Source organism: Callithrix jacchus, chromosome 4 (genome assembly GCF_049354715.1).
Source record: "Callithrix jacchus isolate 240 chromosome 4, calJac240_pri, whole genome shotgun sequence".
Lineage (NCBI taxonomy): Eukaryota > Metazoa > Chordata > Mammalia > Primates > Cebidae > Callithrix > Callithrix jacchus.
The window spans coordinates 137,201,600-137,273,688 of NC_133505.1; the positions used below are offsets into that span (position 1 = coordinate 137,201,600).

A 72,089-nucleotide genomic window follows, 5' to 3' on the forward strand; every position below is an offset into this window, starting at 1 on the left:
TATAGGAGATAACTATCCAGTCACAGGACAAGGCAAAGGGAAGAGTGAACAGGAAATAAAAAATAAAGCTGTTGAGAAAAGCTCCAAGGTACTAAGGCAGTAGTGACTGTAATTTGGTTCCAGATGTCAAGATGTCAAGTACAGGTAGCTTAGATGTTTCAATACCTCTTTGCTCTTGTGAATGCCAAATGATTGAACAAAAGCCCCATGACAAATTTCTGGAATGTATCTGGCCTAAAAACCTTCAAGCAAAGCTCAACATAACTTGAAAACACTGGACTCACTGGGCAGGGGTTCCTGGTCCTTTGCTGGCTCTCTGCCGTATTCTTTAGATCGCACACATTTTCTGGGAATTTGGTCAATGGTTTTTATTAGCTCTGTCTCCCAGATATAAATTCCTTGATATTTGATTCCAAACACCATCAACTATACAAGAATACATTTCCTACCCTTCATATCTTTGTTCACATAACTGCCTGACACATTGTTTTTTAATCCAGAAATAATTAGTGTGGAGTCTGTGGGCATATGAGTATCTCAAGAGTTCTCTCAAGTTGATTAACTCATTCATCATAAGGTAAGTTTATCTGCATAGATCTTCGAGATGCAATGCGCTTGTCCTCTCTGGAGACTCTTTTTGCACTCTTGAATATGTTGATGTTTTCTTTATTATAATAGCCCTTGTTCTAATAAAGAGAAGCTACTCACTCATTGGCTCAGGAGACCCTTTATTCACAATAGCCAGTATTGAACAGAGGATGCTTATTTGGCAGTACCTCAAATTTTAAAAAATTATAATAAAATCAAGTCACATTTGAACTTCCAGATTGCAAAAGACGGACATGACTAAATCATTGTACTTCATTCTTGATTTTAAGATGTACCAATAAAGAAAAGGTCCTGGGCATGTCTAGAGAGAAGGTCTTAACCTGTCTTAATAATTTTGGACTATAATTTTGAGTCAAGCTTCCTGTATATGATAAGGCCTGCTGAGCCCTGTATCCTTCAGGAAAGACTGCCCAGCTAGAAGGAAAACCCAGATGCCATAATCCCACCCATATGTGGGGCTATGTCCCCATCGCTTTCTTGTACCCAGCCCATCAGAAGGTGGGTCTTTCCTCAATGGCTCATCTTCTCCAAGACTGTGGGGCTTATCTTTTGTTTCTTTACTCCTAAGATCTATTTAAACGAGGGTAGCCTAATTATTATATCAACTGCTCTGTCTTGGATGTGGAGAGAAAACTTTATAATTCTTGAACATTCTTACAGCCAGTTCTTTCTAATAGGTACAGATTTGCCCATGAGTCACTTTAAAGCAATACATGCTGGAACAAAACAAATTCATCATGGTTTTCACTTTTAAAATAACAGTATCTTTTGGGAAATTTTAAAATAGTTCTGGTAGAGGCATTTATAAACAGGCATTCACCAAATGAATAAGAGTAAAGGAAAATTTCAATCAGAAGAAACAATATATGCAGAGGTAAAAAGGAATTAAAATCTTGCCATTAATAAGAAACCACAAGAAGTTTGAAACAGATATGAAAGTATCATAAAATATCCGCCTCAGAGTTGTGAGTAAGAAGTAAAGAAAGATAAGGCAAAGGCCAAATTATAAAACATTTTTTCTACATTAAGGAGTTTGAATTTTACTCTGAAGTTTGTAAGAGCTACAGAAAGATTTAACTCATTGGATAAAGCAGTCAAACTGGATTTAGGAAGATTAATCTGGCAACTGCAAGAAGGGTGAACAGAAGAGCATCAGATTAGATACAGAGAGACAACTTTGACTTTAGGGAAGTTAATCTCTCTGAGCCTCAGTTTTCACATCTGCAAAGTGGAAGGTAATAAAAACCTAAATAGTTCATGCCATAATGAAATGTACATAAAGTACCATATGTGTGAGATTTAGGAAGTACTCAATAAAGGGCTTTTGTGATAAGCAACCTAGACAAGGTCTGGGAGGAGAGTTGAAATGGGACTGGAGGGTAGTGGGAAATGAAATTGACTCATTCAAGAAACATTTCCTGAGCATCTACTTCGCATCAGGCACAGTATTAAACAATAAAATATACTTACAGTCTGGTATATAAATACTTCATGTGTTAGACCTGCCTGGTATACTAGGCAAAAGCTACCAACTGCAAAGGAACATGTACGTTGAAAATAACATATAATGTTTCAGGAGATTTTCCATGATATAGTTAAAGAAAAACTCCTCAAAAATTATTCTTTCATTAATAAATTTCTTAATGTCATATTCTCTGTCAGTGATTTCTTTACAATATTTATCCACACTATCTTACTCTTTTGTGGATGAAAATCAAAGATAAGCACACTCACAACAGAAGAACTTTGACATGCACAACATGAACTATTTCTTACACTGATTTTGCAGCCAAACAATAAAAGTAAAATGTGCTTTTTAAAGAAAAAAATGCTATGTTATGTAGAAAGTTTAATACTGGTGAGGATCCAAGATGGCCAAATAGGAACAGCTCTGGAGTGCAGTTCCCAGAAAGAACAATGCAGAGGGTGAGTGATCACCAAATTTCCAAATGAGTTTTCAATGCCCACAGACCAGGAGATTCCCGGGCCGAAAAGAGCCATCAGTTTTCAGCATGGCTGTTTCAGCTGGTGCCATGGGTTGGTGCACAGAAACTCACACAAATCTGGGCAGCATTTCAACTGGCTCGTGGAAGGCCTGGGAGACAGAGAAGCCCATTCAACTGAAAGGGAGGAGGCTGAGACAGGAAGCCAGGCAATCTGGCTTGGCAGGTACCACCCCCACAAACAAGCAATCTGAAACGCTCTGGATTGAGAGTTTCACAGTAAGCACAGCTGGACCCAGGATGGTCCAGCTCAGTGAGGGGAAGGGCATCTGCCAATACTAAGGTAGTCCACCAATACCAAGGCAGTTCACAAAGCAGCTGAGCAGAGCCTGCAGCAGCTCAGCAACACATCTGCTGGCAGACTGTGACTGGACTACGCTTGCAGGGCAGGGCATCTCTGAAAAAAGGCAGCAGCACATCAGGAACTTATAAATAAAGTTGACCTTCCTAGGTCAGAGCACCTGGGAAAAGAGGCAGTTATAAGTTTTGCTGCAGCAGACTTAAAGGTAGCTGCCCAGCAGCTCTACATGGAACAATGGTACTCACAGCACAGTACTTGAGCTTCTATAAGGGACAGACTGCCTCCTCAAGCAGCTCCCCGACCCCTGTATAGCCAAAGAGACACTTAATAAAGGAGAGCTCAGGCCAACATCAGGTGGGTACCCTTCTGGGATGAAGATAACAAAAGAAGAAACCAGCAGCAACACTTACTGTTCTGCAGCCCCCATGGGTGATCCCGAGGAAAGCAGGGTTTGGAGTGAACCTCCAGCAGTCCTGCAGCAGAAGGGACTATTAGAAAGAAAACTAAGAAACAGAAAGAAATAGCTTCAACATTAACAAAAAGGACATCCACTCAGAGACCCCATCTGAAAGTCACCAACTACAAAGACCACAGGTAGATAAAGCCACTAAAATGGGAAGAACCACATGCAAAAATGATGAAAACATCAAAAAACAGAATGCCTCTCCTCCTCCAAGGGATGGCAACTCCTCACCAGTTAGGGATCAAAGCTGGATGGAGAATGAATCTGATGAACTGACAGAAACAGGCTTCAGAAGGTGGGTAATAAACTTCTCAGAGCTAAAAGAACATGTGCTAACCCAACGCAAAGAAACTAAGAACCCTGAAGAAAGGTTAGATGAAATGCTAACTAGAATAAACAGCTTAGAGAAGAATATAAACAACCTGATGGAGGTGGAAAACACAGCACAAGAACTTCACACAAGATTCAATAGCTGAATAGACCAAGCAGAATAAAGGATATCAGAGATTGAAGATCAACTCAATAAATAAAATGAGAAGGCAAGATTAGAGAAAAAAGAGTAAAAAGAAATGAACAAAGCCTCCAAGAAATATGGGATTATGTGAAAAGACCTTATCTACATTTGATACATGTACCTGAATGTGACGGAGAATGAATCCAAGCAGGAAAATACTCTTCAGGATATTATCCAGGAGAACTTCCATAACCTAGCAAGGCAGGCCAATACTCAAGTCCAGGAAATACAGAGAACACCACAATGATTCCTCAAGAAGAGCAACCCCAAGGCACATAATCATCAGATTCACCAGGGTTAAAATGAAGGAAAAAAATGCTAAGGGCAGCCAGAGAGAAAGGTCAGGTTATCCACAAAGGGAAGCCCATCAGACTCACAGCAGATCTCTAGGCAGAAACCTGACAAGTCAGAAGAGAGTGGGGGCCAATATTCAACATCCTTAAAGAAAAGAACTTTCAACCTAGCATTTCATATCCAGGCAAACTAAGCTTCAGAAGCGAAGGAGAAATAAAATCCTTTATGGACAAGCAATTGCTGAGAGATTTCATCACCACCAGGCCTGCCTTAAAAGAGCTCCTGAAAGAAGCACTAAACAAGGAAAGGAACAACCAGTACCAGCACTCCAAAAATGTACCAGATGGTAAAGACCATTGACACAATGAAGAAACTTCATCAACTAATGGGCAAAACAACCAGTTAGCATCAAAATGGCAGGATCAAATTCACACATAAGAATATTAACCTTAAACATAAATGGGCTAAATGCTCCAGTCAAAAGACAGAGACTATCAAACTGGATAAAAGTTCAAGACCCAGCAGTGTGCTGTATTCGGGAAACCCATTTCATGTGCAACAATACACATAGGCTAAAAATAAAGGGATGAAGGAAGATTTATCAAGCAAATGGAGAGAAAAAAAAAAGCATGGGTTGCAATCCTAGTACCTGATAAAATGAACTTTAAACCAACAAAGATCAAAAGAGACAAAGAAGGGCATTATGTAATTGTAAAAGGATCAATGCATCAAGAAGAACTAATTATCCTGAATATATACACACCTAATACAGAAGCACCTAGGTATATAAAGCAAGTTCTTTGGACCTACAAAGAGACTTAGACTCCCACACATTAATAGTGGGAGACTTTAACACTCTTCTGTCACTATTAGACAGATGAATGAGACAGAAAATTAACAGGATATCCAGGACTTGAACTCAGAACTGGACCAAGAGGACCTAATAGACATCTACAGAAACCTCCACCCCAAATCCCTGGAATATACATTCTTCTCAGCACCACATTGCACCTACTCTAAAATTGATCACTTATTGGAAGTAAATCACTCCTCAGCAAATGCAAAAGAATGAAAATCATAACAAACACTCTCCCAGACCACAGGGCAATCAAATTAGAACTCAGAATTAAGAAACTAACTCAGAACTGCACAGCCTCATGGAAACTGAACAACTGGCTCCTCAATGTCGACTGGATAAACAATGAAATGAAGGCAGAAATAAGATGTCCTTTGAATCCAACAAGAATGAAGATACAACATACTAGAATCTCTGGCACACATTTAAAGCAGTGTCTAGAGGGAAATTAATAGCAATAAATGATGATATGAGAAGCAAGGAAAGATCTAAAATTGACACCCTATCATCTAAATTGAGAGAGCTAGAGGAGTAAGATCAAAAAAAACTCAAAAGCTAGCAGAAGACAAGAAACAACCAAGATCAGAGCAGAACTGAAGGAGACAGAGCATTTCATATCCTAGCATAATTGTAAAAGGATCACTTCACAAAAAACACTTCAAAAATTAAGAAATCCAGGAGCTGGTTTTTTGAAAAGATCAACAAAATAGACCACTAGCCAGATTAATAAAAAAGAAAAGGGAGAAGAATCATATAGATGCAATAAAAAATGATAAAGGGGATATCACCACCTATTCCACAGAAATACAGACTACCATTAGAGATTACTACAAACAACTCTATGCACATAACCAGTAAACCAAGAAGAAATGGATAAATTCCTAGACACTAGCATCTTCCCAAGACTAAACCAGGAAGAAGTTGAAACCTTGAAAAGACCAATAACAAGGGCTAAAGTTGAGTCAGCAATTAAGAGCCTACCAACTAAAAAAGTCCAGGTCCAGATGGAGTCACAGCTGAATTCTTCCAGATGTACAAAGAGGAGCTGGTACCATTCCTTCTGAAACCATACCAAATGATACAAAAAGAGGGAATCCTTCCCAAATCATTTTATGAGACCAACATCATCCTGATACCAAAACCCGGCAGAGACTCAACAAGAAAAGAAAACTTCAGGCCAATATCCATGATGAACATAGATGCAAAAATCTTCAATAAAATACTGGTGAACCAATTGCAACAGCACACCAAAAAGCTTATCTATCAGGATCAAGTAGTCTTCATCCTGGGGATGCAAGGCTGATTCAACATACACAAGTCTATACATGTAATCCACCACATAAACAGAACCAAAGACAAAAACCACATGATTATCTCAATAGATGCAGAGAAGCCCTTCAACAAAATTCAGCAGCACTTTATGCTAAAAACTCTTAATAAACTAGGTATTTTTTTTGGAATGGCTGGTACTGGTTGTTTCTTTCTATGTGTAGTGCCTCTTTCAGGAGCTCTTGTAAAGCAGGCCTGAGAGAGGACTCAAGATGGCACTGTGAGAACAACCCAGGATTGGAGCTCGCGTTGAATCCGCAAATGGTGAGTCTGAGCTGCATTTACAGACTGATCTTTGTTGCCCACAGAATGGGGAAACTCCCAAGTATAAAAAGACACGGGACGCCAGGCAGTAGGTCTGCCTGGCGAAGCCGGCAGCCGGGGCGGCGGCGGCCGGCCCTACCCAGCAATCCCCACAGGGCGCGCGTGTCCGGGTGCCCTGTTGAACCGGCAACCTGAAACTTGAGAGGGCTGTACTTGAGACTGAACGAGACTTGGACAGTAGCCCAGCCCAGGGGATTGCAGGGACAGATCGATTGGGATACCCAGTGGGACGAACAAAACCGCGATTTCAAACTATCCCAAGCAGACGGTCCGAGACGCTCTGTGGGGGAGGGGCGTCCACCACTACCGAGGCAACCCGCCCCAACTGAGATACACGCCCACTGCTGACGCAGCCAGCCGTTGCCGAGGCAACCCGTCCCTACTGAGATACACGCCCACTGCTGACACAGCCTGCTGTTGCTGAGGCAACACGCTACAACGAAGAGACTCCGCCGCAGGGCGTGGCGGAGACCACAGCAGAGCCTGCAGGAACAGGGCGAATCACACAACAGCAGGGCGGAGCCTCGGCAGCCAAACAGTGGCTAGTCTGCCTTCAGGTTGGGCAGGACACCTCATCGAACATCCAAAAATAAAGCCCAAACCCCTCAACACAGAGCATTTGAGAAAAAAAAAAAAGGGTTTTTTAATGAGCTCTGTTGCAGCAGAATCAAACATAGCAGTCTAACAGCCCTGAATGAACAACAGAGCACACAGCTCAGCAATTAAGCCTGTATAAAGTACAAACTGTCTCCTCAAGCAGCTCCCTGACCCCTCTATATCCAAAAGACTGACATTAGGCAGGCATCATCCTGGGACAAAGATAGCAAAAAAACAAACTGGTAGCATCCCTCGCTGTGCCACAGCTGCTAGAGGTGCACCCCAGACAAGCAGGGTCTGGAGCGGACCTCAGCAGTTGTACAGCGAAGGGGCTAGACTGGTAGAAGGAAAACCAAGCAACAGAAATACTTCATCATCAACATTCTGGGTGTCCACTCAGAGACCCAATCGAAAAGTCAGCAACTACGCAAATGACCAGCGGACAAATCCACAAAGATGGGAAGAAAACAGCACAAAAAGGAGGAAAACACCCAAAACCAGAACACCTCGCCTCCTAGAAAGGACCAAAACTCCTCACCAGCAAGGGAACAAAGCTGGACGGAGAATGACTGTGACGAAATGACGGAATTAGACTTCAGAAGATGGATAATGAGAAACTTTTGTGAGCTAAAAGATCATGTATTAAATCAATGCAAAGAAACTAAGAACCTTGAAAAAAGATTTGAAAAAAGATTCGAGGAAATGATAACAAGAATGGATAACTTAGAGAGGAATATGAATGAATTAAAGGAGCTGAAAAACACAATACGAGAACTTCGCGAAGCAAACACAAGTTTCAATAGCCAAATGGACCAAGCAGAAGAAAGAATATCTGAAGTCGAAGACCAACTCAATGAAATAAAATGAGAAACCAAGATCAGAGAAAAAAGCGCAAAAAGGAATGAACAAAGTCTCCAAGAAATGTGGGACTATGTGAAAAGACCTAACCTACGTTTGATAGGTGTACCAGAAGGGGACGAAGAGAATGAATCCAAGCTGGAAAATACTCTTCAGGACATCATCCAGGAAAATTTCCCCCACCTAGCAAGACAGGCCAACACTCAATTGCAGGAAATGCAGAGAATACCACAAAGATATTCCGCAAGAAGAGCAACCCCAAGGCACATAATCGTCAGATTCAACAGGGTTGAAATAAAGGAGAGAATACTAAGGGCAGCCAGAGAAAAAGGTCGGGTCACCCACAAAGGGAAGCCCATCAGACTCACAGCAGATCTCTCGGCAGAAACACTACAAGCCAGAAGAGAGTGGGGGCCAATATTCAACATTCTTAAAGAAAAGAACTTTCAACCCAGAATTTCATATCCAGCCAAACTGAGCTTCAGAAGTGAAGGAAAAATAAAATCCTTTGGGAACAAGCAAGTACTCAGAGATTTTGTCACCACCAGGCCTGCTTTACAAGAGCTCCTAAAAGAGGCACTACACATAGAAAGGAACAACCAGTACCAGCCATTCCAAAATCACACTAAAAGTTAAAGAGCATCAACATAATGAAGATTCTACAACAACTAACAGGCAAAACAGCCACTTAGCATCAAAATGGCAGTATCAAATTCACACATAACGATATTAACCCTAAATGTAAATGGACTAAATGCACCAATCAAAAGACACAGACTGGCAAATTGGATAAAAATTCAAAACCCATCAGTGTGCTGTATCCAGGAAACCCATCTCACATGCAAGGATACACAAAGGCTCAAAATAAAGGGATGGAGGAAGATTTACCAAGCTAATGGAAAGCAAAAAAAAGCAGGAGTTGCAATTCTCATCTCTGATAAAATAGACTTTAAAGCAACAAAGATCAAAAGAGACAAAGAAGGCCATTACATAATGGTAAAAGGATCGATACAACAAGAAGAGCTAACGATCCTAAACATATATGGACCCAACACAGGAGCACCCAGATACATAAGGCAAGTTCTTAATGACTTACAAAAGGACTTAGACTCCCACACAATAATATTGGGAGACTTTAACACTCCACTGTCAATACTAGACAGATCAACCGGACAGAAAACCAACAAGGATATCCAGGGCTTGAACTCAGACCTGGAGCAAGCAAACCTGATAGACATTTACAGAACTCTCCACCCCAAATCCACAGAATACACATTCTTCTCAGCACCACATCACACCTACTCTAAAATTGACCACATAATTGGAAGTAAAGCACTGCTCAACAAATGCAAAACAACTGAAATCATAACAAACAGCCTCAGACCATAGTGCAATCAAGCTAGAACTCAGAATTCAGAAACCGACCCAGAACCGCACAGCTTCATGGAAACTGAACAACTGGCTCTTGAATGTTGACTGGGTAAACAACAAAATGAAGGCAGAAATAAAGAAGTTCTTCGAAACCAATGAGAACGAAGACACAATGTGCCAGAACCTCTGGGACACATTTAAAGCAGTCTCTAGAGGAAAGTATATAGCAATAAGTGCCCATATGAGGAGAATGGAGAGATCCAAAATTGACACCCTAATGTCAAAATTGAAAGAGCTAGAGGAGCAAGATCAAAAAAACTCAAAACCCAGCAGAAGACAAGAAATAACTAAGATCAGAGCTGAGCTGAAGGAGACTGAGACACGAAAAACCCTTCAAAAAATCAATAAATCCAAGAGCTGGTTTTTTGAAAAGATCAACAAAATAGACAGACCACTAGCCAGATTGATTAAAAAGAAAAGAGAGAACAACCAAATAGATGCAATAAAAAATGATAAAGGGGAAATCACCACAGATTCCACAGAAATTCAAACCATCATCAGAGAATATTACAAACAACTATATGCGCATAAACTAGTAAACCTGGAAGAAATGGATAAATTCCTGGACTCCTGTGTCCTCCCAAGCCTAAACCAAGAGGAAGCTGAAACTATGAATAGACCAATAACAAGGTCTGAAGTTGAGGCAGCAATTAAGAGCCTACCACACAAAAAAAGGCCAGGTCCAGACGGGTTCACAGCCGAATTCTACCAGGCACACAAGGAGGAGCTGGTGCCATTCCTTCTAAAACTATTTCAAACAATCCAAAAAGAGGGAATCCTTCCCAAATCATTTTATGAGACCAACATCATCCTGATACCAAAACCCGGCAGGGACCCAAGGAGAAAAGAAAACTTCAGGCCAATATCCATGATGAACATAGATGCAAAAATCTTCAATAAAATATTGGCAAGCCGATTGCAACAGCAAATCAAAAAACTTATTCATCATGATCAAGTAGGATTCATCCCAGGGATGCAAGGCTGGTTCAACATACGCAAGTCTATAAACGTAATTCACCACATAAACAGAACCAAAAACAAAAACCACATGATTATCTCAATTGACGCAGAGAAGGCATTTGACAAAATTCAACAGCCCTTTATGCTAAAAACCCTCAATAAACTCGGTATCGATGGAACGTATCGCAAAGTAATAAAAGCTATTTAAGACAAATCAACAGCCAATATCATACTGAATGGGCAAAAACTGGAAGCATTCCCTTTAAAATCTGGCACTAGACAAGGATGCCCTCTCTCACCACTCCTATTCAATATAGTACTGGAAGTTCTAGCCAGAGCAATCAGGCAAGAAAAAGAAATAAAGGGTATTCAAATAGGAAAGAAGGAAGCCAAATTGTCTCTATTTGCAGACGACATGATAGTATACCTAGAAGACCCCATTGCCTCAGCCCAAAAACTCCTGAAACTGATAAGCAACTTCAGCAAAGTCTCAGGATATAAAATCAATGTGCAAAAATCACAAGCATTTGTCTACACCAATAACAGACTTAAAGAAAGCCAAATCAAGAGCGAACTGCCATTCGCAATTACTACAAAAAGAATAAAATACCTTGGAATACAACTCACAAGGAACGTAAGGGACCTCTTCAAGGAGAACTACCAACCACTGCTCAACGAAATCAGAGAGGACACAAACACATGGAGAAACATTCCATGTTCATGGTTAGGAAGAATTAATATCGTGAAAATGGCTATACTGCCCAAAGTAATTTACAGAATCAACGCTATCCCCATCAAGCTACAATTGACTTTCTTCACAGAACTGGAAAAAACCACCATGAACTTCATATGGAACCAAAAGAGAGCCCGCATAGCCAAGTCAATTCTAAGCAAAAAGAACACAGCGGGGGGCATCACACTACTGGATTTCAAACTATACTACAAGGCTACAGTAATCAAAACAGCATGGTACTGGTACCAAAACAGAGATATAGACCAATGGAACAAAACAGAGGCACCAGAGGCAACACAACATACATACAACTATACAATCTTTGATAAACCCGACAAAAACAAGCAATGGGGAAAGGATTCCATGTTTAATAAATGGTGTTGGGAAAACTGGCTAGCCATGTTCAGAAAGCAGAAACTGGACCCTTTCCTGACACCTTACACTAAAATTAACTCCAGATGGATTAAAGACTTAAACATAAGACCTGGCACCATAAAAACCCTAGAAGGAAATCTAGGCAAAACCATCCAGGATATAGGAGTAGGCAAGGACTTCATGAACAAAACACCAAAAGCATTGGCAACAAAAGCCAAAATAGACAAATGGGACCTAATGAAACTCCACAGCTTCTGCACGGCAAAAGAAACAGTCACTAGAGTGGATCGGCAGCCAACAGAATGGGAAAAAATTTTTGCAGTCTACCCATCTGACAAAGGGCTGATATCCAGAATTTACAAAGAACTCAAACAGATTTACAGGAAAAAAACAAACAAGCCCATTCAAAAGTGGGCAAAGGATATGAACAGATACTTTACGAAAGAAGACATATATGAGGCCAACAATCATATGAAAAAATGCTCATCGTCACTGGTCATCAGAGAGATGCAAATCAAAACCACATTGAGATACCATCTCACGCCAGTTAGAATGGCGATTATTAAAAAATCTGGAGACAACAGAAGCTGGAGAGGATGTGGAGAAAAAGGAACACTTTTACACTGTTGGTGGGAGTGTAAATTAGTTCAACCATTGTGGAAGACAATGTGGCGATTCCTCAAGGCCTTAGAAATAGAAATTCCATTTGACCCAGCAATCCCATTACTGGGTATATATCCAAAAGACTATAAATCGTTCTACTGTAAGGACACATGTACACGAATGTTCATTGCAGCACTGTTTACAATAGCAAAGACCTGGAATCAACCCAAATGCCCATTGATAATAGACTGGATTGGAAAAATGTGGCACATATACACCATGGAATATTATGCAGCCATCAGAAATGATGAGTTTGTGTCATTTGTAGGGACATGGATGAATCTGGAAAACATCATCCTCAGCAAACTGACACAAGAACAGAAAATGAAACACCGCATATTCTCACTCATAGGTGGGTGATGAAAAATGAGAACACATGGACACAGAAAGGGGAGTACTAAACACTGGGGTCTATTGGGGGGAAAAGGGGAGGGCCAGTGGGAGGGGGAGGTGGGGAGGGATAGCCTGGGGAGAAATGCCAAATGTGGGTGAAGGGGAGAAGAAAAGCAAAGCACACTGCCATGTGTGTACCTACGCAACTGTCTTGCATGCTCTGCTCATGTACCCCAAAACCTATAATCCAATAAAAAAAAAAAAGAAGAAAAAAAAAAAAAAAAAAGCAGGCCTGATGGTGACAAAATCTCTGAGTACTTGCTTGTTCGCAAAGGATTTTATTTTTCCTTCACTTATGAAGCTCAGTTTGGCTGAATATGAAATTCTGGGTTGAAAGTTCTTTTCTTTAAGGATGTTGAATATTGGCCCCCACTCTCTTCTGGCTTGTAGGGTTTCTACTGAGAGATCTGCTGTGAGTCTGATGGGCTTCCCTTTGTGGGTCACCCGACCTTTCTCTCTGGCTGCCCTTAGCATTTTCTCCTTCACTTCAGCCCTGGTGAATATGACAATTATGTGCCTTGGGGTTGCTCTTCTTGAGGAATCATTGTGGTGTTCTCTGTATCTCCTGGACTTGAATATTGTCCTGCCTTGCTAGGTTGGGGAAATTTTCCTGGATAATATCCTAAAGAGTATCTTCCAGCTTGGATTCATTCTCTTCGTCACATTCAGGTACACCTATCAAACGTAGATTAGGTCTCTTCACATAGCCCCACATTTCTTGGAGACTGTTCATTCCTTTTTGTGCTTTTTTCTCTAATCTTGCCTTCTCATTTTATTTATTGAGTTGATCTTCGACCTCTGATATCCTTTCTTCTGCTTGGTCAACTCAGCTGTTGAGACTTGTGCATGCTTTGTGAAGTTCTCGTGTTGTGTTTTTCAGCTCCATCAATTCACTCATATTCCTCTCTAAGTTGTCTGTTCTTGTTATGATTTCCTCAAATCTTTTTTCAAGGTTCTTAGTTTCTTTGCATTGAGTTAGAACATGTTCTTTTAGCTCATGGAAGTTTCTCATTACCCACCTTCTGAAGTCTGATTCTGTCATTTCATCACACTCATTCTCCATCCAGCTTTGCTCCCTTGCTGGTGAGGGGTTGTGGTCCCTTGTAGGAGGCGAGGTGTTCCGGTTTCGGGTGTTTTCCGCCTTTTTGCCCTGGTTTCTTCCCATCTTTGTGGATTTATCCACCTATTGTCTAGGTAGTTTCTGATTTTCCAATAGGGTTTCTGAGTGCATCAACAAAATAAAGAATCTGCATCAACTAATGGGCAAAACAGCCAGCTAGCATCAAAATGGCATTATCAAATTCACACACAACAATATTAACCCTAAATGTAAATGGGCTAAATGCACCGATCAAAAGACACAGACTGGCATATTGGATAAAAAGCCAAAACCCATCTCACATGCAAGGATACAAAAGGCTCAAAATAAAGGGATGGAGGAAGATTTACCAAGCAAATGGAGAGCAAAAAAAAAAAAAAAAAAAAAGCAGGAGTTGCAATTCTCGTCTCTGATAAAATAGACTTTAAAGAAACAAAGATCAAAAGAGACAAAGAAGGGCACTACATAATGGTAAAAGGATCGATACAAGAAGAGCTAATGATCCTAAATAAATATGGACCCAATACAGGAGCACCCAGATATATAAGACAGGTTCTTAATGACTTACAAAGAGACTTAGACTCCCACACAGTAATAGTGGGAGACTTTAACACTCCACTGTCCATATTAGACAGATCAACCAGACAGAAAATTAACAAGGATATACAGGACTTGAACTCAGACCTGGAACAAGCAAACCTGATAGACATTTACAGAATTCTCCACCCCAAATCCACAGAATATACATTCTTCTCAGCACCACATCACACATACTCTAAAATTGACCACATAATTGGAAGTAAATCACTCCTCAGCAAATGCGAAACAACTGAAATCATAACAAACAGTCTCTCAGACCACAGTGCAATCAAGTTAGAACTCAGAATTCAGAAACTAACTCAGAACCTCACAGCTTCAGGGAAACTGAACAACTGGCTCTTGAATGTTAACTGGATAAACAATGAAATGAAGGCAGAAATAAAGAAGTTCTTCGAAACCAATGAAAACAAAGACACAACATACCAGAATCTCTGGAACACATTTAAAGCAGTCTCTAGAGGAAAATATACAGGAATAAGTGCCCACATGAGAAGAGTAGAGAGATCCAAATTGACACCCTATTGTCAACATTGAAAGAGCTAGAGGAGCAAGATCAAAAAAACTCAAAACCTAGCAAAAGACAAGAAATAATTAAGATCAGAGCAGAACTGAAGGAGATAGAGACATGACAAACCCTTCAAAAAATCAATAAATCCAAGAGCTGGTTTTTTGAAAAGATCAACAAAATAGACAGACCACTAGCCAGATTGATAAAAAAGAAAAGAGAGAATAACCAAATAGATGCAATAAAAAACGACAAAGAGAAAATCACCACAGATTCCACAGAAATTCAAACCATCATCAGAAAATATTATAAACAACTCTATATACATAAACTAGTAAACCTGGAAGAAATGGATAAATTCCTGGGCACTTGTGTCCTCCGAAGCCTAAACTAGGAGGAAGCCGAAAATATGAATAGACCAATAACAAGGTCTGAAGTTGAGGCAGCATTAAGAGCCTACCACATAAAAAAAGCCCAGGTCCAGATGGGTTCACAGCCCAATTCTACCAGACACACAAAGAGCAATTGTTACCATACTGCCTAAAACTATTCCAAATAATCCAAAACGAGGGAATCCTTCCTAAATCATTTTATGAGACCAACATCATCCTGATACCAAAACCCAGCAGAGACTCAACAAGAAAAGAAAACTTCAGGCCAATATCCATGATGAAAATAGACACAAAAATCTTCAATAAAATACTGGCAAGCCAATTGCAACAGCACATCAAAAAGCTTATCCACCATGATCAATCAGGATCATCCGGGGATGCAAGGCTGGTTCAACATACGCAAGTCTATAAACGTAATTCACCACATAAACAGAAGCAAAAACAAAAACCACAGGATTATCTCGATAGATGCAGAGAAGGCCTTTGACAAAATTCAACAGCCTTTTATGTTAAAAACCCTCAATAAACTCGGTATTGATGGAACGTATCTCAAAATAATAAAAGCTACTTACGACAAACCAACAGCCAATATCATACTGAATGGGCAAAAACTGGAAGCATTCCCTTTGAAATCTGTCACTAGACAAGAATGCCCTCTCTCACCACTCCTATTCAATATAGTACTGGAAGTTCTAGCCAGAGCAATCAGGCAAGAAAAAGAAATAAAGGGTATTCAAATAGGAAAGGAGGAAGCCAAATTGTCTCTATTTGCAGACGACATGATAGTACATCTAGAAGACCCCATTGTCTCAGCCCAAAAACTCCTGAAACTGGTAAGCAACTTCAGTAAAGTCTCAGGATACAAAATCAATGTGCAAAAATCACAAGCATTCCTATACAACAATAACAGACTTAAAGAGAGCCAAATCAAGAATGAACTATCATTCACAATTGCTACAAAGAGAATAAAATACCTAGGAATACAACAAGAAGGAACATAAAGCACATCTTCAAGGAGAACTACAAACCACTGCTCAAGAAAATAAGAGAGAACACAAACAGATGAAGAAACATTCCATTTTCATGGTTAGGAAGAATCAATATTATGAAAATGGCCATACTGCCCTAAGTAATTTACAGACTCAACACTATCCCATCAAGCTACCAATGACCTTCCTCACAGAACTGGAAAAAAACACCTTAAACTTCATATGGAACCCAAAGAGAGCCCACATAGCCAAGTCCATTCTGAGCAAAAAGAACACAGCAGGAGGCATCACACTACCAGACTTCAAACTATACTACAAGCCTACAGTAATCAAAACAGCATGGTACTGGTACCAAAACAGAGATATAGACCAATGGAACAAAACAGAGGCACCGGAGGCAACACAACATACATACAACTATACAATCTTTGATAAACCCGACAAAAACAAGCAATGGGGAAAGGATTCCATGTTTAATAAATGGTGTTGGGAAAACTGGCTAGCCATGTGCAGAAAGCAGAAACTGGACCCCTTCCTGACACCTTACACTAAAATTAACTCCAGATGGATTAAAGACTTAAACATAAGACCTGGCACCATAAAAACCCTAGAAGGAAATCTAGGCAAAACCATCCAGGATATAGGAGTAGGCAAGGACTTCATGAACAAAACACCAAAAGCACTGGCAACAAAAGCCAAAATAGACAAATGGGACCTAATGAAACTCCACAGCTTCTGCACGGCAAAAGAAACAGTCACTAGAGTGGATTGGCAGCCAACAGAATGGGAAAAAATTTTTGCAGTCTACCCATCTGACAAAGGGCTGATATCCAGAATTTACAAAGAACTCAAACAGATTTACAGGAAAAAAACAAACAAGCCCATTCAAAAGTGGGCAAAGGATATGAACAGATACTTTACGAAAGAAGACATATATGAGGCCAACAATCATATGAAAAAATGCTCATCATCACTGGTCATCAGAGAGATGCAAATCAAAACCACATTGAGATACCATCTCACGCCAGTTAGAATGGCGATCATTAAAAAATCTGGAGACAACAGATGCTGGAGAGGATGTGGAGGAACAGGAACACTTTTACACTGCTGGTGGGAGTGTAAATTAGTTCAACCATTGTGGAAGACAGTGTGGCGATTCCTCAAGGACCTAGAAATAGAAATTCCATTTGTCCCAGCAATCCCATTACTGGGTATATATCCAAAGGATTATAACTTATTCTACTATAAGGACACATGTACACGAATGTCCATTGCAGCACTGTTTACAATAGCAAAGACCTGGAACCAATCCAAATGCCCATCGATGATAGACTGGACTGGGAAAATCTGGCACATATACACCATGGAATATTATGCAGCAATCAAAAACGATGAGTTCATGTCTTTTGTAGGGACATGGATGAATCTGGAGAACATCATTCTCAGCAAACTGACACAAGAACAGAAAATGAAACACCACATATTCTCACTCATAGGTGGGTGATGAACAATGAGAACACATGGACACAGGGAGGGGAGCACTACACACTGGGGTCTATTGGGGGGAATGGGGAGGGACAGCGGTAGGGGGAGATGGGGAGGGATACCATGGGGAGAAATGCCAAATGTGGGTGAAGGGGAGGAAGGCAACAAATCACACTGCCACATGTGTACCTATGCACCTATCTTGCATGTTCTGCACATATACCCCAAAACCTAAAAAGCAATAAAAATAAATAAACAAACAAACAAACAAACTAGGTATTGAAGGAACATGTCTCAAAATAATAAAAGCTATTCATGACAAACCTACAGCCAATATCATATTGAATGGACAAAACCTAGAAACATTCTCTTTTAAATCAGGCAGTAGACAAGGATGCCCTCTCTCACCACTCTTACTCAATATAGTACTCAATATAGAGCAATTAGCCAAGGAAAACATAAATAAATAAAGGGTATTAAATTAGGAAAGGAGGAAGTCAAATTGGTTCTATTTGTAGATGACATGATTGTGTATTTAGAAGGCTCTATCATCTCATCCCAAAATCTCCTGAAACTGATAAGCAATTTCAGCAGTAAGGATACAAAATCAATGTGCAGAAATCACAAGCACTCCTATACACCAATAACAGACTTAAAGAGAGCCAATTCATGAGCGAACTCCCATTCACAGTTGCTACAAAGAGAATAAAATACCTAGGAATAAAACTAAGAATGTAGTTCTCCTCTTCAATTAGAACTACAAACCACTGTAGTTTGTCATTGGTAGAAATAAGAGAGGACACAAACAGATGGAGAAATATTCCATGCTCATGGTTAGGAAGAATAAATATCATGAAAATGGCCATACTGCCCAAAGTAATTTATAGATTCAATGCTATCCCCATCAAGCTACCAATGACCTTCTTCACAGAACTGGAAAAAACCCACGTTAAACTTCATATGGAAGCAAAAGAGAGCCTGCATAGCTAAGACAATCCTAAGCAAAAACAACAAAGCTGGAGGCATCATGCTACCTGACTACAAACTATACTACAAGGCTACAGTAATCAAAACAGCATGGTACTGGTACCAAAACAGAGCTATAGACCAATGGAACAGAACAGAGGTCTCAGAGGCAACACTACACATCTACAACCACCTGATCTTTGACAAACCTGACAAAAACAAGCAACAGGGAAAGGATTCCCTGTTTAATAAATGGTGCTGGGAAAACTGGCTAGTCATGTGCAGAAACTGGACCCCTTTCTGACACGTAACACTAAAATTAACTCCAGATGGATTAAAGACCTAAACATAAGACCTAACACCATAAAAACCCTAGAAGAAAACCTAGGCAATACCATTCAGGACATAGGCATAGGCAATGACTTCATGACTAAAACAACAAAAGCATTGGCAACAAAGCCAAAACAGACAAATGGGACCTAATCAAACTCCATAGCTTCTGTACAGCAAAAGAAACAATCATTAAAGTGAATGAGAAACCAACAGAATGGGAAAAAAATTTTGCAATCTACCCATCTGACAATGGGCTAATATCCAGAATCTACAAAGAACTAAAACAGATTTACAAGAAAAAAAACAAACCCATCCAAAAGTGGGTGAAGGTAACAAACAGACACTTTTCAAAAGAAGACATATATGAGGCCAACAAACATGAAAAAATACTCATCATCACTGGTCATTAGAGAAATGCAAATCAAAACTACACTGAGATACCATCTCACACCAGTTAGAATGGCAATCATTAAAATATCTGGAGACAACAGATGCTGGAGAGGATGTGGAGAAATAGGAACACTTTTACACTGTTGGTGGGAGTGTAAATTAGTTCAACCATTGTGGAAGACAGTGTGGCACTTCCTCAATGACATAAAAATAGAAATTCCATTTGACCCAGCAATCCCATTACTGGGTATATATCCAAGGGATTCTAAATTGTTCTATTATAAAGAACATGCTATAAACACGTATGTTCATAGCGGAACTGTTTACAATAGCAAAGACCTAGAACCAACCCAAATGCCCATCAATGATATACTGGACAAGGAAAATGTGACACATATACACCATAGAATACCATGCAGCCATAAAAAATGATGAGTTCATGTCCTTTGTAGGGACATGGATGGATCTGGAGAACATCATTCTCAGCAAACTGACACAAGAACAGAAAATCATACACTGCATGTTCTCACTCATAGGCGGGTGAACACATTATTATTGAACAATGAGAACACATGGACACAGGGAGAGGAGCATCACACACTGGGGTCTGTTGGGGGAAGTGCCAAGGGAAGAACAGTTGGGGGTGGGGAGGTTTGGGAGAAATAACATGGGGAGAATTGCCAGATGTAGATGATGGGGGGATGGTGGCAGCTTACCACATTGCCACGTGCATACTTATGAAACAATCCTGCATGATCTGCACATGTACCCCAGAAACTAAAGTATTAAAATAAAATAGAAAAGGAATTTTAATACTGTAATTTTAATCTTTTCGTGATTCATAAAGCATATTTTTATGCCATAGACTTTACATACTTTTATACTATAAAACCAAGTTAAGATAAACAACTAAGTTCCAGAATTGAAGAAAAGGATTTTAAAATGTTATGTAGTGTAGTATTATTAAAACACACTTCATGAAAGCTAAGGTTGTATTTGAATGAGATAAAATGAAATAAACATACCAGGTTACTAAATAAATATATAAATCTTTCTTAAGGATATTTGTAAATTCACAAAAGAACAAAGATATGTTACCTTTACCAGCTTCTTAATGTCAGTTTTCTAATAAGGCAGTTGAATGTCCTAAGAAAGGTTTACTTTTTTTGTCCAGAGAGATTTTGTATTTAATTATACTTTAAGAATAAGCCTATCTGCCCAAAATATTACCTAATGTCCTCTAGTATTTTATAGCCATCATTATTACTAAAATCAATCTATATAGCCTCACAGTTTTCATTCTCCAAATTATTTCCCTCTTGTTCCTCTTCTTCCAATAAAAGAATTCTTTCTATCTAGAGTATATATTTAAAATAATTCTTTCTAGAGTATATTACTTTTTCCCCAGGGCTGTTTTCAGCTCAGTTGCCAAAAACTCATAATGCCAAGTCAGTCTATTATTCTTCTAGACCAAGTATAGAAGATCTATCTTCAGTAATAAATCACAACACATAATAGGCAATTTCAAATAATTAAACTTATGGAGTATCATTATTTGACATTTACCAAAGGAGCAACAACTACTAACACATATGAACTAACAACAAATGTTCATGCATTTTTGAGTGGCTTAAATTCAGAACTTTAGACAAACAAAAAACTTTTTAAAAAATAACAAGGCCCTTCTTGGGAAAAAAAATGTGCAACCACTTTAAATCACCAAAAAGAGAATAGAAAAGACAAAGAACATTTGAAGATATAATCTTAGATACAATCCCTTCTCCTCTCTGTAAGTGCACCTCTTTTACAAACTTAATGAGGACCAATTTCATTCTTATTCAAAAAATACTTAAAAACATACTTTTAATTTTCAGAAATACATTATTCATTTCTAGTGTTCCTTACAAAAAGAATTTAGGAACACAAATCAATAATCTATAGGACTATGTTGTTATTTGGAATTGTAAAATTCACCGTTTTTTTCCAGGACTTGGATGCTGTGCTTCCAGTAATGAAAGTCAAGGCAACTGGTTCAGAGAAAGCTGGTTATAAGCATGATATAATGCTAAAAGTTGGCATTACTATTTGAATATGCTGACAGATTTTTTTCTCTTCCATTATCTTTATAAGCCTTCCATTTTTTGTGTAGGTTACCATTATTAAAAATAGAGATACCAACTCTTCATAATATGTAGTAGAGAGCTGTGGTCATCTTAACATACTTATTTATAAGTAAAATTTTAAAAGTGGTTATTAAATATGTCACAATTTAAATCCTGGGCTATTTTCAATTTTGAGATGGAATAGTTTTTAATAAATTTCACACTACAAGAAAAGTGAGATTTATAAATGTATGAACCTGTTTGGAAACATTTATTCTTAGTTGCATTGTCTAGAAACAGTTTTATATGCAAAAATGTTTAGCCAAGTTTGAATTATAGAATAGTAAGAATATAATTTAGGAAGAAAAAAGCATGCAAAATGTCCACAGATATGCAAAAAATAATCCTATTTAGTCAGAAATATCTGCACTGCAGCACCAGTTGTACGACCAGCTAATCCCTTCCTTTGAAAATGAGAAGGAACAGATATTTCAGTAGATAAAATAGCACACATACTAAAAGGAGCCTAAATTTATAGAACAACCTGTTCACTTCCTCAGGAGTCTATCCAGAAAACACAGAGCTGTTTTTAATAACTCTAAAATGTTAGTGTTTAGAAAGCTTATTTTGAAGGAAAATAACAAAAGAAATGACTAGAGTACAGATATATCTATAGGCCTTTTGCTATTTTCCTCCAAACTAAGAAAATATAACATATATATAACATAAAAAATACATGATACATATGTAAAATATGTTACATTAAAAATTATATATATATAAAATATATATACTTAAAGTCAGTATAGAGCAGGGCACATAGGGAATAGAGGATTTTGGCCTTCCAGGAGAAAAATAAAAGATGTTAAGGTTTGTCTTTAAGTTAATACCAGGATAACATATCCCAGAAAATGGAATGATGGTCCCCAAAAAGATATGTCCAAGTACTAATTCCCAGAAACTGTAAATGTAACCTTATTTGGAAAAGAGAGTATTTTCAGATGGAATTATGTTCATGATTTTGAGATGAAGAGAACATCCTGGATTATCTGGGATAGATTCTAAATTGAGTGACAAGTACCCTTTTAAGAAACACACAGAAGACAGACACAGAGGAGAAAGCCATATGAAGACCGAGGCAGAGGCTGAAGTGATGGGGCCACAAGCCAAGGAAAGCTGACAGCCACCAGAAGCTGGAAGAGCCAAGAAATAGCATCTCCCCTAGAGCCTTGGGAAGCAGCACAACCCTGCCAACACCTACCTAGATGTTGGATTTCCAGCCTCCAGAATGGTGACAGAATAAATGTCTATTGTTTTAAGCCACTCGGTTTGTGGTAATTTATTATAGCAGCCACAAGAAAAGAAGATAATGTGTATATACTGTGTGTGTCTGTGTTTATAACACATATATGTATGCATATACTCATGCACTAAGACACTGTTAGTACCTCTTCACACATACCATAACACATGAGATTCCATTAAATGGAGTTTTTTACCTCTGAAATATTATGTCTTCAACTTTAGTTTCTGCTATTTGTTGAATATAATTGACATGCCACAGTACTAGGCCCTCTGGAAACAACAGTAAGGTAGACACCACCTATACTCATGAAGCATCCCAGTATAGACAAGTGAACAAACATGGGAATACATTAAATCACTCTTTCTAGGCATGGATGCATGGGACCCCAAAGAGGAGGAACATACAGCTCAGCATAGGAGGGGGCAGGAACAGAGATCACAGTGAGCTTTCCAGAAAAATAAACACCTAAAGTTAGTGAAACCTGAAAGATGAGTTTGCATGGTAGTGCTGGTACAATGGCATGGAGCATGGGTGTAGAAGACACAGGGGAAGAACAGAGAGGGTTCAGGCTGAGAGGACACAATATAAATGAAAGAAGTTCTGTGAGATAGCAGTGGGTGTGAAGGAGGCAAGAGATGAAACTGGGCTGTAGACAGAAAGCAGAGAATGATGAGCCTTGTAAGTCATTCTGAGAAGTTTATACTCTATCATGAGGGGACTGGGAGTCACTGGAGGGTTTTAAGCTGAAGAAAACATAAGGGCATTTTTAAAAATTATTAAAATTACTATCTATGGTGTGAACTAACATCAGGAAATATTGGAGCCAGAGATAACTTTTTATGAGGCAACAGCGGCAGCCCAGGCAAGAGACAAGGATGCTTTGAACTAAAGGAGTGATGCAGGGATGAACAGATAGAACATTTCCATGGAGTCATGAAGGGAGTCTAATAGACAGGAATCGACACTTGGGCAAGTATGTATATGAGGAATAGAAGAGAGACATCTAGGTTTCTAACTTGAGTAATTGAGGGGATGGCAGCATTGTTTCTCAATTCTGGAATGTGGACTGAGGAGCAGATCTTGGGGGAGGATATGATGAGCTCAGAGAAGGTGAGTATGAGAGCCACCCCAGTGGAAGAAGAAAAGCAACTGGACATGTTGGTTTGTAGCTCAAACCAGAGATACCTGGGTTAGAGGTAAGGACTTGTAAGTCATCAGCCCATAGAGGATTGTTGAAGCCATAGGAGTAATTGGGAAATCCCAGACAGAGCAAGTGCAGTAAAAATTAGAAGGGACATAGATGAAACTTGCACGAATACAATGTAGAGATAGAGAAAGAGGAATCCCCAAAGGGGACAGAATGAGTAGCCAAAGAAAGAGGAGGAAAACCAGAAAAGTATCATGTCACTAAGGCCGGAGCAAAAGGATCTTATGAAAACAGGATGTGCAGCTATGTTAAATGCTCCAGATAGTACTGTAATGACTCAGAATTTTCCAGGGCATTTTTTGACAATCAGATATTACAAACAGAGCAGAGGAGGCAAAAGGCCAACTTCAGCAGGTTGAGTCATGGTGGGTGGAAAAGTGAAGTGAGTAGCAAGTGTGGTTAACTCTGGCAAGTGATTTAGCTGGGAAAGGGAAAAAAAAGAGAAAATGGAGACTCTGAACATTTACTTTCTTATTAAGCTTGAAGAGGTCTGAGATGCTAATAATCAGAGTCATCTTTTTTTTTAAATAAATCAATATCCCTCATATTCACATAGACTTTGTAATTTTAGAATAATCATGGAAAGGTATCTTAAAGGTAAATTAAATTTCCGTCTATTAGAGACATCCTTCTCATAAAGTCCCCATTAGAGGGTCATCCAGACACTTTCTGTGATAGGGGCTTACTACTTCATAAGGGCTCTGGTTGTATTACTAGACAGCTGTGTCATTTAAAAAGCACCTTCTTAAAGTGGCACAAGTATGCCTTGCCAGGATATAAAGGACCCTTAGCTCCAGTTCTGCCTTCTGGTACCATATGTAAATAGAACTATTGTGTGTGCTTAGTTCTTCCAATCTGAGCCCTCCCTGCCATCCAGGGTTCTCTGCTCTGGGAGAATTCTCACTTATGAACATCCATTTTAAAGATTAGTGCATCCAACTATATAATTAAAAGCAGCATCTTAAATGTCACATTGTCAGCGCTGAATACAGCAGGACTGTCACTGCCTATGATCTGAATTTCCATTAACATAGCATGGGCCCATTGTCAAATAAACAGTTAAAAAAAAAAGAGAGAGAGAAAGCTGTACTTTGCCTCTGGTCCTGTCAAGCATGAGTCTAAGTTCACGGACTACCACAAAGAAACACTGAGACGACTTAATGCGGAGAGATCCCTCTTGAGGTGGCTGACTGTTATCCTTGCAATGACCTGGTTATCATCTTGTTTATAAATTCAGTAGTCATTCTGGCTTTTTATAGCATCCACTTCTGCTACTAAGAGGTTGACTGTGGTGCTCAAATCTTGCTCCAAAGGACTGCAGCCTAATCTTGTCTTTGCTACTAGTACCGATGGCCATTGAGTAGATGATCAACGGGTCACTCACTCTGTCATTAAAATACAATGCACAGGCCATAAACAGTTTTAAATGTGCTTTTTATTAAGTCTTTTATTGCCTTTTTATAGAAATAAAATATAGCTTTTCAATACAGCTGCCTCTAAGGATCTAAACGTTCATGCCTTTTGAGTTAAGAGCCATTTTCCCAGGAATGCATCTGATGTAACAGGAAGTGTTATAGTAAATCATACCAAAACTTGAATATTTCTCCTGGATCCCATATCTTTGATCATTTGGATTTTACATTCCTTTCTTCATTCAATAAATATGTAATGAGTGTCTCCATGTGCTGGGCACTGTGTTGGATACACCGGCTAGAGCAGCCAATAAAACCCACAGCATTCCTGTCCTCACAGGGCATAGCCCCATGGAGAGATGGCTACTGCCCAAGTCAACACACACACACCATTGTATAATATTCAGGGGTTGGGATGGGTGCTGTGACAAATGGGAATAGGGCATTCTGAAAAGTAAAACTAGGGCAGGGTAATGCCTAATTCGAAGAGTCAGAAAAGTGACATCAAGCTGAGAACTAAAGGGTGAGTAGGTGTTTCACTTGTTTTTGTTTATTGTGTTTCCAGAGAAATGGTTGGGGAACAGCATCTTATGCAGAAAGAACACAAGAACACTCTGACAGTCCTGAGGCTGTTTCCAACCTTCATTTTTCCTTACGGCATTACAGACTTCTAAGACATCTTGGTTTGATCCGTACAAATGTAAGACATAGCTATAAATTAGTGAATACATTTTGCAGGTGTTAAAAAAGGATTCTTTGGCATGCAAATAAACCCAGCCTCCTCAATCATATGTATGACGAGTCAACAATGTCTGGAGGTGCTAGCTCTTTCGAGGTTGATAAAAGCACTATATCAATATTTTTCCATCTGCTGGAAACTGGCACAATTTTTTAAGATTTAGATTTATTTTGTCAAACAGCATGAAATGCTCTGACTCATAGGTCCTCTCTAGGTTAGAATGTGGGAAATCATTAAAGAGAACTGGTGAGCAGTCAAAACTGAGAGAGTAAGTTTCTTACCTGTATTTGCATTAATTTCATTTAAAAGCACTATTTTGTTCCCAGTTATACCTGATGATGAACCTTCCAGAGAGGAGTGGAAGGCCCATTTCAGGAAAGAGTCACTGATCAGACATCGAGTATCTTGAGATCTGACTTCAAGGCTTATGAATGTGAAATGTGAAATGAATGTAAAATGGTGTCACAGTGCTAGGGTGACCCCTGTCTGGTTTTCCTGGGATTTTTTGTAGTTTTAGCATGAGAAGCTCTATGTCCCAAGAAACTCCTCTGTCCCAGATAAACTGGGACAGTTGGTCACCAGACTACAATCAGGATTGGCTTCCTGGGAAGCCTGTGCCATCACAGGCTGCCCAGTTCTTAGAGGAGTCCCATGCTTGGTTTAGTGCTTTACTGTTGCTGTTTTGAAATTTGTAAATGTTTGAATAAGGGGTCCTACATTTTCCCTTCACTGGGCCCTACAATTTGAGTAGCTGGTTCTATCTGGAACTAGTATTTATTGAGCTTTTACCTTGTATCAGGCAGTAAATGAGTAGTCTTATATTATTCATCTAATACCTAACCCTGAGAGGAAGTTATTAATATACTAACTTTACAGATAAAGAAACTGTGGTTTGAAGATTTAAGCCATTTAATAAGATATTTAACTGATAGGAACATAAATTCAAAGTAAGAACTGCCTGGCCCCAAGCGCCTCGAGCTTTCTGTTCTGCTGTGTGGAGGCTTAAATCGCACCCTGCCGTGGAGATAGGCACTGTCAGGTTCCATCTTAGAAGGTTATTCATTTTACTGATCCCAGATGGTCAAGTATTGGCAACTTTGTAGAGTTCGAACTGATAATAAACTATGTTAAAAATCGCCACTGCTTTACACATGAGCAATTCCCCCTCCTATCTTAGCCTTTCTACAATTTGTCTTTGACCTGGCAACTGACATTGTTTTTATTGTTCATTTCTTCCTTTAGATTTCCCTTGAAATGAAGGCGGTATGTTCGTATGGGGCTTGGGGGAAGGCAAGATTGGAATTCACAACTGGATTTAAAAAATTAGGCAAATGACAAAGTCAGGAAATGATTTGAGAGGAAGAGCTCCAGACCCCCACCACAAAGCTAAGGAGGTAAAATGGCCTCCTCGGTCTTCTCCCTGGGTCTTCTTGCGTATTCTGTTCACTCCCATCTCTCATAACTGTTTAGATACAGAATCAGAATTTTCCATGGGACTTACCATTGATGCTCTTTGGAAATACTGCCCTTTCCTCAACTACTGTCTTCCTTAGAGCAAGTAATAATTTTTTTTTTTTTTTTTTTTTTTTTTTTGAGATGGAGTTTCGCTCATTACCCAGGCTGGAGTGCAATGGCGCGATCTCGGCTCACCGCAACCTCCACCTCCTGGGTTCAGGCAATTCTCCTGCCTCAGCCTACTGAGTAGCTGGGATTACAGGCACACGCCACCATGCCCAGCTAATTTTTTGTATTTTTAGTAGAGACGGGGTTTCACCATGTTGACCAGGATGGTCTCATCTCTTGACCTCCTGATCCACCCGCCTGAGCCTCCCAAAGTGCTGGGATTACAGGCTTGAGCCAACGCGCCCGGCCAGAGCAAGTAATAATTGAACTTTTCTGAAGGTCCTTGGAAATTGAGAGAATATAGTTCCCATCTTTATTTTCATTTCTCATTTCATCTAGAAGCACCGTTCTATTTTTAGTTATTTCTGAAAGCTAACCCTGCAGTAACTGGGGCAACCCACCCCTGTGACTGTTATCACTGTATCTGCTTCAGTACCAAGCAACCACCAAGTCCATGTGTGTTTTTCTTAGAACTGACCATCAAGGCTTCAAGATCTTCAAGAGATAGTCCACAGAGTCTGTAAATCACCCACTGTCACGGGAGTTCTTCTACTTGCCTGATCACAGGAATCATCAGACCCTCCACCTATGAGTTACATGACCTTCCTGGAGACTTTGGTGCATTAATGATGGGGTGTGGTCCAGAATACAGAGAAGAGAATAAAGGACCAGGGGGATCTTCTCAGGCAAGTGTGAGAAACACTTCTAAAACCTTTTTCTGTATTTTATAGTTTTCACCTATTTTACTCTAAAACTGAAAATAAGAGACTCTCCTTTATTATTATGGTGGACTAGCTTTTTAAAAATGCCAAAATACACATAATATATTCTTCACATAAATGATTGAAAGTAACTAGAAACAAGCTGACATTTGGGAGAAAGTAGGTTAATTAAAAGAAAAGTTTTCAAGAGAAGAGATTCATATTTAAAAAGTATTCAGAGGTCATGAAGATTTCAGTACTACTGTGTGACAACTTGGGAAATAAAATACATTCACATGCATGAATGCATCCTTACACACGGGTGCGCACACACACATACACACACACACACACACCCTCTACTACATGATATGGGCAATTATGCTGCCTATGACCTAAACCCTATCTATGGGTGATAGTGTCAATAAGATGGAAACTTTCCAAAAAAGAAATATTAGCTGAGACTTTTAGCCAAAACTGGGAGGTGGCATTAACCTTTTCATGCCCTTTGTACATAGTCAAATAAAACAAAAATCATTTTTCATGTATCAATTGTAATTGATAATGTTATATTCTTATTGTATCACAGGTTATAAAGCCTTTGAACACACACACACACACAAAATCTTAGTGTTGCTAGGTTTTGCTCCCCAAACTCCTGGGTTTGGGTTTATATATATATATTACTCTAACGAGTGGCTGTTGAACAGTTGCCTTCCTCATCCTGCCTATGGGAGCTGATTATGCTCTACCTTCTATGCCAAAAACACTCTGGATGACACAGCCTGTGCCCCTAATGAAGGGGGAGAAGAAAACCATAGAGGTCAGGAGCTATTTTGAAGGTCTCTTGAGGAGATCTTTGCAACGGCAGTCATTTCCTTTATCAGCACACATTAACAAAAACCTTCTGGTGGGGGCTCTGAGTTTTCTGTATCAAGTAGTAGTTAAGAAAAAATAAAGTGATAAATAGAAAATGTCTGCTAAAGTTAGACTTTTTAACTGCTTCACTGACCTTAGGTGATAGCGTCAAGTAGGTCTCTTTACTTTATAGACAAGAGAATATGACAGAACAAACCACAGTGATGACAAAACATGGTGATCCAGTGTGACTCTAGGTTTCAGAGTGAAATGATGCCATTCCAAGAGGGTTTTCATTCTTGATTCTTTATAATCTGCACACTCCTTTACTTGTTCCTTTATCTGTCTTCCCCCCAGGGAAATACTGTGGCTTGGCTGGGATGGAATAAACCCGATTAAAGAAGGTAGAAGCTAAGAGTCTAGTGAGACATACCTGATCAAACAAAGGATAGGCATCAGCCCATGAGAAGTGTCTAGAACTGGTTAGTCAAAGGACAGGTTGGCAGAGATATGAGTCCATAGGTTCCAACTAGAAGGTGTATCTATAGAAATGTTCAGGAGGAAAGGAATATATAATGCATGATCATGGTATGTAATTTATGGATTTTTAAGCAAGAGACAATAGGTGATGATGTTAGAAGGCAGGCAGTTGGCACTGAAATTCAGGCACAAGGAATCCAGCATTCATTGGCATGAAATCCAGATAAGCACAGTCACTAGGCAACAAGGTTGGAACTCTATCTCAAATAGCAAGGCAAGGGATCAGTTACTAGGAAACTGGGGTACCTAAGTTAGAGAGAGATCAGCCTTCTTCACTGAAACATCAGAGATTACATACTCTATCCTCATTTTATGCAGTATGCTAAGAAAGAAGCTGTTTAAACCAAATCCTGGATATGCAAAGAAAATGTCAATCCATAGGGCCTCTATACAAAAAATATATATATATTGAGAAGGCAAAACTCAATTAATCATTTTTCCCTGGTTAGCTAATTACATGAGTCAAAAATTGTTGTACTATATACAAACTTTCAAAGGAGTTAAGAAACACAACTCTATTATTGAGCAGCAGCTCTTCATTATGAACATTTGTCCTTTAGTTGGTTGTTAGGCCTTATCTGCCGAGATGCACCACCCAATATCACAGTTTTGCTTGTGGGATCTATGCCGTCAGTCCTGGTTGTCAAAGCAACATCTCTAGAGATTTATTCCAGCAAGCTAAGAAGAGACATGGAAGTCCTGTTTGTAGCACATAACTGAATATTTTAAAGTTCCTTTTGGATTCCCTTTTCATATTTGCTTGCTGGTCAACTGAAATCCATTTTCAGGTCATAAATACAAAACTAAGAGCAAAAATCAGAGGCAGAGTAAAGGAAAAGGTGTCCACTGTGAATCCATAGAAGTGTTGATTATATATGTACCTTATAAAGCAAGGAAACTCAATTTTTACTTTCTACATGGTTTTCAATTCATTGTTGTCTACAAAAATCTCCAACCCCTGATTTTGGTCAATGATGTAAAATTCTTTCATATTCTTTAGTTACTAAATATTTCAGGTCTACTACACACACACACACACACACACACACATGCATAATACTTGAGAAAGAACTATTAGTTATAATAAATATCATTATTTTGTGTTTTCTTCTCAATGATTCAACATCAGTGGTTATCAAAGTGTGGTCCCTGGACCCAAAATAGCATCACCAACAAACTCATTAGAAATACAAATTTGTGGACCCAGGCCTAAATTTACAGAACCAGACACTCAAGGGGTAGGGTGCAGTAATCTGTTTAATAACAGATTCTGATTCTGATGAATTCTTCAGCTTGAGAGCCATCATTCTACACCTTGCAGATGACTTCCAAACCTACATCTGTTTCCAAACGCCTGATGAACACAGACTTAGAGATATAGCACAACCCAAATATCTCAAAATTCAATTGGTCATCTCCTTGATGAAACCAGTTCCCTTCCCTGCATTTCCTACCTTAGCTAATGAGAACTGTCTAATTACCAAGTGTATTCATTGTCTATTGTTACATTAAAAATTCCCCAAACTTTGCAGCCTAAAATAAGAAACATCATCTCACACAGTTTCTGAAAATTGGGATTGTGGGAATAGCTTAGCTGAGTGGTTGAGGCTCAGGGTCTCCTGTGAGGTTGTGGTGGTCAAGATGTCATCTGGGACCACAGTTATATAAAGACTTCTTTGGGCTAGAAAAATGACTTTCAAGCTCACTCACATGGCTATTATCAAGAGGCCCCACTTCCTTATCATGTGTGTCTACCGTAGGGCTAATTACTAGAAGGCACCCACTTCTCCCAAGCAAATTTCAAGAATGGGAAACCAAGAAAAAAAAAGGCACACTGACTTTATAACCTAATATCAAAAGCCACATGCCATCACTTCTGTCATTGTTGGCCAATAAGGCCAGTCCTGGTAAAATGTAGGAGAGGACTACACAAGCATGGGACTATCAGGAGGTGGGGATCATTGGGAGCCATCTTGGAAGCTGTTAACCATGCCCAGACAAGTAATACCAGGAGATTTCTAACTCTCTTATTCTCACTGCCATATACAACCCATAGCCAAGACTTGTCAATTATTCAGTATCTTCCATGCCCGTCCCCTTCATTATAGTACTCTTGCCTACTCTTCTATCTTGCCGCCAGTCTCTATGCTCTTCCAACACTCCCTCTCACAGCTGAGTAACATTCCTAAAATACAAGCCAGATTTGCCACAAAAGACCTTCAAAACCTCTCTGCTTCCTATCAAGTAAGTGTAGATTCCTTAGCATGGCATTTAAAGTTTCCTCTGACCTAAGTATAATCCATCTTCCCAGGACCATTTCCCACTATAACTCGTCATTCTTCTCTGTCCAGGCCAATGATTGGAGGGCTTCCCTAAGTCTTTGTTCCTGTCAATGCTCCTTTGATACTATGTTTATCAAGAATATCCTCTTCCTACTCTAAAGCCCAGATCACATGCTGTCTTTACTGATATTCCAGTCAGCATGAATTACTGTGATCCAAGGCATTTTATACCTCCAACACAGGGTTAGTTGCAAATTGTAGTTAGTCGTTTAACAGTCTTATTTCACAAATAGATTTTAATCTCCCCAGAGTTAGGGGTTTTATTTCAATTATCTTTATCATTATCAATACAGTATTAGGGTCTGTTGAATTAAAATATATAATTTCAACAGGCCCTTTCATATGAGAGATGATTCACACTATTCTCAACAATGCAGGGGAAAGGTAATTTAAGAATGAAATAGTCATTACTATTCCCCTAAAGAGTAGCCCTTCCTACAAAGCTTCCAGGTGGACAAATAGCCTAAAATATCTAGGCTATCTTTTTACTTGGAAGACTTTTCTTACAGACAGATGGGACAGTCTGCTTTTACAATGAAACCTAGAAATGTGCATGGAGATAGAAGTGGTGAGAGTTCATTAGCCTGGCTTATAAACACTTATCTCGGGTGTTGGGAGCCCCTAATGGGATTTAACAAGGGAAGTAGCTGATCAGATTTTTACTTGGAGGAATTGCCTCTGAGGGGATCAATTACAGGCTGCCTGACTGAATTGGAGGGGTGCAGAAGTCAAGTCAGGGGGTGATGGTGGTACACTCTACAGTGAAGGCAGAAGAACTGGAGAGAAGAGAGTTGCTCCAGAAGTGGCCAGACATGCCGACTGATGATTGATTGTGAGGGAGAGAGCTGAAGGTCTGGAATGATGCCCAGGTGAGGATTTTGTGCCTGTGAATCTGGATCTAGGATCAGCTCTCAGTGGGGAAAAACACTCAGAGCATGAACTTTGCACAACATGGTACCAGCATCATTGTCATGTATGGAGGACAGCCCATTCTGGAGGCAGGCCACAGGAGCTACAGGGAAATTACACTGACCTTTTTTCACAAATGAATAGGCTCAAAATTAGATTCTTACACCGAATGACTAACAGGAAAGCTATTAAACTGTCAGACAAGAGCTCTCCCTGTTTTTTATGAATTACCATGATTCATTGTTCGAGGGGAAGGAGCTAAGCAAGAATCATTTCCGCTGCTTCTCAGGAGTTCCTGAAGAATCACACACTAGAGCGTGAAAGCAGGAAGACTGATTCATAATGACAGCATCAAAGATCAAATCAAACATCTAAACACAAAGTGTGCATGGTTGATATGTAATTATCAGCCATGTCATGAGGTTTTTAATCAATCAACTTGATTTTTCTGCTTAGTATTATAAATGCCCTTTCATCTGAAGGTAGGGATGATAGAGGTACAGAAGATAGCCACACATAACACAAAATCTTTCTAACTAAACATAGTTGACACCAATTATGACAGCCTCACATAGTAACATGCTCCATGTGACTAAGGAAGTTTTTATATTACATGGTACATTTGAGAAAAGGGCCAATAAAATACAGCACATCTTGCACAGAGCTTTTTTAAACATTTGCATTTGAATACCCTTAGAGCAAGCAAGTATCTTTCAGTCCACAGCCACAAATATGCTTAATCCTCTCATTTATTCGTATTATTGCCTGGCTTCTGAGTTGGGAATTCTGAAGAACAACCAAGAATGCTGAGATGGGGCCAGGCCCGGTGGTTCATGACTGCAATCCCAGCACTTTGGGAGGGCCAAGGCGGGCGGATCACCTGAGGCCAACATGGTGAAACCCCGTCTCTACTAAAAATACAAAAATTAGCTGGGCATAGTTGCACACACCTGTAATCCCAGCCACCAGGAGGCTGAAGCAGGAGAATGGCTTGAACTGGGGAGGCGGAGGTTGCAGTGAGCCCAGATTGTGCCACTGCACTCCAGCCTGGGTGACAGAGTGAGACTCCATCTCAATTTTTTTTTTTAAAGTGAGCAAAGGTGGGTATCTTTGAGAGCAATTAATACAAGTCACTGAGCTAATGTGAAAGGAGACAGAAACACAGGAGGGTTGCCCTGCAGCTTGGAGTATCTCCCTGCCCAAGATATGCATCATCCCTCTGCCCGAAGCCATACTGGCGCTTATCCATATTATTCCCCTTTATACCTCTTAAGATACAATCCCTAAGAAGATTTATAAGGCCCGCCCAGGTGCGGTGGCTCACTCCTGTGATCCCAGCACTTTGGGAGCTCGAGGCGGGCGGATCACCTGAGGTCGGGAATTCAAGACCAGCCTGACCAACATGGAGAAACCCCATCTCTACTAAAAACTCAAAAAAGTAGCCGGGTATAGTAGTGCACGCCTGTAATCCCAGTATCCGGGGGGATGAGACAAGAAAATCACTTGAACCAAGGAAGGGGAAGTTGTGGTGAGCCGAGATCCTGCCATTGCATTCCAACCTGGGCAACAAGAGCAAAAGTCCGTCTCAAAAAATAAGTCAATAAAAGAAAACTTACACGGCCCTGTTTGTGTGGATCCTGCTCCCACTTCCAGACTCCTGTCCCACCACTCACTCACCTTCCAGCTCTCTGAGCTCCATTCCGACAGTCTCACAGGTCAGGAAGCAGGAGAGCCCTCTGTCACATCCCACCCAGCTCCCGCTTCAAGCCTAAGGCACTCATTTCCCCCAGCTGCTGGGAGTTTAAGCTGCTTTGCTCACACCTGAGTCCCACTGTGGGAAGTGCCATCACCTGGTTCTCCCACGGTCATGCCCCCACCTCAGGACAGAAGATTGGTCCATAAGCAGCTACAGAGGCCTCAATTTTAGGCAGCTTAAAGGACACCCCAACTCCAGAGCTCTGTAACTTCCTTACAGGAGTTATTCATGAGAGCATACCCAATAAACACCTGGCCACAAATTTCTATTTCAGAGTCTGTTTCCAGGGAGTCCATGCCAGGACCCAAGCCCTCCTCATGCCTGTCCCAAAGCCTTTGTTTCTGTTCTTTCACTGTCTGAAACATTCTTCAGCCATCCTCCCTTCCCTCTTCCCCAAGTGTCTCACCTACTCCACTTTCTTAGCTCTGGGGTCGCTTTTCCAATAATGTCTTCCCTGAAACTACAGTCTAATTAAGGTCCCACTATTCTATGCTTTCGTGGAAACCAGTAGTCCCCTTCCTTTATAGGACTTCCATTTGTAATATGCAGACATTAATTTGCATGTCTGCCTTACCTACCCCAGTAAACTCCATGAGAGAAGGAGCTCTGCTCTTTCTTATGTTGGTGTTCCAGCATACAGCAATGAATCTGGCTCAGGTTTGGAATTCCATGAATAGACATTAAATTGTCTGGTGGATTAATTGATTGATTGGTGAGTGAATGGCCTCTGACATCAAAGTCCTTTCTTTTTCTGACTCATCTTCCTGATAACAGGGAGCACCATTTTCTGGTGACTGTTCCTCACTGTGAGGTTTTTAAAGTGCAATCATGTGATAAGCTGTGATTATTGTCTTTACCAAGGTCACCTTAGGCATTGTATGTTTCATCTGTCAAATGCTAATCATGTAAGAACATCGAGGCTGAAAACAAGAGAAATGTATGCCTCTTCAGCACTGTACTTTCATGGTAGGAATTCCAAACAGTTAATGGACGATAATAAAAAAATAGCTCAGGATTTAAATCAGGATCAGTATTTCACCAAAGTCTTCTAAAGTGTTTGTAGTAAAGTTGTGGGAGATTGAGCTCTAAAATGCGGAGGAAAAGAGCTCTTTTTGCTTCTATTTTCAGAGGCTTTTGTTCTAGAAATTATTTTTAGTGTCGGTAAATTATGCTAATTAAGACAACTAAACTGAAAAAGTAGTATATTTAGAACCAAGAGAACATATTTTACTAATGGTGTATGATTTCCCAAGCAGATTTAAAATTAGATTTATGTTATTTTAAGATATTTTTGTTTATCCAGCCAAATGTCACCCTAAAGTCAAGCTGGCCAGAGAAATAGGAGAAATTACTCTCCAACCAGTATTTGCTAAGCACATTCACTGAGCAAGGAATTCAAGACCATGGTCATTGGTGTCAGGAGAGATGTAGTCTCTGAGGTTGCCGAGTGATTCTAAAATCTTGTTAAGGACCTGAAAAAGAGAAGAGAAAAACCAGATCTTGACAGGCAGGAGCTGGCCTGGTGCCATCAGGGAAATCTTGGGGTTGTTAGATACTGGCCTGGCACTCAGAGCTAGATTGTGGTGCTGTCCTGCTGAACACAATGTCACAGAACACCCACATCAGTCAAGCACCCTGTACTACTTGGATGGATCATGACAAAATCAAGACACTTCCAGAAGAAGTCTGAACCTGGACAAAAGCAAGAATGTTGTCCAAACCACGCAAATTATTAAGCATCCCCTACCTTAGCTGGTATGAAAGCTGCTTCTTTTTTAATTATAGCTTTAGCCTCACTTCATGTCTCCTTCCATATAGATAAAATTTATTAAAGATATCCGATCACAGAATTGCTTTCTGACAGCATCCAATCTGGAGCAAAGCCTACTTCCTTGAACCTAGAACTCTGAAGGTGATACACCTTTGCAAGGCCACAGGCATCCTGCTTTCCTGCATATGCCTTTACCTGAACAGTACATGCTTTCTTCTCTATTGTAGAAGGTGTTATTCACTTACTTAAATTTCATCTGACTTAGTTTAATGATACATGGGGACTTTTTTTTGTCTTTATATATCTATAAAGGCCCTGTCATCGAAGGCTCAGGTTTAAGTCTTAAGTTTTACCAAAAAAAATTTAGAATAATCTAAGGAAAATATTCTTATGTGACATATTTTCAAGCAAACAGATATCAGAGGGAAATCTGACTTATGCAATAATTAAAGGAAGTAATAATAAATTCATGTATCTTTTGTATAACGGTATGTTAATCTGAGAACATCAGAGCATTGTAACAAGGACATTCCATGCTAGTTAGACACACTCACAGTCTAAGAGGTGTCAGCCCTAACCCAACAGGCACAGTGAGGATGCTGTTGCTCCAAATGATAGTTCCAAGTAATAGCTTCTTGTTTTTTAAGTTTATTTTAATTTTGATTTTTCACAATGTCAAGTAAAATGTTACATAAAAACATGTATTACCAGGTAATATAGTGTGGAGATTAAGAGCATAGACTACATTTAGACAGACTTGGGTTTTAAACTTGACTCTATTGCTTTTACAGGTGACTGCTGTAATTTGGATGTGTCTCCCAAAGTTTATGTGTTGGAAAAGTTTCCAGTGCAACAGTTTTGGGAGGTGAGATCTAATAAGAGGTAATTAGATCATGAGAGCTCTTCCCTCATGAATGGATTAATATCATTATCAAGGGAGCAGGATAGTTATTGCCAGAGAGGGCTTACTATCCAGGCAAGTTTGGCCCCCTCTTGGTCTCTGGCTCTCTCTTACTATCTTGCTTAATCACAGTTTCTCGCCCTTCCAACCTTCTGCCATAGGAAGATATAGCACAAAGGCCCTTGTCAGATGGGAGCACCATGCTTTTGGACTTCCCAGCCTCCAGAACTGTGGGCCAAATAAACTTCTATTGTTTATTAATCACTCAGTCTGTGGTATTCTGCTATAGCAGCAGAAAACTGACTGAAACAGTGACCTTCCGCAAGTTACTTGAAACTCTCAAAACCTGTTTCCTTACAGTGAAATGGAGATAGTATATAGACAAGAGAGTTCTTACTGAAGTCAATGGCATGGTGCCTGTAAATGTTCAGCTCAGTGTCTGGCACATAGTAAGTTCTACAATTACTCTTGTGATTGTGTTGATAGTCGCCTGTGTTCAATCAAGTACAGAAATCTTCAATCTGAAAAAAGGATTTTGAAGATTCAAACTATATTACCTTGTGAAGAAAACATATTTTAAAATATATTAAATATATTTTAACATTAGGCTTGGAGCTCTAATAGAAGAGTCTAATCCAGCACTTAATAAACATTCAGTATGTATTTGCTTAGCCTTATGCTTTGTATTTGGGCAGGTGAAGGGTTAGAGAAGAGAAAGCAAAATAAGATATGATTTAGATTCAGATATGTTCACAATTAACAGTTAAATATGGCTGACTTTGATAAGTACTATAATCAATTTCAACAATGACATCCCAGGAAAAGAAAAGTTCAGTTATGAATAAGACAATCTAGGAGGCTGCATGGAGGTGGTGATATTGAAACAAGAGTAGAATTTCCTCAGGCAAAAATTGGGATTGTGGGTCTGGAATAACAATATGAATAGGCAAATTAACATTTAAAAATAAGGAACAGAAGTAGAAAGGTATAGAGGATGTCAAGAGAATTGGGTATAGAATGATAGACTTGCTAGGTATGTGGAGAATGGCCAAGGAACTCAGGAAGTCTCTATCATGAAATGCTCTTTGTGGGCCCTGTTAAAGAGTTTAGATCTAGCTTCAGCTCTAGTTTCCCTAACAAAATACCATAGACCAACAAGAATTGTTGGGAAACGAGTTTAACCAACAAGAATTTCTCACAGTTCTAGAGGCCAGAAAGTCCAAATTCAAAGTACAAGTTGATTAAGTTTCTGATGAAGGAACCTCTTCCTGGTTTGTAGATATATACCTTCTCACTGTGTCTTCACATGGCAAAGACACACACACACACACACACACTCAGAGAGAGAGAGAGAGACAGAGAGATCTGACCTCTCTTCTTCTTTTTATGAGGACACTAATCCTGTCATAGGGGATCCACCCTCAAGACATCATCTAATTGTAATTACCTCCCAAATTCCCACCTCCGAATATCATCATATTAGGGATTAGGGCCTCCACATGTGAATTTAGGGGAGCACAAACATTCATAACATCTTGACCTATACTCAGAGAAGAAACATTGACAATTTTGAGAAGGCAAACAAAATCATGCGATTGCTTAGGAAGGTTAATCCAGTGTGAATCAGTGAGAAAATTGAAAGGAGACAAAGAGACCAGCTAAAATATTGCTGTAATAGTTCAGTGTAGAGGCACCATATTTTATAAAACCTATAACATCATTAGACATATCATTTTTTATTCTAAAGAAGAAAGTACTTCCACTGAATTACAGCATACCATTTTTACTGAATAGAATTTTAATTTTATATTTATTGAAAGAACTGTTTGAGAGATTTTAGGCATTCTTGCGTTTTATATGTCACTCTGTATTAACATAGAAAATCTGAGGGAAATACAGCAGATAAGGTATTTCTGAAACTCACAATCTACTTCTCAATCACTTTCTGATTTAGTCATTATGGGGTATATTATTATAGAGTTCATTCATATATACATAAAGTGATGATTTTTTAAATAATCACATTTTATATTTTATTTTGTCACTTTTTTTTTACTTAACACATCTTGGACATCTTTCCAGTTAATTAACTGTAGCTTGATACCATCATTTAAATTCATTCAGCAAATGATGACTGAGCATCTAGGCCTAATACGAGGAACTAGAGAAACACTGAGGAGTAAAAGTAGGCACGGGTGTTGCTCTGATGGAGTGTGACCAAAGGAAAGAATTTCCTGGTGGCACGCATTTTATGTCTTTCTAGATTTCGATTTATAAAATTATAATATTATGATGAATTTCCTTATTAGTCTATCTCTTTATAAATCCCTACATAAGCTTCCTTGTAGTCCTAGCTAGGCAGGAGGCTGAGGCAGGAGGATCGCTTGACCCAAGAAGGTAGAGGCTGCAGTGAGCCAAGATTGTGCCACTGCACTCCAGCCCTGGTAACACAGTGAGATCCCGTCTTAAAAAAAAAGAAAAACAGCTCCTAAAGTATAACATCTGGGCCAAGTGGCATGCCTGTATTACATCTGTTTAAGGATTGTGATACTTATTGTCAATGTTCCCTTCAAATATGCAGCCATTTATATTCTTCCCATCAACATTCCCATCCTGTGCCTGTTTCCTCCCAACTCTCCCACCCTGGGTTTTACTGTTTTTCATCTTGGCTAATCAAGTGGTAAATACTGAAATTTTATCATTATAAATTGCATTTCTTTATTACTGCTGATGTAGAATATATGTTTATATTTATTAGCTAAATACATTTTATATAATACACCAATACACCAATTTTTATATAATATATACCTATTATGTGAATATACATTTTTGCCATCAGTAGATATTTACATAGAGAAAGAGTGTATGTATACACACACACATATATTGGTTTTTATGATTTGCCCATTTTTCTTTTGGTATATTTATTCAAGTGATTTTTAAACAATCATTTCCCCCTTTGAGTTCCAACATTAGTATTTTAGAAACATACAGAAATTCAAAAGCATAGTAATTGGCACTTTATAAGCATAGTTTCCTACAATATAGTGTGATTTGTTAATTCATCTGTGAAAATGTCTATGTGATATTGTCCTCAAAGCATAATGCTTCTATGAGTTTTAACTATTTGAATCTATTTTAATAAATCTAAAGACATCTTATGCAAACAGCAAAACAGATTGTGCAGTTTCCATAGAAACAGAAGCTAATATTATTAAAAAGGAATGAGCCAGGTTGGAACTTTTCTCCTCAGGGACCCTCATTTGCAACCAGTTCCTTGAATAAGTCGTATATGTGAATTATGCCACCTGATGCTAGTTAACATTAGTGATGCGTGATAAAGATTTCACTTGGCATCTGATCATCACAAGGGAAAGATTGATGTAAATTATATTGTCGGCTAACTAATTTAGGATTTTATTTTAAATTGAAATTTAAAAGTAAAACCATTTCATTTTTATTTCCTAGGGAGAGTGGTTCATTTCCATGCTAAAATTGAAATAACAATAATGTGAGTATCTGATTTCTTTTTCAACTTGGAAAATTTTTGTTATAAAGGAAACTTTTTCTACTGAATCAATAATTTTTATTAGCTTATATTATCTAAAAGGAACAAGACAAATGTTATACACAAAAGCACTAAAACCCTTTTAAAAGAATATGAAATAATTATATGACTCAGACTGTCAGAGTTTATAATTACCATTCAAAATGGAAAAATTTCCTATCCTAAAGAACATCACCATGGGTCCAAGCCACCTAGAGAAAGATGTGTCATATGTGTTACTTAGCTCCACAAATAAAGTCTACAATTCAGCGTTTAGCCCAAAATTTCCATATAAGGCTAAAGTAGACCTTTCCTGTCTACTCTAAGAAGCCACGTGTCTGTGAAACATCTCAGCTTAATGCTGGAAGTGGGTCTGGATGTGTATGTTCCTCTTTCATACAGCAGAAAGAGGATTACTTCTCTTACTGTCAAATACAGGATAAGATATTTAAAGATTATAAACATGAAAGTAATTTTCATGTTTATAAAAATCACACCTTCACTTTTTAAGAAAACAGTTGAAAGCTGTGCACTATCTCATGTGACCTTCACAACTGTGATACTGACATTTGTATGATCACCTTGTAGACAAGGAATCTAAGGTTCCAAGAGCCAAAGAAGTTTGCCCAAATGTCACAGTTAATGAGAGGAAGAACTGGAACTGAAACACATGTCCTCAGTCTCCAAACCATGGGAAGCTTCCACTGAGCCACACTACCACCCCGACATAACAACTTCTAAGGGTTTCCTTCAAGCAGGGACTGAACTGAGTAGCCTGTCAGAGAAGCAATGATGTCCTTCACAGGAAGAAGGGGAGGACATGCTCCCCGATGCTGGGCTCTGGGGACCATGCGTGCGCTGCATGTTGCTGCTGTTTTATTGACCTTGCTGCCCCACACTCTATCAGTGGTGGTTGTGGAGATGGCCATGGTGGTGGCATTAAGATCATGGCCCTCCAACAAAAGCCAAAATAGACAAATGGGACCTAATCAAACTCCACAGCTTCTGCACGGCAAAAGAAACAGTCATTAGAGTGAATCGGCAACCAACAGAATGGGAAAAAAATTTTGCAGTGTACCCATCTGACAAAGGGCTGATATCCAGAATTTACAAAGAACTAAAACAGATTTACAAGAAAAAAACAAACAAGCCCATTCAAAAGTGGGCAAAGGATATGAACAGACACTTTACAAAAGAAGACATACACGAGGCCAACAAACATATGAAAAAATGCTGATCATCACTGGTCATAAGAGAAATGCAAACCAAAACTATATTGAGATACCATCTCATGCCAGCTGGAATGGCAATCATTAAAAATTCTGGAGACAATAGATGCTGGAGAGGATGTGGAGAAATAGGAACACTTTTACACTGCTGGTGGGAGTATAAATTAGTTCAACCATTGTGGAAGACAGTGTGGCGATTCCTCAAGGACCTAGAAATAGATATTCCATTTGACCCAGCAATGCCATTACTGGGTATATATCCGAAGGACTATAAATCGTTCTACTATAAGGACACATGCACACGAATGTTCATTGCAGCACTGTTTACAATAGCAAAGACCTGGAATCAACCCAAATGCCCATCAATGATAGACTGGATTGGGAAAATGTGGCACATATACACCATGGAATATTATGCAGCAATCAAAAACGATGAGTTCGTGTCTTTTGTAGGGACATGGATGAATCTGGAGAACATCATTCTCAGCAAATTGACACAAGAACAGAAAATGAAATACTGCATGTTCTTACTCATAGGTGGGTGTTGAAAAATGAGAACACATGGACACAGGGAGGGGAGCACTACACACTGGGGTCTGTTGGGGGGAATAGGGGAGGGACAGCAGGGGGTGCGGAGTTGGGGAGAGACAGCATGGGGAGAAATGCCAGATATAGGTGAAGGGGAAGAAGGCAGCAAATCACACTGCCACGTGTGTACCTATGCAACTATCTTGCATGTTCTTCACATGTACCCCAAAACCTAAAATGCCATAAACAAACAAACAAAAAAGATCATGGCCCTTAAGGCTTCACTTGATCAAGCCTCCAACTTCACTTCATTTTTCTCTCCCCTGTGTTCACTATGCTCCACATAATAAATTGATTTGTTTCATTTTATTGTTTCAATACCAGGCACAGAAGGAAACAACAGGAAGAAATTCCATATGATTGAAGAAGTGTCTCTTCTTTCAAAATGGCAATGTAGCTAAGGGGTTGGATTCTAACGTGAGGTTGCCTGGGTTTGAATCCTGGCTTTGCCATTTTCTGTGTGTGACTTCAGACTAAATTTAATTGATTCTATTGCTCACTTTTCTATGTCTCTGTTGCCTCACTGCAAAACTGGTAAAATACTAGGTCCTACCTGATGGGGTTCAGAGATAGTCCATGCAAAGCATTTATCTGGCAATAGAAAGGACTCCTGACATAAGCAGTCAGCATCACAATTGATCAATATATGGTGAGAAATCACAGTGTTTGCTCAGGAAAGGTCTTGAGCTATGCATACAGAATGTTACACCACGTGTAATACATGCAATACATTATGTGTGTGTTTGTATTGCATACATATGTGATACATACAAAATGTTACACATACAATATATTTTAATAGAAAGGTTTGATTTAGCTTGGCAGAGAGAAAGGAAGGGTCAAACTCGAGAAAGGAATGGTCAAGCTCGAGAAAGGGCATCCCCTGAATAGGAACAAGGGAGCAGTGGGAATGCACACAGCGTGTTGTGAGGGTAAAGGGGCTGAGCTCATGAATACGAAAGCCTCTTGCAAACTGATTGTAAGAGATGAGGCTGGACAGGAAAGATAGGACCAGGTAAAAGAAGATTTTTAATTCCATAGTAAGAATTTGAGAATTAACTTAATAGGCAATAAATAGCTTCAGTAGGGAAACTATTACAGAGTCTTGCGCAGGAAAACTTAACATAAAAGAAAAACAAACTTGGTTTTCCTGGATGCCTTTCAAAGTTAACTGAGTCGAGACTGACCAGAGCCCTCTGATAAGAGTTGCCGTTGATGGCAGTCAGTATGCCAGGCCTTGTCTCATTCTAACAAGAATCCTGCAGGATAAATATGGTTTCCACATCTTCTGAGGAAGGCTCAGAAAGGTTAGAAAAATGTCCAAGGTCCTGTGACTAATAAATATCAGAGCCAGCACCTACACACAGCCCTTTGCATCTCTAAAACCTGTGTTTCACCTGTGTTTAACCTATCCTGGCTAAATGGTTTTTTAAAAGGTGGGAGAGGTTAGTAAATGAGAGAAGCAACAGAAATTAGGAAAAATGAGCAAGATCATAAAAGGAATCTCTTCCATATTACTTTAAGGATCTAAATATTCTGGACAGAAGACTTCCTCAGAACAATTAGAAAGCAACATTTCTCTGGAAACGGCTGTTGAAACTACAGTAACCTTATGAGTGCTGAATAGGAATGTTCCTTGCAAAAACAAGTAATCCTGTCAAGTGCAGGCAGAAAAGAACTTCATTAAATGATCTTTAGCTACTTAGAAATCCTAGGTGGGTCAGAAAAGCCAAGCATTTAGGACAGTCCCAAACAGTTGCAGGAGCAAGGACACCACAGCTAACCTATGTCCAGATGACACAGGGGACTGGGTACCAGAAGCTCCACCCTGGTGAGCTAAAGTCTTCACCGCCATGCTTGCTACATGCGTGTCCCCACACAGGGGTGCTTTTCCACATTGCTCATTTCCAAATCCAAGCCTGGATGAGTATGGTCTGACTAGTAGAACATAAGCTACATGCCTGTTTCAAGCTTCAAGGAAATCTAGGTTTGGGATTCTTTATGGCTGTTTTTTAAAAGCGGGGTTCATAGCTAAAACTCATACTCTAGAAATTCCCAAAGTATAAGCTTTGGAGCAGTCAGCATAACTAATGTCCATTCCTATTAGGTAAAAGAGTTAGGGCAAGTGAAGAACCCTGCAGGATGTATCTAGCACTCTTCATGGGAAAGGTATGCTTTCTGAAATGGGCATTTCATTCTGCTTGACAGGTTCAACGTATTATTATAGAAAGAGAAGGGTGACTTACTAAATTTAATAAAAATGTCTGTGAAGGCTGTCCAGCTCCCTTGGGGTTTGATTCATATTCACCCAGTAATTTTTTATAGCCATTAAATTTCCCAAGCAAATTTATCTACTGGAGAGAGAATGAGCTTACCAACTGCCAAGAAGAATATTCTGGTCTCTCCTGCAGTGACATTTCATTATGGGTTAATAAGTTCATTCACCAGACAATGTGCCAGGCATTGAATTAGGCACTGTATTTTGAATGACAATCAAATCCCATCTTTTCCCATGAAGATCTTACAACCTGTGAGGAAAACAAACATGAAGATACAAAGTTATGGAGTGACGTGATGAAGGCAATCCTGATAAAAATGACAGGAGAAGCGAGGAGGTGAATCCCTGCTCATCCCAGGTGGCAAAAAGGACCTGGCTTGAATGAAGTCTTCACAAATGAGAGTAAACCAGATGGAGGCTGGGGGAGAGGCACGCTAGGCTGAGGAAAAGCACAAATGTAAGGAACATTGATTATTTTCATTCATTCAACCAATATTTGCTTTGTTCTAAGTACTGAGATATAGAACATGGGAGAGTGGTTGGGGAAAAGGCGGGGAAGGGGCACATACCACAACAGTGAGGCTGAGGGTCAGATGCACTTGGCCAAATAGAGACATGTATGCCATGGCAAGACGTTTTGAATTTACCTTTGGTACTTTTATCTTTTTTAATTGATCTCTCTGGAGACTGTAGAGAATAAATCCAGATTTTAAGTGTCTCCCTCTTGAGTCTAAACATGTTACTTACCACCCTACGCTGTGCACGCAAGTCTTTTCTTGTGTGTTAGCAGATGGTTTGTTTAATTTGTGTGGCTCAGGATGGGTACAGCAATCTGAATTTTCTTTATCTCTTTTGGCAATGAGGTATGGTCTCCCTGAGAAGATAAGCATAAAAAAGGCAAGGACCCTGCTGGTGGCTCACTTCACAATAGAAGGTATCAAAGATGGGCATTTGAACAGTGTTTCCTAGAGAGGAACAGTGTTTCCTGGAGAGGAAGTCTTCTGGTACCTCCCTGTGAAACACCTGGGTAGCTGCCATTGGACTTTCTGGAAATGGTAGCATGCGCAATAATTAATGTTGGCATTTGCATAAAGATAATGGGACACTGAAAGGACAGAAGCAAATTAGATGTAAACCCATGTATCCTTAATAGAAAGATAGAGAAAAGCAGAGACAATAGCAAAAGGAAAAAGAAGTAACTCACATATTTGTGTATTTTAAACACTGTATTTAGGTACAAGCTGCCATTAGGAAACCCATCGCCTGCCAGCTGCACTCAACAGGGGATGGGATACACAGAGTTTAAAGAAAGTGCTGCTTGCTAACTCTACATTTTCATGTTACCTCCTTATCGTTGTGGAAAGAGGAAGAGAAGAAAGGGAAGATATGATAGCAGGAACAGTCACTGCAGTACAGACTCACTGTGCAATCATGACAAGGTAAATGAGTTCTACAGTCTATAAGGTCAAGACAGCAGGGCCTTGCCAGTGAAATACATTATGTGTGTATGTAATGTGAATAGTTGATTGAAACTAAAGGCCAGATCTCTCAAATAAAAGAATGCCTTCGGGGCTCACAGTCATTGACTGTTGGGAACTGACAAGAAGGAGGGGAGGAGGCAAGCAGGTAAGCCTGCAGAATGCTGCCCGTGGTCACACAGGTCTGGCTCACAGCATCTCCAGTCCTGACACTTCATTGTCAACTTGCCTAGGAGCAAGCCAGCTTCCCAGTGGAGAAATTCACATGAGGCTGCCTTGTAAATCAGGTTCTCAGTGTGTTCCTTTACAGTGAGCTTGATCTGATTTCACCATAGCCTTCTTGTCCTCCATGCTACATACTTCCCTGGGTAGGTAATTTTAGCCAGAAATGCAAATCATTCATTGCCAAGGGTTTAAATAGGAAGTCAGGAAATAAGTAGTTGGATGATCTCAAAGTTTCAGTTCTTGAATTTGTATTGCCATAACACATATAACATCTGACAGTTATTTCACAGACTCCCCAGAATATAGCCACACCTTGACATAAAATAAGGCCTCAATGTAATGAGTGAAAAATGTATTTAGAAAACAGATACTTCCAGATGTCCACCAAAATGTGCTCCTTAGAGTGTTCTACAGCAAAAGAGTTATACCCAGACACGTGGTCGAAATACACTTCCCAGACTCCCTTGCAGAGTGTGGCCATGTGACATTTCTCACCAGTGGAAACGAGGGGAAATGCTATGGGCCTTGGGGCCAGAGAGTGGGCATGCATTTCCAAGGACTTGTCCTCTTTCCTACTGGATCGTTTTTTGAGGAAAACAGGAATAAATACAACTAACAAATATTCTCACTACTGAACAAATCGGTATGCCACTGTTACTAATAAAATCAACAAGTATTCCTCCTGGATGAACTCTGCTCATCTGTACCTCCCAGTTTCCCTGTGTTTTCATTTCCAGCTGGAGTCATCCTTGACACTGCTCTTCTCTTTCTCTCAGAGACACCTCTTTCCCCATGTCCTACCACCTGCATCACACATCCTGGTCAAACCACCATAATTCCTTATAATCTCTTGTCCTCCTCTGGTCCGCCTTCCACATGGCAGTCCATGAAATCCTCTTGGGATGAAAACAGGAGAATGCCACTCCTTTCTCAATTGAGAGGAGTTTTAGATTTTTATTGGAAAATTATTAGGGAATGAATTAGCAACTCTGAAAATGTACTAGGTATGTAAGCACTTAAAAATATGAGGCAATTTTCTATGTCATCAAACCTGCATGTTCTGCACATGTACTCCAGAGCTTAGAGTACTACTAAAAAACCTACAAAACTATGTTTAATGCTTGAGATAAGATATAAAAGTTTTTTATTGAGAACATTAGTAACTAAACAAGAATATATAAATAATAACCCTATATTAAAACGAACGGTTCTAAATGAAAATAAACTATAAAAATATTTTTAAACATATGAGGCAATTTATAACTATAAGAAAAAATGTTTTAAATAGTTTAAGAAATTGTATGTAATTGTAATACATTTCCACTCACAACACAAGTCCACTCTCCAGAGTTCTACCTTAATTTTATAATATGGCTGCCAAATATTTTTCCCCCGTGTTTCCCATGGGCTATAGGATAATGTACAAATGCTTTAACCAAAAATTACAAGCCTTCCTGATCTGGCCTTAAGCCACTTTCTGTTCCTCGGATCTTACTACTCTCTCACACAAACCTTTTGCTGCAGCCAAACTATATTCTTCAGTTTTCCTTGGATATACTTGCCACTCTCCATTGCTTCTGTCCAGGCCATTCCCTTGGAGCCATCCTCACTCTACACTGTCCATTTGGACCTTTGTCCCTTAGAGACCCAACTCAAACTCACCTCAGCCAGAAAACCTTTCTTGGCCTTCCAGCTGAAAGTAATGCTCTGACTTGTCTGTCTACAAGGGAATATCTCTAAATAAATTTTGTCTTCTTTTTCTCTGAACAGCTAAATCCCACTTACTCTGCAAGACATGGCTCCTATTTGAGCTCTTCAACAAATTCTTTCCTCATTTTCCAGGCTCACCAGGAAGTCTCCTCACTGGGCCTCCAAAGGCATCCTATGAATACTTGGAGAATTTCACTCTGCCCTACACCCATCTGTCCACGTTCTCTTCTAGGCTTATAAGCATATGAGAGCAAGGAATGTGACTTTCATTTTGAATAATTGTTGTATGCATAGAAAATATAGGTAGCAATTTATTATACCTTATGATTGCCCTTAAATCTAAATTTTGGGATCATCTTTATCTACATTTTTTATTATTTTGTCTTTTATAGGCTTGTGGCTTATCTTTCCATGTAGGTTAAAATCCCTTGAGGGTAGGAAATATTTTATTCTTTATATTCTTGCCAACTGCCCAAATCAAACTCTAAAATATAGTGAGAGATCTCAAAATATCTGTTGCTTATCTCATAGCAATATTGTACCAAGATATACATATGTACATGTTCATTTCAGAGCTCCTTGTAATGGCAAAAATTAGAAACAACTACAAAAAGTCATTGGTGCTATTAAAATTAAATACCATATACTGGGTAATTTATAAATAATAGAAGTGTATTTTTGCCTGTTCTGAAGGCTCAAAAGTCCCAGATCAAGACGCTGGCAGGTTTGGGGTCTGGTGGAAGGCTGCTCACTCTGCTTCCAGCATGACACTTTGTTGCTGAGTCCTCTGGAGCGGGCAAACACTGTGTCAGAAGGTGGGAAGGCAGAAGGGAGGAATATTGTGTCCTCATGTGACACAAGGCTAAAGGGCAAAAGGGCCTCGCTGATTCCCAGCTCTTTTATACTAATTCATTCATGAGGGCAAAGCCTCCATGACTTAATCACTTCCTCAGAGGCCTCATCGCTAAATAGCACCACAATGGAGATTAAGTTTCAACATAAATTTTGGAGGAAACATAAACCTTCCACCTAGGGATTGTTCACGAGTAGAAGGAATGGTTAAATCAATCATGGTTCATTCACACTTTGGAACATATTGGAATAATTTTTAAAAAAAGTAAATAGACCCATTTAATCTGGCATGAAGGTATATTCAAGGTATATTCTTAAATTTAAAAATCTAGTTGTGGAACAATCCATTTGGTGTGAGTCACATGATGTAAAATTATATATTATGCTGTGTGCACATGTGTACATATATGAATGTTATTATACAAGAAAATGGGTCAATTTATGATTTAAAAAAACTGTTCACAGTGGTTACCTCAGTGAGAGGAATGGATTGATAGGGACTGGAAGAAAGGGAATGTTTTTCTTTAGTCAACAAATATTAAGAGGCTATATCTGCTTCAGGTGTGGCAGGCCGGGTCTCACTGCCAGCAGCACAGGCAGCCCTCAATGACAACTATTTCAGCCCTGACTGAGTGGTTAGGCTGGATATTAAAGGTCAAGAGAGCCAGGGGCCTTATACAAAGGCTGGGATGTAACTAAAGCCCACCAAGAGTCTTGCCTAGGCCTTTCCTGGGCCTTGAAGCATGACAAGATAACGAAGGAATTCTTAACCAGACCTGTTTAGGATTAAACAATTTTTATTGGGGGTCTGAAGAAACTCCCTAGACCTCCACAAACAAGTTTATTATGTGTCCAAAGGAACACCCCAAGCATCCCTGATTTAGCAGGAAACAAGATAAGGGTAATCACCCCTGGTACCTGCACCCATTTAGATTAAGTAAATGTACTGAGACTCCACAGGGAGGTCTTCAGGACTCAGACCTCAGTTATAGACTAGAAGAAGTTAATCACTTATATCTTTAGATGAATGTACACTTACACATAGCACATATAGCACTCTTGAAAACTTTGTAATTTTGAGTTGGTCTGGCAATATTTTCCTGGTCTCCCTGTACCCGGTTATAGAAATAAACTCTCCTCTTTCCCAGTTCATCTGTATCTCATTACTCGGCCACGAGATTAAGCAGCCCATCCCTGGGTTTGGTCCAGGAACACTGGGACTGGACTAAAATTAATATTCTAGAAGCTGTTCAAATTTTCATGAAAAGGCAATTATTAAAACAGAAATACTTTCCTTAATAAGGTAGAGCAAATATTTTTAAATGACCAAGTTTTTATAAAATTTGTTCCATTCAATATACGTTGATTGATTTTAGATCCCTTCTTAAGCAAATTTTCTTTTTCTTCCTGTAAAACATATAAACTTGTTTAGCAATTAGTGTACAGTGGTCATATTAGAATTAAAATTTTCTTTCCTCTAAGAACATGTGCCTTTGAAAGTCTGCAGCTTATTGATGAGCAGCCGTGAGCCTTAGTTTTGTCATCAATAACAACAGGCTAATGACACTGGAGAACTGTGGCAAGGATTAAATGAGATAAGGCAAAAATTGTGTGACGTGAACACCACAAGGAGTGAGTCAGTGATGGGTGCTACCCATTTGCACTGATCGGGTATCTACTCTAAATAAGGAGATTCCCTCCCTCCAGTTGCCTTGAGCTGTAACACCTGGAGGGAATCATTCAGCTCTTTTCAGAGAATAAAGTTTTAGGATGAAGATATTCCTGGCAGGGGATTCAGTAAGAGAAATGCAACAAGAATTTTATATTAGAAAATATCTAAATAATTCAGTTGTTTAGGAAGCCTGAAACACCACTGGTTTCACTGTTTATGTTATTGATTCTCCATTAAGATTTACCTGTTAGCCTTTCAAAAGAAAGATTCATCAAATTTAAGTTTTTCATCTACAATAGGCTAGAGTTAAATGCTCATATATCCACAAGATTTGTTTTAGCATTGGCAGCAATTCCGATATATGCAATGGCATTTTGTAAAATACTCTGATCATGAAAGATTATTAAGGTTTTCTCATTCCTTTTTTTCTTTTAAGATGGAGTCTTGCTTTGTTGCCCAGGCTGCAGTGCTGAGTGGTGCGATCTTGGATCACTGCAACCTCTGCTTCCCAGGTTCAAGCTATTCTCCAGCCTCAACCTCCCAAGTATTTGGGATTACAGGTGCCCACCATGCCGGGATAATTTTGTATTTTTAGTAGAGACTGAGTTTTGCAATGTTGGTCAGGCTGGTCTCAGACTCCTGACATCAGGTGATCCACCAGCCTTGGCCTCCCAACGTGCTGGGATTACAGGCATGAGCCATCATGTCCAGCTGGTTTTCTTATTCTTATTTTAAGATGAAGCACTCTAAAAAGAAAATCTTCATAAGCATTTAATAAAGTAAATTCAAAGCATAACTATGTACTTGTCAGAAAGGCCATAAGAAGAAAGCTTCATAAATCGTTCCTGATATAATCAAACTCAGCTTTAAAGTAACACCAAGCAACCAGAACTTTCTGATATGTATGTCAGGGTGTGAGGTTGAGATTTCATTTCAAAATCTGAGTCATTTAAGAACCCATTTGCTAGAAGAAGAATAAAGTAATGTTTATCAAAATGGGTGGAACAGATTTAATTATTTTTTATGTTAAATACAGACCACATGCCTAGCCTAGGGTCATTGGAATTCAAAGAGAGCACATCATGAAATTCTTGGCCTCTGAAAGGTTGCAACTAACCAGGAACACAAATTACATTCTCATAAAATAGAGAATAAAAGCCTAGAGTTATAGGAGCTATTAAGCTGCAAACATTTGCATTAAATAATTTTATTTTTCATATTAATAGAGGATTTACTTTAAAATAAAGCGTTGCTTAAAGCCATTAAAATCACCTATTAATTAGTTGTAGTCAGTTTTTCTGGCAAGTAATTTGAGTATCATTATCTGAACTTTTGCCAGTGCTTAGAGATACCCACATCTTTAAGATGCTTAAACTCCTCCTTCTGAGATTGTATGGCTTGAACAACTTTCACTTGTCTAAATAACTATGTCAGAGCCACATAATTATTTCATTTATTTGTATATAGTTTGAGATGATTCTGTTAATATCTACAATAAAGAATAGAAGTTTATCAGATTTTTAACAAGACAGAAAAATATCTATCCTGGTAGCCACCATCTGAAAACCTGTTTTCAGATCCTGTTTCTCCTGATTCAGGGAATATGCCTTCTTTCACTAACTTATTATTATGGTATAGAAAGAGCAAAGGCTTTTGAAATATGAAAAACTTGTCTTGGAATCTGTCTGATTTATCTGACATTCAGCAAATTATTTAACTTCTCTTTTCCTCAGCCTCCTTATTTACAAAATGAGATAAATTAGTCCACATGTGCAAAGTTGCTTTGAGGGTTAGGTGCAACCTTTGAGAAATGACTAATAGAAACTTATAGACACACTATAAGGGAGAGCTAATATAATTTTCACTTGCTGGTGTATACTTTTTCTGTCACTATTGAATCTGTTATTATGAGCCCCATCAACCAAGCTATGCATATTTTTTTTCTTATACCATTTCTAATACCATGTTGAGAATTCTTAAATCCAAAAATTCTGAGAGATCTATAAGACTGTTGTTTTTTATTTCCAATCTTTGGGTGACAAAACTTAACCTGAACTAATGTATATTTTTATAACTTCTATTTTATTTCATTTAGCATGAATGCTTACATGTTTTGCTGCAGAAATAGTAAAGTATTTGATAAAGGACATTGCTGTAGAACCTAGTAAGGGTGGAACATAGTACATGGCATATGCACCACAGTGTCTTTCCAATATCTGAATGCATCTGCTCCAAAGGTTTCACAGAAAGGACTATAGAATTCTAGTATTTTCCATTAACTTTGTCTTACATTACTAAAATTCAGCTGGCTTTCATTCATTATATAGCTGTGTTTAACTCACACATTATTACTTTGTTAAACACAACTATATAATGAATGAAAGCCAGCTGTTGTATACATATATATTTTTTTTTTGAGATGGAGTCTCACACTGTCACCCAGGCTGTAGTGCAATGGCAGATCTCGGCTCACTGCAATCTCCATCTCCTGGGTTCAAGCAATTCTCTTGCTTCAGCCTCCTGAGTAGCTGGGACTACAAGTGTGCACCACCATGCCCAGCTAATTTTTTTGTATCTTTGGTAGAGATGGGGTTCCAACATGTTGGCCAGAATGGTCTCAATCTCCTGACCTCATGATCGCCCACCTTGGCCTCCCAAAGTGCTGGGATTACAGGCATAAGCCACTGCGCCTGGCCCTGTTGTACTTTTTAAACCACTTACTGAAATATGATTGATATACAAAAAGCTGTGCATGTTTGTTTAATAAATCTGATGGGTTTAGAGATAATATACAACTATGAAATTGTCACCACAATCTATGCTGTGAACATATCCATCATCTCCAAAAGTTTTTATGTATGTATGTCTGTCTGTATATATTTTTATAAAAACATTTAACATAGGATCTACTCTCGTAGAAAATTTTTACATGTACAATAAAGTATTGTTAACAATTGGCATTATACTATTCAGTGTATCTCTAGGACTTATTCATCTTGCATAGCTGAAACTTTGTGCCCTTTAACTAAAATCTCCCCATTTCCCTCTCTCCATACCCCATGGAAACCACTTTTCTACTCTCTGCTCTATGAGTTTGATTATTTTAGATTCCTCATATAAGTGGTATCATGTAGTATTTGTCCTACTGTGCTTGGCTTATTTCACTTAGCATAATGTCCTCTATGTTCATCCATGTTGTTGCAGAGAGCTAGATTTTCTTAAGACTGAAAAATATTTCATTTTATGTAAAAACCATATTTTCTTTATTCATGTATCTGCTTGGACATTAAGGTGGATTCCATATCTTGCTACTGGGAATAATGCTGCCATGAACATGGGAATGCAGTTATCTCTTTGAGAACCTTATTTCAATTCCTTTGAATATATTCCCAGAAGTGAGACTGCTACATGGTAATTTTGCTTGCTTGTTTTTCCCAAGGAATCTCCATACTGTTTCTGTAATGGCTGCACCAATATATATTCCTGCCAATAGTATATAAGGATTTCCCTTTTCACCACATAGTTACTAACACTTGATTTCTTTTGGGTTTTTTTCCAGTGGGGGAGTGTTGTTGTTGTTGTTACTGTTTATAATAGCAGTCACGATGTGTGTGGTGATATCTCATTGTGGTTTTGATTTACATTTTCCTGATCAGTAGTGTTAACCATTTTTTTCCTATACCTGTTAGTCATTTCTCCTCTGTAGAAATGTCTGTTCAGATCTTTTGCCCACTTTTAATTAGATTATTTTTATCTTTGCTGTTGAGTTTGACTTTCTTATATATTTGGATATTAATCCTTTTTCAGATATATGATTGCAAATATTTTCTTCCCTTCTGTAGGTTGTCTTTGCATTTTGTTGTTTCCTTTGCTGTGAAGAGCTTTCTAGTTTGATGTAGTCCTCCTTATCTGTTTCAGCTTTTATTGCCCCTGCTTTTGGTGTCATATTCAAGAAAACTTTGTCAAGACCAATGTCATGGAGCTTTTCCCTTATGTTTTCTTCTAATAGCTTTGTAGTTTCAGGTCTTAAGTTTAAGTCTTTAGTTCATTTTGACTTGAGTTTTGTGTGTGTTGTAAGTCCAGTTTCATTCTTTTGCATGTGTTGATCAGTTTTTCCAACAGTAATTATTGAAAAGACTATCCCTTCCTCATTGTGTATTTTGGCACCCTTGTTGAAAATCAGCTGATGGTATATGCTTGAATTTATTTTGGCATTTCCGATTCTGCTCCAATTGATCTATTTGTCTGTTTTCATGCCAATACCATATTGTTTTGATTACTGTAGCTTTGGGATATATTTTGAAGTCAGGAAGTACAATGCCTCCAACTCTGCCCTTCTTGCTGAAAATTCCTCTGGCTATTTAGGGTCATGTGTTTCCACAGGAACTTTAGGATTGTTTTCCTATTTGTTTGAAAAAATGCCATTGGGATTTTAATAGAGATTGTGTTGAATCTATAAATCACTTTGAGTAGTACAGACATTTTAACATTAATTCTTCCTATCCATGAACATGGGATGTCTCTCAATTTATTTGTGTACACCTTAATTTCTTTCATCAATGTTTTCTAAATTTTGGTGTACAAGTCTTTCACCTCCTTGGCTAAGTTCATTCCTGAGTCCTTTCCATAGCTATTGTAAATGGGGTTGTTTCCTTAATTTCTTTAATTACCCAGAGATGTTTGGATTGCAAACAGATAATTTCACTAACTATAGAAAATCTATAAATGCTAACTTTCAAATTTATTTTGCAAGTATCCTTTGAAAAAGAAAAATAGCATTTTGTACAGATCCCACCAAAAATGATAATTTCATTTTCATATTTTAAGTCACTTTAAATTCAATCTTGAGCTTAGAAAAACTAGAGTATTAGTATTCTTTAACTCCCACACTCCCATGAACACTGTTAGAGTGAAAATGGAGTAACTTGTGTTTAAAATTCTAGCAAATACAGTGGGGAAATTCCAGAAGGAAGGATTCTTATGCATAAATAACCAATAGCAACAACTATCACAAAAGACTGCAAAACCACAACTTTGCACAAAGACCATGGCGACCTTACACAAAAATATACTTCTCAAAGGACACCTGCCCAGCAACTACCTGTCCAACCTCAACCCACCAAAGTTATTGACTTTTTTAGCCAAGGATAATTACCTAAAAACAATTATGTAAACTTTCTCATTTTTATTTTAAAAAGCTTTTTCTTCTTTTACCTCCCTGAATATGCACACAGTTTACTGTGGCACACATATTCCCTTTGCAATGCCCTATTTCAAGAAAATAAGTATTTTCTTTAACAGAGCATCCCTCTGCTTGTTATTAAGGTTGACACTCACTTCTTCTTAAACCAAACCAAAAAGAAAACCTGTTTTTTCTTTCGGACTTTTTCTGAGAGGACATATAGTCAAAATTCTCTAGTTTTTTGTTGTTATTATCGTCATTGTTATTGCTGCTTTTAAGGCAACAAATATACCAAAAGCTAGAGAGTATTTTCAGCCAACCAATTTTTCATGCCCAACAACTTGCTGAACCAAGATTGATGAGTAAACTGCTAGAATCATAGGAAGAAAAACCTTTTTCCCACTGGTGGAATAAGCTGGTGCTTAGCCGGAAGCAGTTGTCTAACTGCTGAAAGAATAATGGAAACTTCTCTGGAACACCCTGAGGGAATTTAATACCTGAAATGAGTAAGAGGAAAAAGATACCATGTGTACAAACAAGCATATACGCATCACTAAATGAGTTCTAGATCCTGAAGCTTAATCAATTCGTAGCTGCTAGTATTCAAATTCTTTGTTTAGAATAATTTAGAGCAAATTTAACCAGTAATTAATAAAATAGATTTTACAGTAATTGAAGTTAGACAGCAAAATTGATAATTATTTTGGAGCTTTAGTTTTTTTTCCCACAAACTAGATTTCTAAGAAAATTATATATATATATATATATATATACACATATATGTATATATATATATACACATACACATACAGACACTCACACATATATGTATGTATATATACATATATATTTATTTATTTTATACAGAGTCTTGCTCTGTCACTCAGCTCACTGCAACCTCCACCTCCCAGGCTTAAGCAATCCTAGCAACTCAGCCTCCCAAGTAATTGGGACTACAGGTGTATGCCACCACACCCTGTTAATTTTGGTATTTTTTTGTAGGGACAGGTTTTCACTATGTTGCCCAGGCTTGTCTCAAACTCTTGGGCTCAAGCAATTCACCTGTCTTGGCCTCCCAAAGTGCTGGGATTTCAGGTGTGAGCCACCATGCCCAGCCTTGAGAATACTGTAAATTCTTAAGGTATTTACAATATTTACAATGGAATAAGTAAAGTGAGTGATAGGGGAGTGCTGAAGATAATAAAGAGAACTCATTGTTTGAAGTTATCAGTAGTTTGGTTTTTTTCACAGATAATCTATATTTACCAAAACAATAAGTTGTCAATCAAGAATAGAATCAACAAAAATATTTATTATTCTGCCACTTTAAGACTACAGCCACATAAAAACAAATAGATTGACTCAAACATTTCATCTGCATAATACCTCAAATCTTACCATTTAAAAGTGGTTGGGTAATGAAGTAGACATTTCACTTTTTATACAACTATTTGGAATCTTTCCATTCCTAAGGTTTATTTTCTTCATTAGAGTGTTTACTGCTACCTACCTTGGAAATAGAACGACAGAAAGTTAAATAGAGCTGCTGCTACCTGTCTGGGACGTTTTCCTACTCTTGCTCTATCTGTGCAATAGTCATTCTATAACCTTGGCCCGGAAGGGTCTGAGGTTGGGGCTTAGCCTTACCACCAAAGAAACACCTCCTGGTCTGCATCATAGAGTCATAAATTTAGTCATCTAAATAGAATAAAAGAATCATCTTCAGGGACATTCATCCAACATGTGCCTGGACCTATAAAATTTCCTTTAAATTAACTTCAATTTCCAGGGGAAAATGATTCAGAATGCAAATAATGTTACGTTCTTCCCACAAATTCAAAGTAATTTTGAGAATTTCATCACTATATACTCAACTATAGCAAAATAAAAACATTTTTCAAATTCTTAAAGCAGTGAGATGCTAATTATTCATTTGTGAAAAGCCAGAAGTCCTTTTTTTTAAATAACAGTGCATCAATTTCCAACTTGAAACAGATGTTGGCACCCGGATGACTCATTATTCTTAACCCCTGTCGGAGCACTTGCCCACTGGGTTTCAGATTAAATTTCTGAACACAGGCAGCAGCACTAACTTCTGAGAAGAAAATGTCACTAGAATGCCATTTCATATCAGTGACAGTGGCTTCTTCAGAAAATTAAGCTTCATTTCATGTCTGCAAGAACAGTGACCATTGACCCACCACTGAGTTAGTTTAGCCAATAATAACTAGAGAGCTTCACTCTAAAATCAAGTGAAACAGCTGCAAAACAAGCTGAGAAATAGGACTCAGACAGATCACCTAATAACTGCCCTCACAGTTACTTTTCCTAGAAACTCATTGTACTTCTAAAAATCTGTAGAATATGGACATAATTTGGTCCTTTAAAGTCTGAAATAGACAATGTGAAATTGACTACATATATAAACACATATTATATATATATATTACATTTGAACATTTAATCATAATCATCAAGTGCTGTCAGAAACTTAGCATTACATTTTATTTTTTACATAAGCTCAAAGACTTTATCTACATTTCCAAATCTGATTTAAAAGCACATTCCAAATTAAGTTATGGGAGACAGAACAGTTCTATGTAAAATTCTAATTTAACTTAATTTTTTAAAAGACTAATATCTGATCTTGAAATCAAGAGGACTCTCTAAACTTGAAAGCATTGGAAGTATCAGAAAGGAAAATATCAGTGTATTCGCTTTCCTAGAAATGTAAAATGTGTGTGTCTAAAAAGTATCATTCAAAAAGCAAGAAACATATAAAACTGAGTAAATATTTACAATGAATATGGCAAAGGGTTGCATTCTTAATTTAAATTGATAAATGATCACAAAATCTCATTATACAAAAGACACAAGCAAGAAATTCACAGTTAAGAAAATATAAGTAACAAGTACGTTTAAGAAAAAAGTGTTCGACCTATCAATTAAACTGACAAGATGTTATTTTTCTTTTAACAAATTAGAATGTTTTTATAAATACATTATTCTTAATATAACTATTATTTATTCTTAGCATTAGTATTGCTAGTATTATGTTAGTATTCTCAGTATTAAAATAAGTAGAATTATAAATTAGACCAGTCTTGCTAGGAAATGCTTTGGCATTTTTTACTTGGAGTCTTAAAAATATGCACATGCTTTAGATCAGGAAAGTTTTACATACAAAGATCATCATTGCCATTCTTTATAAGAGTAAAATAACTGAACCAACCTAGATGTTCAAAATAGAGGAATATTTAAATTGATTATGAAATATAAATATCCTATATTGCGTGCAACTATGTAAGAATTTAAAAGTATGCCTGCAAAATATTTTAATTATAAAGAAACATTTATGACATATTATCAAGAAAAAGTATATAAATTTTATTTAAAAAATCATAAATATGAAAAAATATATCCATAGAAAAATACTGCAATATAGTTATACAAGTGATGGATACTATCTGGTAATTCATTATACAAGATAGTCCCCCTTCTTTGTACATTCTTATATTTTTACATTTCCTCACAATAGGCATGTGTTACTTTAGTATTCAGGAAAAAAAAAGTGTTAGTTTAAATGTGTATCATAAATGCTCACTTTAATTTTAAAAAACACATATTATACTGTGACATTTACAAAAGTAGTAGTAAAAAATAAATATATGGCTTGAAGAAGTATACTTGGATTTAAGAACAGTTTGAACAATGTGTTATTATACATGGAAAAATATTCATTATACAGGATGACCACAAAGTCTAGAAATAAAGATGTATTATTTATCACATATCTTAGTGTAATATCAATAATTCATCAATTGTGTATTTACCCATGTTTCCAGACTTGGTAGCCATTCTATAATGAGTGATGGAACGTCAATCAGAAAGGGATGTGTGGCCAATTTAAAAATGAAAAGAACTGAATCCACGACAACTTGTGATTTAAAGATCCCACTAAAACATCACGGGGTGGGGAAGAGGGTGATAAGAATAACTATAATATTTTCTTTCTGGGAACGTCCCTTTTTAAGAAAGATCAATTAAAAGCCATGTTTACATACTATACAGTTGATTAATAAAGTATACAATTTCTATCTGTGATCTTGCTTTAAACATGGCAGAGTTGTCTTAAAATAATCTGTCTCAAAACTTCTTAACAAGGCCAAACATGCATGCATTTTAATTAATCTTACTTGGACTAATGACAAAAAATGCTACTGAGAAAATATTTTCACAAGAAAATATAAAGTACACTGCTTGAAATTAGCAAGACTCTTGAAAAACGGTGTAAATGAAAAGCAAATACCTCCTGAAAACCTTTTCTCAAAGTTAGGACTCCCTAGGTTTCTCAGTTCAGGGCCCAGGGGGCTGCCTCCCACCTGCAAGTGTGCACTAGAGTGTGCAGGGTCACTGCCCCTCCAGCAACCCTGACACGTTATGCTTATATTGACAACTTTGCCTCTCATGCCCACTCATATACTGAGGGATTCAGAGATTAATAAAATAATTTTTTAACAGAGGGCAAAATGTAGCAATGCCTGTAAGAGAAAGTAGCTAGGATTATAAGGGTGGACGGAATTGATTTTGGTTGATCAGACAAGGCTTTGAGGAGGACATGGAATTTAAATCCAGCTCTGATGGATGGTAGCCCATGGGGAACCAGGTTTAACTGTGACATTTAATGGCAAAACCACAATTACTTTTGCACCAACCTAATTTAATGCTTTTTTGAGCATTGTTTCCAATAAGGCGATATTCCTAATTTTGTCCTATCTTTTACACTCAATGTCTTCAGGTGGGAGTTCTTAGTCAATCTGAATGAAAAGTGTCTTAATTAATAGCTTAAAGAATACTCTTCTGTTTTCTTTTAAAGATAATTTAGGATTTAAAGAACACTTTTCTGTCATATTTTTTAACATACCTAAATCAAAGGAAAACCTCCTATAATGTGGAAATTTCCCTACAAAAACGCTGAGGTGACCTTGGACTTCACATCTATATTTAGGTCCAAGGCAAGAAGAATGGCTTCACATCTATATTTAGGTCCAACTTTAAACAAGGTTGGTTTGTCATAAATTTTTGTACTATTTGTGTTTTACAAAAGCTATAGTAGCCAAGAACTCCTCAGCTGATGTGTTGCAATTTGGGACTTGGTAGACTTGGTTTTGAAACTTCTTTTACTCAAGTAAAGTTGTCAATGGAGTAGATTCTTGTTCCTACAGACTTTTATTTCTTGACAAACACAAAACCATACACTCTGATCTGTGAGACTGAGATACTGAGAAACAGATGCATGAATCATCTTTCCCCAGAACCGCAAGATGCTGAAAATGTTGAACAGATAAAAAATTGTCAAGAAAGAAAGAGGGAATATGGGGGAGAGAGGGAAGGAGGGAGGGAAAAGGGAAGGGAAAAGGAAGACAGAAAGAAGAGTGAAGAACAAAACTGACAGGAAACCACAATCAAGTTTAACAAAGCTTAAATGAAGCCAAGTGTCAGGCTAAACTGGGTGTTCTTAAGTCTGACATTTTTAAGGCGTTTGTTCTCCTTAATATCTCAATTGATTGTACAGATTTATAAATATTTGAATTCACTGCAATAAACCACAGAAGTACTTAGTAAATTGTTCTTGATTTATAAATATGCAATGTCTATTAATGTTGTAATTTTAAATTTATTCCTTTGACCCCAATAAACGCATTCTAAAAATCCTTGTTACTCAAGAGTGTACTTTTTACCCAAATGTCTTAAAATACATTGTTGTTTTAACTAACATTACAGATTAGAATTCTAAAGAACATTGGGTACTAGATTCCTTAGTACTGTAATTATTGCTTAAAGGTATAATTTTATCATGTCTTCTTAGTATAGATAATTAAAGTTTCTACTCTAACATATAGTAAAATTCCTTATCTCTAAAGTGTAATTATGTTCTAAATGATAGTAATAAATTCTTAATATAACCAAAAACTGATAACAAAATAAAAGCTTGTTTTGAGTAGTTTAATATGTTTAAAAAATATTGGAATAGCACCCTTTAATTTAGTACTTCTGCGGTTAAATCATAAATGTACTTCCTGCTTTGGATGAGTAACAGAATTAAGAAAACAATGAGCACAGTTTCCTTCCCGAATTAACTGTTTGCCTGAATCAAATGTTCTCTCTGATGAAGAGCTTTGATTCCTTCTATCAGCATAGCTCTTGCATCGATGTCTTTGTCTATTTTATTAAAGAACATATTGGAACTCGCCCTGGCTCTCCTTGCTTCTCAGCCTGCAGACAGCCAGCCTATTGTGGGACCTTGTGGTTATGTGAGTCAATGCTGAAAAAACTCATATATATATGACATTTACTTGTGTGTGTGTGTGTATATATATATATATATATATATATGGATTTGTGTATATATATACACACATTCAGATATATATGACATTTATTTGTGTGTGTGTATATATATATATATATGGATTTGTGTATATATATACACATTCAGATATATATGACATTTATTTGTGTGTGTGTGTATATATATACATGTGTGAATATATATATATAATGGAAAATATATATATTCCATTAGTTCTGTCCCTCCAGACAACCCTGACTAATACAGCTGGAAATCGTTTTTAATTGACGACTTTAAAAAGCAACAGGAAAGCTGCTTTTTGAAAACTTAAGAACATTTTGAACATTGGAAAGAAAAGACTGTTAAAAACAGAACTTATATTATAAAATGACCAGTTTCTGTAAATACATGAATCAAAAATATATACACAAAATACAATAATAGAGAGGATGACTGTGTGATTTCTGGTGTGTGTGTGTGTGTGTGCGTGCATGTGTGTGTGTGTGTTTAATGAACTAACAATTGCTCCTTTTTAGGGCCCTGGAATACTCTTCTGAAAAAGGTCTCTTCCGTTTCCTTTTCTGCTGTTCTCATCCTGCTCCGTTGATCTGCTTCTATGTTCGACACATGAGCCGGTGCCCACATCAGACGAGTCATTTCTTGAGTTGTCCTCTATTGAGATATTAATTGTGCAGCATTCTTACTCTGCTTCAAGATGCTCAAATTGTGGTTTTCAGCAGACAGGTTCATCAGTTGTAGGTGTTTCTTGGGCAGAGTACACACAAGCACTCAAAATGAGGCGCTCCAGTTCTGCACCTGTGTCCCCCAGGAATGGCTGGAAACACTTTCATCCTCCATGTGTTCTTTTGTGAATATTGAGAACATTTCTGTCTTGGAGAAGAAGAGATGGAAAGACTCTCTTCTGGACTGGGAGTCCTTAACTTCTTTTATTCTGTGCCCCCTTTGCCTCACCATGAAATATTCCCACCCCCAAGCCTGCGGTGTGGTTGGAACTGTTTCCATGAGGGTCACATTTTGTTTATTGAGCTGAGTGCCAGTTTTAAAGGTCAGTTTGTGAAATGCATTAAGCTTTATACTTGTGACTGCTGGATTATTTTAAACGCTTATTTTCAATGAAAAATACACCAAAAAAAAATACTGCCTTGTGCCCTGCCAGGATTTTTCTGGTTACCAGATTCATACATATTATACTGTAGCAGAAAAAAATATGGTCTCTAAGACATTCACACGTTACTTTTCCTAGACATTTGCAGACATAGGTAAGACACATATTCAGCCTTAAAAATTTATTTCCCCTTAATCTGCCATAACTCATCTTAATCAAAGTAAATGAGTTACGTTACTAATATATTTGTGGAACGTACTGGAGAATGCTAAGTGCCCTCACCCGAAGGCTATGCGTCCACACTTCCCTGCATGACTGTTCAGTTCAGTCGGTCTCAGCGATGGACAGCAGGCCTTGGCATGTTATATAACAACTTACCTAACGGCTGCCATGCACAACAGAGCAAACCATCCTGTTGCCTAGTGACTATTATCCAAGGCAATCAAAGTAAACAGCAAATACCACAGATATTTTTGAACAGCTGTTTGTTGACCCAGATACAATATTTATATGGCTCACTAGTTTCTCAGGCAGAATTGGACCCTATCATACCCTGCAGAACAGAAATTTGTTTTTCTTAATTATCCATCACTATTCCTGGAAATATTTTTTTTTAATGAGGAACCTTTGAGAAGGAGTGATAATACATTCCAGTAGGAAATTCACAAGTCCCTCAAGTTTTATTTTTAGTTCACATTTAATGGAAAGCTCTCCTGTAGATGAGCCTGTGAACTCCTAACAACCACTAGATTTCATAACATTCCTTCCTGCATCTAGCAGTATTTACATGTGACATTTATTGGGTATTAGAATTATCGTAAGTTGGGGCAGAAGTATATTCATTTAAGTTCTTTCTGGTCATTATGCTGGGCATGTTTTACCCTAGAAAGGTCATCCTAGACATTCCTCAAGGCACAGAAGAGAAACTGCCCCAGGAAGGCCCTTCCCGATACCACAGGATGAAGTTCAAAATGCCCCTCTCCGCAGGCACCTTGTCAAGTTGATTGCTGAATGAATGCACAGCTTTCTTATCCTTGTTAACACACTGTGTTGCAATTGTCGGTATATTTTGTGTTGCCACAAAGACCAGGAGTTACTTGTCAATGGAAATTGGCAGATTCATTTTTGGAGCATCTTGACTGGAATGTAATATGAGACCAATAGATTTTGAAGGAATGGAATAAGGCTTTTTTTCTGCTTGAACGCATCTGATAACTTTGATTTAATGCCTCTTAGAAATCAGTACAGACTGAGCCGGGCGCAGTGGCTCACACCTGCAAGCCCAGCACTTTGGAAGGCCAGGGCAGATGGACCACAAGTTCAGGAGATCGAGACCACCCTGGCCAACATGGTGAAACCCCATTTCTACTTTAAAAGTACAAAAAATTAGCCGGGCATGGTGGCGCGCACCTGTAGTCCCAGCTACTGGAGAGGCTGAGGCAGGGTAATCGCTTGAACCTGGAAGGCAGAGGTTGCATGAGCCAAGACAGTGCCACTACACTCTAGCCTGGGGACAGATCAAGATATCATCTAAAAAAAAAAAAAAAGGGAATAAATACAGACTAAACATTGGTATTTCCCCAAAAATCTTAGGTTCAAGCCCTAACTTGCAATGGGGTAGGGCCTTTGGGAGGTAATTATGTTTCAGTGAGGTCATAGTATGAGGCCCCATGATGGAATTAGTGTTAAAAAGGTATAACATTCCTTCCTGCATCTAGCAGTATTTACATGTCTTCAAGCCAAGAAGAGAGACTTCACGAGAACCCAAGCAGGCTGCAATCCTTAGCTCATATTCTAGCCTCCACAAGTGTAAGAAATAAATGCCTGTTGTTTAAGCCACCAACTCTATGATATTTTGTTGTGGCATCCCAAGAAGACTAAGACAAAAATCCATTTTTAAAAGTTCAGGCTAAATAATTCATTTTTAGAAATTGATAGTGTCATTTTAATGGAGTGGAGAAAACATGAATAATTCAATAAATTATATAGAACAACTAGTCAACCATTTAAGGAAAAACATGGATCGCTGCCTTACTTTTTATGTCAAAATATATTCCAGGTGAAATAAATATTTAAATGTTAGAATGAAGTTTAAAAAGGAAGGAGAAAAGAAGGAAGAGAGAGAGGGAAGCAAGTCATTGGAGATCCAGAGACCAATAATGGTAAATGTATTTATATATTTTTTAATGAAAGAAGGTTTTCTAGGTATAATATGAAATGCAAAAACTCTAAAGGAAGATTTCTTATGTCAAAATCTTTAAAAAGTTGATCTGAGAATAGTACCATACACAAAATATTAAGCATTAAAATTTAACCAAAAATGGCAACCATTATGTCAAAGGCCTAATTTCTCTAGTATAAAAGGAGGCCTCTCGGCCAGGCGCGTTGGCTCAAGCCTGTAATCCCAGCACTTTGGGAGGCCGAGGCAGGTGGATCACGAGGTCAACAGATCGAGACCATCCTGGTCAACATGGAGAAACCCCGTCTCTACTAAAAATTACAAAAAATTAGATGGGCACGGTGGCGCGTGCCTGTAATCCCAGCTACTCAGGAGGCTGAGGCAGGAGAATTGCCTGAACCCAGGGGGCGGAGGTTGCGGTGAGCCGAGATTGCGCCATTGCACTCCAGCCTGGGTAACAAGAGCGAAACTCCGTCTCAAAAAAAAAAAAAAAAAAAGGAGGTCTCTCAAATCAATTTGAAAATGATCAAAACGAGAATAGTGAACAAAGGTTACAAAAGTCTATTTGACAGGGAAATAAACGCATACGGTCAACAAGTATATAGAAAGATGTTTAATGTCTGTAAAAATGAAGCAAATGCAAATTAAAACCATGAAATGCCATTTTCATCCACTACAGTGACAAAGATGATTAGTACACCTTTGCTTGTTAGGAAGTGGAAAAAACAACCCTCTTATAAACTTTTGATAGTACATAAATTAGTGTTAGGAAGATATAGGTCAAGATCTTCCAAACTTTTAAATGCAGATACACCTTGACACTGCAATTCTAGGAACTGATAGTTTATTTTTTTACTGACATAAGGTCATATGGTTACCAAATAGTGGGAAAAACTGAGCATGTTTATTCTTTTACTTAAAAAGTGTGCATAGAGAAAAAGTATATATACATGTAATTTGCTATAATTGCATCTGATTAAGGGAACACGGGGAAGAGATGTGAAATTTTACATTCTATTTTTTAATCTTTGGTACCCCTTTTAAAGAAAGCCATACATTTGTATTCTTTTATAATCAAAAAAGTCATTAAAAGTATAGGAGAAGGCCGGGCGCGGTGGCTCAAGCCTGTAATCCCAGCACTTTGGGAGGCCGAGGCGGGTGGATCACGAGGTTAAGAGATCGAGACCATCCTGGTCAACATGGTGAAACCCCGTCTCTACTACAAATACAAAAAATTAGCTGGGCATGGTGGCGCGTGCCTGTAATCCCAGCTACTCGGGAGGCTGAGGCAGGAGAATTGCCTGAACCCAGGAGGCGGAGGTTGTGGTGAGCCGAGATCGCGCCATTGCACTCCAGCCTGGGTAACAAGAGCGAACCTCCGTCTAAAAAAAAAAAAAAGTATAGGAGAATATTGCCCCTCTACAACTCAGTAGAAATTAACAAAAGTGTGCAATCACTAAGTTATACAAAAAACAAATTATCAAAAGAGGACAAGAGAACAATCCAAAATAAAATAATTTCGGCAAAAATAAAAAACTTGAAATTAAAGTGCCCAGAAAACAAATTGCACATGTCAGGCTGTTGGCAGCCCCATCTATAAAGCAGGAACAGACAGCCTGAAGCCCAGGTCACAGTTGTCACTCAAGCCCCCTTTCAATCACAAAAAGGCTTGTGTGGGGGGATGTGGAACAAATGATGAGTGTGCACATCAATCAAAGAGAGAGAGAAGCATTTCCTAAAGACAAGGGTTGTGAGTAGATGGTTTCAGAGGGGTAAAAATTACTTCCGTGCAGTTTAAATGAGATCAAGAACAGGGTATGACCTCCAGTTAAGATTTCAAAAATAAATTCTTCATTTCAGAAAATTATCAGACCAAACCTTCTGTGTTCTCTTATTTTAAATTTAGGCTCCATAAATAAGCAACAGATGTATTTACACTTGCAGTGTCTGCAAGTAGATGACGTTGAAATCGTGATGCCAAATTGGACCAAATATCCCAAATGGAATTTTCCGCACCAGCTGTAGAGCTATAGCATTTCCTAAGGTCACACATTTTCTGTCTTCACCTTGGACAGTTTTCTCACAAGTAAAGGTTGTTCATTCCAAGGGAAAAAGTATATTTCATTTGAAATCATAATGTGTCCCATGAGAAAAAGTTATATCTCAGTCATATTTGGCTTAGGTTGATCTTAACCTCTCTAAAATGAAAGTTCCCTCTAACTATTGATTCTTTTTTATAAGAAGCTCCCTCCATGTAGCACCCTTTCTGAAGGAGGAAATATGAAAAATTACAGCTTTTTTGTCTTCATGGGCCAAATACAACTAGAAATTGCTGCTACTGATTGAGGTGAACCAAACTCAGGATCTGAATGAAATCCTTCTTTATTAGAGATAAGCAAAATAAAATACCTTGTAATTCATAAAGTTACATGTTTTGATTCTTTCTTGTTTTCTCCTTTCTTCCTGTCAGGTCTCCTAATGGTCACCTGCCTACCTTTTCTCTATCACATCATACACACATATCCACACATGCACTCATGCAGTATTTAGTAAAAACATCCATCAAGATTTTGTTATGGTGTCTCACAATCTGTGGTAACATATCTAGGAAATAATGTATTTCTAATAATAGACTGGAAAAAATTCTGAGTAAATTTGCCATATAAATCAGCTGGTGGTTTTTGCCATCTGCATAGGGACCAATATGCCTATAACAGCAATAATTCCCCTGTCCATGAAATTCAGCTTACCAACTCCTAACTACCCATAAGGGTAACAAGCAACAAAACTTTCATCACAAGAAAAGGCATGCCAAATTGGATAAAGAGTCAAGACCCATTAGTGTACTGTATTCAGGAGACCCATCTCACATGCAAAGACACACATAAGCTCAAAATCAAGGGATGGAGGAATATTTACCAAGCAAACGGATAGGGGAAGAAAAAAAGCAGAAGTTGCCATTCGAGTCTCTGATAAAACAGACTTTAAACCAACAAATATCAAAAAAGACAAAGAAGGGAATTACATAATAGTTAAAAGATCAATGCAACAAGAGTTAACTATCCTAAATATATATGAACCCAATCCAGAAGCACCCAGATTCATAAAACAAGTTCTTAGAGACCTACAAAGAGACTTAGACTCCCAGACAATAATAATCCCACTATTATTGACCCCACTGTCAATATTAGATCAACCAGACAGAAAATTAACAAGGATATTCATGACTTGAACTCAACTCTGGACCAAGTGGATCTAATAGACACCTACAGAACCCTCCACTCCACATCAACAGAATATACATTCTTCTCAGCGCCACATAGTACTTATTCTAAAATGAACCACATAATTGGAAGTAAAACACTCAGCAAATGCAAAAGAATGGAAATCATAACAAACAGTCCCTCAGACCACAGTGCAATTAAATTAGAACTCAGGATTAAGAAACTCACTCAAAACCACACAACTACATGAAAACAGAACAATCTGCTCCTGAATGATTACTAGGTAAATAATGGAATTAAGACAGAAATAAAGAAGGTCTTTGAACCCAACAAGAACAAAGAGACCACCTAACAGAATGTCTGGGACACAGCTAAAGCAGTGTTAAGAGGGAAATTTATAGCAGTGTTAAGAGGGAAATTTATAGCACGAAATGCCCCCATTGGAAAGGGGATAAGATCTGAAACTGACAACCTAACATCACAATTAAAAGAACTAGAGAAACAAGAGTAAAAAATTTCAAAAGCCAGCAGAATACAAGAAATAACTAAGATCAGAGCAGAACTGAAGTAGACGGAAACATTAAAAACCCTTCAAAAAAATCAGTGAATCCAGGAGATGTTTTTTGTTAAGATTAAGAAAATAGGCCACTAGCCAGACTAATTAAAAAGAGAGAAGAATCTGATAGACACAATAAAAAAATGATAAAAAGGATATTACCACTGATCACACAGAAATACAAACAACCATCAGAGAATACTGTAAGCACCTCTACACAAATTAACTTGAAAATCTAAAAGAAATGGATAAATTCCTGTATGCATACACTCTCCCAAGACTAAACCAGGAAGAAGTCGAATCCATGAATAGACCAATAACAAGTTCTGAAATTGAGGCAGTAATTAATAGCCTACCAATTGAAAAAAACCCAGGAGCAGATGGATTCACACCAAAACTCTATCAGAGGTGCAAAGAGGAAATGGTACCATTCCTTCTGAATCTATTTCAAAAAATAAAAAAAACAGGGACTCTTCCCTAACTCATTTTATGAGGACAGCATCATCCTGATACCAAAACCTGGAATAAACACACACACACATAAAGAAAATTTCAGGCAAATATCCCTGATGACCATCAGTGTGAAAATCCTCAATAACATACTGGCAAACTGAATCCAGCAATACATCAAAAAGCTTATCCACCATGATCAAGTTGGCTTCATCCCTGGAATGCTAGGCTAGTTCAACATAAGCAAATCAATAAACATAATCCATCACATAAACAGAACGAATGATAAAAACCACATGATTGTCTCAATAGATGCAGAAAAGGCCTTTGATAAAATTCAACTATGCTTCAAGCTAAAACTCAATAAACCAGGTATTGATGGAACATAGCTCAAAATAATCAGAGCTATTTATAACAAACCCATAGCCAATATCATACATAATGGGCAAAAGCTGGAAGCATTCCCTTTGAAAACCAGCACAAGACAAGGATGCCCTCTCTCACCAATGTTTTCAACACAGTATTGAAAGTTCTGGTCAGAGCAATCAGGGAAGAGAATGAAATAAAGCGTATTCAAATAGGAAGAGAAAGTCAAATTGTCTCTCTGTTTGCAAATGATGTGATTGTATATTTAGAAAATCCCATCGTCTCTCCTGAAACTGATAAGCAACTTCAGCAAAGTCTCAGGATACAAAATCAATGTGCAAAAATCACAAGCATTCCTATACACCAATAACAGACTTAAAGAGAGCCAAATCAAGCACGAACTGCCATTCACAATTGCTACAAAGAGAATAAAATACCTAGGAATACAACTAACGAGGAATGTAAACGACAGCTTCAAGGAGAACTACAAACCACTGCTCAACGAAGTAAGAGAGGACACAAACAGATGGAGAAACATTCCATGTTCACAGTTAGGAAGAATCAATATCGTGAAAATGGCCATACCGCCTAAAGTAATTTACAGATTCAATGCTATCCCCATCAAGCTACCAATGACTTTCTTCACAGAACTGGAAAAAACCACCTTAAACTTCATATGGAACCAAAAGAGAGCCCGCATAGCCAAGTCAATTCTAAGTAAAAAGAACACAGTAGGAGGCATCACACTACCGGACTTCAAACTATACTACAAGGCTACAGTAATCCAAACAGCACGGTACTGGTACCAAAACAGAGATATAGACCAATGGAACAGAACAGAGGCATCAGAGGCAACACAACATATCCACAACCATACAATCTTTGATAATGACATAAACAAACAATGGGGAAAGGATTCCCTGTTTAATAAATGGTGTTGAGAAGACTGGCTAGCCATGTGCAGAAAGCAGAAACTGGACCCCTTCCTGACACCTTACACTAAAATTAACTACAGATGGATTAAAGACTTAAACATAAGACCTAACACGATAAAAACCCTAGAAGAAAATCTAGGCAAAACCATTCAGGACATAGGAGTAGGCAAAGACTTCATGACCAAAACACCAAAAGCATTGGCAACAAAAGCCAAAGTAGACAAATGGGACCTAATCAAACTCCACAGCTTCTGCACAGCAAAAGAAACAGTCATTAGAGTGAATCAGCAACCAACAGAATGGGAAAAAATTTTTGCAGTTTACCCATCTGACAAAGGGCTGATATCCAGAATTTACAAAGAACTCAAACGGATTTACAAGAAAAAAACAAACAAGCCCATTCAAAAGTGGGCAAAGAATATGAACAGACACCTTACAAAAGAAGACATACATGAGGCCAACAAACATACGAAAAAATGCTCATCACCACTGGTCATTAGAGAAATGC

The 72,089-nt window shown here is 38.3% G+C and overlaps 2 long non-coding RNA genes across 2 annotated transcripts; both read left to right on the plus strand.

Moving 5' to 3' along the window:
- The first annotated feature begins 25,915 nt into the window (after positions 1-25,915).
- On the plus strand, positions 25,916-29,100 carry LOC118152699 (uncharacterized). The gene is made up of 3 exons (XR_004741430.3): positions 25,916-26,012; positions 27,471-27,622; positions 28,323-29,100. It is a non-coding gene; the product is annotated as an uncharacterized LOC118152699 (long non-coding RNA).
- An 8,416-nt stretch (positions 29,101-37,516) lies between these two features.
- LOC118152700 (uncharacterized) lies at positions 37,517-43,493 on the plus strand. The gene is made up of 3 exons (XR_004741431.3): positions 37,517-37,593; positions 41,101-41,143; positions 41,768-43,493. It is a non-coding gene; the product is annotated as an uncharacterized LOC118152700 (long non-coding RNA).
- Positions 43,494-72,089: the final 28,596 nt, after the last annotated feature.